Here is a 72,089-nt window from a genome sequence, read left to right as displayed (position 1 = left end):
CTGATTTATCTTCGAACCAGACGCCTCAGAAAAATCAGTCACTAGTTGGTTGATGTCACTTGCCTCCTCCTCCGCTGACAAGACCACCGTAACATCATCTGCATAGGCTACCACCTTTAGAGTACACTCCGGTGACAGCTGCACCCCTTCCAACCTGCTGCTCTCAATCCTCCTCACGAAAGGATCAATTGCAAACACGTATAAAAGAGGGCTCAGGGGGCAACCCTGACGCACACCCGAGCTTACCCCAAATTTGGGCCCTACCCAACCATTCACAAGCGGGAAGCTCTCGGCCTCTTTATAAAGAACCTTTAACCAATTGACCATTTTTGACGGAAAGCCATACCTTTCAAGTAATTTCCAAAGATACTCATGATTGACACGGTCAAAAGCTTTAGATTGATCCAAGGCCAGCAGGAATTTTCCTTCCCCCCCAGCCCTGCACCGCTCCACGGCTTCCCGGACACCAAGGACCGCACTAAAAGTGCTACGCCCCTTCACTGTACAGTGCTGGGAGGGGGAGAGAAGCCTCTCAGAAAACTCCATTATTCTGTTAAAGAAAACTTTTGCCAAAATCTTCCTGTCCGTATTAAGAAGAGCGATGGGGTGCCAATTCTCAATACGGGCTGGGTCTTTTCCTTTGGACAATAAGATTAGAGCCGACCGTCTCATGGAAGGAGGCAGATTTCCTTCCTCCAAACTTGCATTGAACACATCCGTGAGACGGGGAGCTAATACATCAGAGAATTCCTTATAGAACTCCGATGTTAGACCATCCGGTCCAGGTGACTTTTTTGATGTCAAACCATCAATTGCTTCCCTAACTTCCTCTACTCCAATCTTATTGTCCAAACACTCAAGAGAGCCATCTGGCTCCATCAGACCTGGTGTCTCCCTCAGAAAAGTCTCCATCTTCTCTCTGATAGGTGCTTGCTCAGACAAGAGATCAGAATAATAGGCTCTAATGACTTCCAGGATGCCTTCCCTCCTCTCCTGAAGCACACCCCTTCCATCATATAGGCCACTGACTTCTCTTGCCTCGACGGCTTTTCTACAATTCTGGTAGGGATCCGGTGAGTGGTATGTACCATAATCCCTCTCCAGAATCAAAGATGCCAATCGGTTATACTGAAATTCCTTCATCTGAGCCTTCACCTGGGAGATTTCCCCACCATCTCCACCCTCAGAGATCAAGAAATCCAATTTCCTTTTAAGAACATAGTAGGCACTCTTTTTTTTCAATCCTCTGTTTTTAATCAGTCTTTTGAAAAAACCTTGGACCTTCTTTTTCATTTCCTCCCACCACTCTGATTTACTCCATCCTGCCTCCAACAGTGATTCATGATCCTCAAAGAGACCTCTGAGAGACTGCTTCACACTCTCTTCCTTTAGGAGCTCTGAGTTCATCCTCCACAGACCCCTCCCTTTCTGGATGGACTGTGAAGCATTCAATGAAAAACTAAGAAAGCAGTGATCTGAAAATTCTACTGGCTCCACCTTGGAAGGCAGAGTTTTCGAATTTGTTTTGACAAAAAATCTATCTATTCTACTTTTATTCTGACCGCTATAAAAAGTGTACCCAGTGAGGTCCGGAGTATGCCTAATATGGACATCCACCAGACCAGCCTCTCTAACCATTCTAACTAAATAATTTGCATCATAGCCCAAGGTCCTACTGCTTCTGGTACCTCCTCTGTCTTTGGTTCTTACAACAGTGTTATAATCACCACCAAAAACGACCTGTTGGGCTGTGAATAAGAATGGTTTTATCACCTCAAAAAGACATTTCCTATCCCAAGCTTTTTGGGGACCATAGATATTGATCAGCCTTAGGTCATGTCCTCTAAAGGTGACATCCAAAACCATACATCTTCCTACTTCAATTTCTATGATTCTGTGCACGGTTACCATGTCGGAAAAAAGTACCGCCACCCCAGTATACGGCTCGGCCGCAAGAGACCAGAATGAGGGCCCCCTACTCCATTCCCTTTTAGCCTTATGCAAGGCTTCTAGGGTCCTCAGTCTGGTCTCCTGGAGGAAAAAGATGTCTACCTCTGCTGTTCTAAAAAAATCAAAAGCCATGAACCGAGCTCGCTCAGAATGTATAGAAGCCACATTAATTGTGGCACATCTTATGGGGTGAGGATCCATGCAAAAAACCATAGTGTAGGGCAATACCAAATCCTTTACTTATTTACACCAGACCCACCACCATCCTTACATTCACCACCACCCAACACATCCATATCCTCAGCCATACCCTCAGACAAACCATCATTCCTTTTTACAGGATCAGGAGGCCTGTCTGAGACATTTAGCAAGTTGACTCTGTTTCTTTCCGGGTCACCTTGCTCTCCTTCATCCCTTGTCACCACCTCTCTGTGTATTGTTTCATGCTCCCCTTCTCCCTTTTTCTCTTTTGAACTAATTAATTTTACCACTTTCCCTGTCTCCAAGGCTACTTTTTCTATTTTCTCCCCCTTTCCTTCCTCCTTCTTACTTTTCTTCCCTTGCGTTTTCCCTTTCTTATTTGCTTTTTTCTTCTTTCTCTTCCCTACTTCTTTCTCAACTTTCCTAAGAGCTAAAGTCTCCCCTTCCTTATAGACTTCCTCCTCCTCCTCCTCCTCCTCACTATCCTCATCTTCTTCGGAAAAAACTAGAAACCTGTTGGATATGCTCACTATCTCTTCATCCCCTTTCCTTTTTGTGGCACTTTTCCTCTTCCTCACTTCCTGAAACTGTTCCTCCCTTTCTGAATCTTTGTCTCTTTCCCAAACTACCAGAGTCTCCTCTTCTACTGTAGCCTTTTTGAATTTCCCCTTTGTTCCCGCTCCAGGTGTTCTATCCATATGGCGCATAGATTCTGGGCATCTACTGTAGGGATGCCCCTCAAGGCCGCACAAGTTACATTTTACTATGTTACACGACCTCGAGGGGTGACCTGCCTCGTTGCAGAGGTAGCATTTTACGTTTCCACATTCACTGCTCATATGCCCCTCTTCGCCACAACGAAAGCAGGTCCTTGGCTGGCCTGGATAGAACACCTGTATACGGTCTCTCCCGATATAAGCAGCCGAAGGGAGATGTTTTGTCCTTCCTTCAACTTGGTGTAATCTTATCTGCACAGACCATGCACCTCCCCAGACTCCTAAGGTGTGTCCAACCTTAACCATGTCCCCTATCCAGATGCATTGTCTACTCAACCAGTACTTTATGTCGTCAGCTGGGATAGTTTCATCCCTCACCAATATCCTTGCTCTGACATTCTCTGGTTTTGACACTGATACAATTTCATAGCCCTTATAAGCTTCTTCAAATTTTCTTACTTGCCATTGGTCTACAACCTCATTCATTTTCCTCATAAAAACAAAACTGAGATCAAAAATTTGAGACCTTTCTGGATGAATACATGCCGTTAGGTCATGAGCACTGCAATCCAGAGTAAAGATTAAATTAAGAAATTTTTCTTTTGTGGGGACCGGATCTGACTGAACCCACTTAAACTGTATCACATTTCTCCTTCTCTGAATGACACTCTGGCTCATGACCTGACTTTGTCTGTCTTCATTTCTTTTATTTGTTTGTTTTATCATATTGGCATAAGATATAGGTGCTGGCATTTGAATTGGGTCTGGAGTTCCAAGCTCAGAAACTCCAGTACCATCACCGGCTTTTACCTGCACTTTCTTTGTACGGATGTTTTCTGCAATCAACTTGAAAGCAGCCCCAGCTCTTTCAGGTACTAGTACATCCCCATATACAGTTTGCATTATTTGTGCCTCATCAGCCTTTAAATTTGCCTTATTTAAACATTTTTGGCCCTGTGCCAACTTTTCAGCTTCACACAATTTTACATTTCTGGTAGAAACATTATTATTACTCTCAGCCGTTTCTTTAACACCTTTAAAACATTTTTGGGCATTAGCAGTGACATTGCTCGGTCCGGGCATCTGCCCATCATCCTTCATCGCACAATTTGTATCCATTTTTTCACTGTCCATATTTCCCCCTCCCCCAGCTGTCCCTGCAAGGTTGGGAGTACTGTCTGCAATGTAGACAAAACTTTCCCCTTTACCTGCACCCACAGCCGGAGTTAGAGCACTGTCCCGTATCATACAGTTTTTTTCATTGGTTTCAGACTTTGCACCAGAGTCTCCCCGGGACACAACATTTGCAACTTTCATACTTACTGTGTCCCGGGGGACCTGCTTCATCTTTTCAGTGCCTTCCACCTCAGCTGTTAGCTGCACTCTCTTTTCCTCTGAGTTCATTTGCATGGGCTTCTCAATCTGCAGCTGCATCTCCATGCTGCTGGTTTTTTCCATCAGCTGATCTGGACTTGCAGGGAATAGGCCGCCTCCTTTGCAGCTGCTCTCCATTAACTCATCTGCATCAGCTGGAGCAAGGGAATCCTGAAGCTCCTGGCTTGCAATTAACCCTTTCTCCGCCTGAGGTAAATCTTTGCTTTTTCTTTCACCTTTCATTTTTTTTGCAATATGAGTCTTTAATTTTGACAATATTTTTGAATTTGTAACAATCTTATCTCTCCATACATGGCGCTCCCATGAAAGGCAAGAATTTCTCTTTTTCTTTGCTTTATAGACTCTTTGGTAAACTTTTTTCGCCTCTTTATTTAATTCCTCCAGACCCATTTTCTCAAAAGCATTATCTTCTTCTGCACTTAAGTCTTCATCCTCAGACTGCATTTCTTCCTCAGACTCTTCTGACACCATTTCACCAGGTCCCCCCGCAGCGACTGCTATGTCACCACCGGCGTTTGCATCCCCGCCGGGTTCTTCCATCATTTCCCCCCGTGGCTGGCTTGCCACAGGGGTACCTCCGGATTCATCCGGGGGGACATTTTCCATTGTACTCACTGTATCTTTGTCTGAGGCTCCTGCTGCAGGTGTTGCAACAGCAGGGATGTTCTTCCTCTTGGACCGGCTCTCAACTGCACGGCCTCCTCCACGTACCATAGAAAGGTACAGCAGGCCCTTGCCTGCAAGCTTCCCCCACCAGGGTCCCCTGGCTTGGGGATTCCCAGAGGAGGAGCTACTGCAAAAGTCTGAGTCTCTACCTTCTCTGGAGCACCTGCAACACACACCCTCCTTGCAGATCACCTCAGAGCTGTGAGGCAGTAATGCTAACCATTACACCATCCGTACTGCCCCGTATAGATAACACATGGTGGGGATAGAACCCATGACCTCAGTGCTGTGAGGCAGTAATGTAACCATTACACCATCCGTGCTGCCCCGTATATATAACACATGGTGGGAATAGAACCCATGACCTCAGTGCTGTGAGGCAGTAATGCTAACCATTACACCGTTCGTGCTGCCCATATATATATAACACATGGTGGGAATAGAACCCATGACCTCAGCACTGTGAGGCAGTGATGCTAACCATTACACCATCCGTGCTGCCCCGTATATATAACACATGGTGGGAACAGAACCCATGACCTCAGCGCTGTGAGGCAGTAATGCTAACCATTACACCATCCGTACTGCCCCGTATATATAACACATGGTGGGGATAGAACCTATGATCTCAGTGCTGTGAGGCAGTTATGCTAACCATTACACCGTCCGTACTGCCGCGTATATATAACACATGGTGGGGAATAGAACCCATCACCTTAGTGCTGTGAGGCAGTAATGTAACCATTACACCATCCATACTACCCCGTATACATAACACATTGTGGGAATAGAACCCATGACCTCTGTGCTGTGAGGCGGTAATGCTAACCATTACACCATCCGTGCTGCCCCGTATATATAACACATGGTGGGAATAGAACCCATGACCTCAGCGCTGTGAGGCAGTAATACTAACCATTTCACCGTCCGTACTGCCCCTTATATATAACACATGGTGGGGAAAGAACCCATGACCTCAGCGCTGTGAGGCAGTAATGCTAACCATTACACCGTCTGTACTGCCCCGTATATATAACACATGGTGGGGATAGAACCAATGACCTCAGCGCTGTGAGGCAGTAATGCTAACCATTACACCATCCGTACTGCCCCGTATAGATAACACATGGTGGGGATAGAACCCATGTCCTCAGTGCTGTGAGACAGTAATACTAACCATTACACCATCCGTACTGCCCCGTATATATAACACATGGTGGGGATAGAACCCATGACCTCAGTGCTGTGAGGCAGTGATGCTAATCTTTACACCGTCCGTACTGCCCATATATATAACACATGGTGGGAATAGAACCCATTACCTCAGTGCTGTGAGGCAGTGATGCTAACCATTACACCATCCGTACTGCCCCATATATATAACACATGGTGGGGATAGATCCCATGACCTCAGCGCTGTGAGGCAGTAATGTAACCATTACACCATCCGTGCTGCCCCGTATATATAACACATGGTGGGAATATAACCCATGACCTCAGTGCTGTGAGGCAGTAATGCTAACCATTACACCGTTCGTGCTGCCCATATATATAACACATGGTGGGAATAGAACCCATGACCTCAGTGCTGTGAGGCAGTAATGCTAACCATTACACTGTTCGTGCTGCCCATATATATAACACATGGTGGGAATAGAACCCATGACCTCAGCGCTGTGAGGCAGTGATGCTAACCATTACACTATCCGTGCTGCCCCGTATATATAACACATGGTGGGAATAGAACCCATGACCTCAGCGCTGTGAGGCAGTGATGCTAACCATTACACCATCCGTGCTGCCCCGTATATATAACACATGGTGGGAATAGAACCCATGACCTCAGTGCTGTGAGGCAGTGATGCTAACCATTACACCCTCCGTGCTGCCCTATATATAACACATGGTGGGAATAGAACCCATTACCTCAGTGCTGTGAGGCAGTGATGCTAACCATTACACCGTCCGTACTGCCCCGTATATATAACACATGGTGGGAATAGAACCCATGACCTCAGTGCTGTGAGGCAGTAATGCTAACCATTACACCATCCGTACTGCCCCGTATAGATAACACATGGTGGGGATAGAACCCATGACCTCAGTGCTGTGAGGCAGTAATGTAACCATTACACCATCCGTGCTGCCCCGTATATATAACACATGGTGGGAATAGAACCCATGACCTCAGTGCTGTGAGGCAGTAATGCTAACCATTACACCGTTCGTGCTGCCCATATATATAACACATGGTGGGAATAGAACCCATGACCTCAGCACTGTGAGGCAGTGATGCTAACCATTACACCATCCGTGCTGCCCCGTATATATAACACATGGTGGGAACAGAACCCATGACCTCAGCGCTGTGAGGCAGTAATGCTAACCATTACACCATCCGTACTGCCCCGTATATATAACACATGGTGGGGATAGAACCTATGATCTCAGTGCTGTGAGGCAGTTATGCTAACCATTACACCGTCCGTACTGCCGCGTATATATAACACATGGTGGGGAATAGAACCCATCACCTTAGTGCTGTGAGGCAGTAATGTAACCATTACACCATCCATACTACCCCGTATACATAACACATGGTGGGAATAGAACCCATGACCTCTGTGCTGTGAGGCGGTAATGCTAACCATTACACCATCCGTGCTGCCCCGTATATATAACACATGGTGGGAACAGAACCCATGACCTCAGTGCTGTGAGACAGCAATACTAACCATTACACCATCCGTACTGCCCTATATATATAACACATGGTGGGGATAGAACCCATGACCTCAGTGCTGTGAGGCAGTGATGCTAATCATTACACCATCCGTACTGCCCCGTATATATAACACATGGTGGGGATAGAACCCATGACCTCAGCGCTGTGAGGCAGTAATACTAACCATTACACCATCCGTACTGCCCCGTATATATAACACATGGTGGGAATAGAACCCATGTCCTCAGTGCTGTGAGACAGTAATACTAACCATTACACCATCCGTACTGCCCCGTATATATAACACATGGTGGGGATAGAACCCATGACCTCAGTGCTGTGAGGCAGTGATGCTAATCTTTACACCGTCCGTACTGCCCATATATATAACACATGGTGGGAATAGAACCCATTACCTCAGTGCTGTGAGGCAGTGATGCTAACCATTACACCGTCCGTACTGCCCCGTATATATAACACATGGTGGGGATAGAACCCATGACCTCAGTGCTGTGAGGCAGTAATGCTAACCATTACACCATCCGTACTGCCCTGTATATATAACACATGGTGGGAATAGAACCCATGACCTCAGCGCTGTGAGGCAGTAATATAACCATTACACCATCCGTACTGCCCCATATATATAACACATGGTGGGAATAGATCCCATGACCTCAGCGCTGTGAGGCAGTAATGTAACCATTACACCATCCGTGCTGCCCCGTATATATAACACATGGTGGGAATATAACCCATGACCTCAGTGCTGTGAGGCAGTAATGCTAACCATTACACCGTTCGTGCTGCCCATATATATAACACATGGTGGGAATAGAACCCATGACCTCAGTGCTGTGAGGCAGTAATGCTAACCATTACACTGTTCGTGCTGCCCATATATATAACACATGGTGGGAATAGAACCCATGACCTCAGCGCTGTGAGGCAGTGATGCTAACCATTACACTATCCGTGCTGCCCCGTATATATAACACATGGTGGGAATAGAACCCATGACCTCAGCGCTGTGAGGCAGTGATGCTAACCATTACACCATCCGTGCTGCCCCATATATATAACACATGGTGGGAATAGAACCCATGACCTCAGTGCTGTGAGGCAGTGATGCTAACCATTACACCCTCCGTGCTGCCCTATATATAACACATGGTGGGAATAGAACCCATTACCTCAGTGCTGTGAGGCAGTGATGCTAACCATTACACCGTCCGTACTGCCCCGTATATATAACACATGGTGGGAATATAACCCATGACCTCAGTGCTGTGAGGCAGTAATGCTAACCATTACACCGTTCGTGCTGCCCATATATATAACACATGGTGGGAATAGAACCCATGACCTCAGTGCTGTGAGGCAGTAATGCTAACCATTACACTGTTCGTGCTGCCCATATATATAACACATGGTGGGAATAGAACCCATGACCTCAGCGCTGTGAGGCAGTGATGCTAACCATTACACTATCCGTGCTGCCCCGTATATATAACACATGGTGGGAATAGAACCCATGACCTCAGCGCTGTGAGGCAGTGATGCTAACCATTACACCATCCGTGCTGCCCCATATATATAACACATGGTGGGAATAGAACCCATGACCTCAGTGCTGTGAGGCAGTGATGCTAACCATTACACCCTCCGTGCTGCCCTATATATAACACATGGTGGGAATAGAACCCATTACCTCAGTGCTGTGAGGCAGTGATGCTAACCATTACACCGTCCGTACTGCCCCGTATATATAACACATGGTGGGAATAGAACCCATGACCTCAGTGCTGTGAGGCAGTAATGCTAACCATTACACCATCCGTACTGCCCCGTATAGATAACACATGGTGGGGATAGAACCCATGACCTCAGTGCTGTGAGGCAGTAATGTAACCATTACACCATCCGTGCTGCCCCGTATATATAACACATGGTGGGAATAGAACCCATGACCTCAGTGCTGTGAGGCAGTAATGCTAACCATTACACCGTTCGTGCTGCCCATATATATATAACACATGGTGGGAATAGAACCCATGACCTCAGCACTGTGAGGCAGTGATGCTAACCATTACACCATCCGTGCTGCCCCGTATATATAACACATGGTGGGAACAGAACCCATGACCTCAGCGCTGTGAGGCAGTAATGCTAACCATTACACCATCCGTACTGCCCCGTATATATAACACATGGTGGGGATAGAACCTATGATCTCAGTGCTGTGAGGCAGTTATGCTAACCATTACACCGTCCGTACTGCCGCGTATATATAACACATGGTGGGGAATAGAACCCATCACCTTAGTGCTGTGAGGCAGTAATGTAACCATTACACCATCCATACTACCCCGTATACATAACACATGGTGGGAATAGAACCCATGACCTCTGTGCTGTGAGGCGGTAATGCTAACCATTACACCATCCGTGCTGCCCCGTATATATAACACATGGTGGGAACAGAACCCATGACCTCAGCGCTGTGAGGCAGTAATGCTAACCATTACACCATCCGTACTGCCCCGTATATATAACACATGGTGGGGATAGAACCCATGATCTCAGTGCTGTGAGGCAGTTATGCTAACCATTACACCGTCCGTACTGCCCCGTATATATAACACATGGTGGGGAATAGAACCCATCACCTTAGTGCTGTGAGGCAGTAATGTAACCATTACACCATCCGTACTACCCCGTATACATAACACATGGTGGGAATAGAACCCATGACCTCAGCGCTGTGAGGCAGTGATGCTAACCATTACACTGCCATTGTTTATAGTAAACAATTATTGTCTAGTTGTCTTAAGAGCTTCCCTCTGCAATCACCTTATCACATGCCTCAAACATATTTACTTCTCCATGACATGATTCATGGAGAACACAGCACAGGCATGGAAAATGATACAGGTTGAGTATCCCTTATCCAAAATGCTCGGGACCAGGAGAATTTTGGATAACGGATTATTCCGTATTTCAGAATATTTTAATATTTCAATGATGTATCTTGAGGTATCTTACATTTATGTTATACATATACATCAAACACATGAAATAAACACAAATATATTTTATTTGTACAAAAAACAAGGTTTCAAAACATGAAACAAAGTTTGTGTGCAATCTCAGGCACTGAATTTAAATGCCAAGCAATCATTGTCTTGCACATATATAGTGCCAGTTCCATTTCATTCCCTCAGTAGTGCCAGTTACAGATGTCCCCAGTAAGTTTTTAGCAAAAAAAATAAAAAAAATTGTAATTCGGATAATGGATATTTGGATACGGGATACTCAACTTGTATAGGGAATATAAAAATAAAGTCTTATAGAAGACTGGTAACAATGCGAAAAGACGCTCAAATGTATTGAACACGATACTGTTATTTTTCACCAGCACCTGATTCATGGAACTGGCGCCTAGGATACGTTCCTCACACAGTTATAGCAGAGTCCAAGATGAAGGTAATTTAAGTACATACTGTACAGTGTAGGGATAGCCATTAGTGTGGTGGCCATTGATGGTTACTATTGATGGCAATATGGCAAGTGACTATCGATGGTCCCCAACTATGCAATGGTTTTACTGCCTGATTGTCATCCCTGATCTTTAACTGATAGGCCTGGCTCTGGTCAATCAGAACCTGGTGGTGGCACTTCATAGGTCTTAAGGGCAGGGCTCCACTCTGTGTCCTGACACTTGTAAAAAAAAAAAAAAGTTCTGCTCTGTCATTGATGGAGTGAAACCATCTAATTCTCCCCATCGATGGAAAAAAGCAGTTGACTTTGGCCACAAACCATTGATGATTATGAAACACTGATGGTGGATGGCCTTCACCAATACAGTGCAATCTTCTTGTTCCATCAGACTGAGATAATAAATCTGAGATAATAAATTCAGAGGAATAGAACTGCTTGAAAACTGATGCTAGCAGATGTAACAGTTTATCACAGTCCAGTAACTGGAATCAGAGGCCAAGTTTCAGCCAACAGACGTCAACATTGCCCCATAGATCAAAGGGAGATGATGTTTTAAAATATAGGAGAACTCAGTTCGAGACTATTGCACAGTTGCCCTTAGATCCTTAGAAAGGCAGTAAGGCAGTAAGACAATATGCTCAAGGAGTTTTCAGGCAAACATTAGGAGAGAGATGGGTCGGTAGTTGAAGAGGCCATTTTTGATGGATTGGGGAGATGAGTGCACGCTTAAAAGCAGAGTGGACAGTGCCTGAAGAGAGATATGGGAGACTGCATGTAAGGAATATATAAAAATTATGTTGCAAAAATCTTCTTTTGTATCACCTCATAAAAGTAGTGATCAGGGTATTCTTAACAGCATAGTAGGGCCCATCACTGGAAGCCCTCCCATCCAATTTACGGGAATACATTCTGTTTGGTCAAAAATCAGTTAATTCTGATTGGCAGATAGCATCAGCTATCCCCCTATCAGCATTCTGACAGCCATTCACTGTTTAGCTACAGGCTGGGAGCAGATAGAAAATTCTGTCTGGCTGCTCTAATTTGCAATCAGAGTGGCCAGCAGCATTCTCTACATGCCTCCCAGCATGGGGCCCACTCCTACTCAATAGCCCTGGGGTAGCCAACCCTAGTCCTCGAGAGCTACCAACAGTGCATGTTTTGCAGGTCTCCTCACAGAATCACAAGTGAGCTAATTAGCTCCACCCGTGGATCTTTTAAAATGTGTCAGTGATTAATGAGTGCAGCTGTGCAGCAGCTAGGTTGTCTGGAAAATGTGAACTGTTGATAGCTCTCGAGGGCTAGGGTTGGCTACCACTGCAATAGCCTCTAGGATCCTGGGGCCCCGGGCAGCTACCCAGTGGGCCTATACATTAATATGGCCATTGTAGAAATTGCTGCATCAGGAGTACAATGTATGTATACTGTATCTAAGGATAATGCTGGGATGTGACTTGACCATGTAATTATGAGGGCCCCAATATTCCTACATATTATACTGCAATAAAGTATCCTATACTGTACACAAGAAAAAATAGTAAGTATGATTTACTGATGTTAGAATGCAGCAAAACTGCAGTAGCTTAAATGGAAATAATAAACTAGAAATCCAAATAGATGCCTATGAGCAGACACAACTCTACTTAATGCTGCAATTTCAGCCATAGTAGGGAAAGTAATTGTGCAAGCATCCAATGAAGCAAAGCTCTAGGGTGTTAATCATATTATGATCATCATTTTATGTGTCTGGTTATTGGCTGGCAGTTGGCCCTCATCTAGGCCTTGAGCTTAGTGATGGACTGGAAGTTGGCCCTTATCTACACATTGAGCTTGGTGGTATGCTAGTAGTTGGCCATTATATAGGCCTTGAGCTTGTTGAAGGGCTGGCGGTTAGCCCTCATGTAGGCTTTGAGTTTTGATGATGGTCTGGCCATTGGCCCTCATCTTGGCATGGAAGTTGGTGGTGGGCTGGAAGATGGCCCTCATCTAGGCATTGAGCTTGAGGATGCTAGCAGTTGGCCCATATTTTGGCATTTAGGTTGATGATGTGCTGGAAGTTGGCCCTCATTTAGGTGTTGAGCTTGGTGAAAGGCTGGCAGTTGGCCCATCTAGCCTTTGAATTGTGTTATGGGCTTTCAGGTGGACCCCATCTTGGCCTTCATGACATATATATACTGGTTTGGCAGTTGGCCCCCATTAATTCCATTTTACAGATGGAGCCACCCTCAGCATTGCCGAATGCTCGCCAGATCCGCCTAGCTGACAAGCGCTGGCGGAGGGCAGTAATATGCATGCCGGTGGATGGGGACGCACAATGGGCTCACTTGCTCGTGCATCCCCGTCAGCAAGTTGGAAGGGAGCGGGGAGAGGGTGCTTCCCTGCCGATCTCCACTTCAGGGAGAGAGGCAGGGTTTCCGTCTCATGCACGTGCGCCCCACTCTGACAGACTCTAGTGAGAGCGGCTCCATCTTTACTTGAACAGATGGTGGTCTCCATGTAAGGTACTTCTTACTTAGTCACTATACTTTTCACTCTCCTTTTATGAATAAATAAAGCTGACCCATTTTCTTGTCAATATGGCTCTGCGTCTTTATTCTATATATGTTTATATTTTTATCCTGTTATAAATGTAGATTGACATCAGTCAATAGATAGTTAAGTAAGTTATTAATGTGGAAATATGAGGGAAAACCATTTTCAAAATGACTTTATTTATTTCAGGCATTAAGTACCAGGTGGCATCCTAGATCCTGAAGTCCCAATAACGACTGTTCTTATAGCAATTATTTTAAGGAAATGCAGCGCATATCTGACTTTTTGAGTTGAGCGCTTTTATAAAAAATGGAAGTCACTGCACAAATGTAATTATCCAGCTTTTCCTTAATTATTTCAACAAATCAACCAATATCCACCATGGGGTCATAAATTAATTAATAAAAACTCAAATGAATTCATGAAATCAGCTAAATTAACTGAGCTAATTCCTACTATATCTAATAGTTTAATTCTGCAATCAAATAACTAATTAATAGAAAACAATTAATGTCCGCTGGACAGAATGTTTTTGTAGACTGAGGCTGTCTGATTATTACAGCTTATCCTGATGTAACCCTCACTCGGTCTGGTCATTTCCAATGTTTTCTGTCTGGTACAATACAGTGACTTCAATAGAAGCCAGTGAAATTAATACGTATCATTGTAGCAGCAGAATAGTCCGCGATCCACGTTACAGTATGGTGAATGTGCTTGCATTTTTGTTTTCTTTTGAAGGATTTTCTATAGAGAGGTTCAACTAGGATTTTATTGGCCAATCAAACAATTACTAAGCAGAAATGCTGTCACCAGCACAAGTAACAACAGTAGTATAGACAGCAACGCAACAAACGCAGAAATTATATACCTAGATGCTGTATGTTCTCTTCCAATAACTATTCACGATCAGTAATATATGCAAATCCTGCCTTTGTGTTTGTACGTTTATATAGACGCAGTCAGGCGCTCAGATGAACAGTGGTCAGTCTACGAAATCCATCCAAAATGGGGAAGGTAAGATTTTCATTAACGTATGGAAGTTTTAATAAACACGGTGATGAACGGACATTATATTGTCATACAATTTAGGTCACATTTTATTTTCTTTAGCGAAAGGGAATCAGAATGTACAGTATTTTAAGAAGTATGCAGATTTATGTTAATTTCATTCAGCTTTAACCCTTTGAGTGCCAACATCTCTGTGAGAGATGTGCAAAATATCGGCTACAAATGCCAGCGTTGCTCACATTTGTTATATAAATTCAAATAAAAAAAAAATGTGTAAAAAGAAAAAAAGATTATGGGTGAAATGTAATAGGATGAGAGTTTCAGAAAGTGAGAGATTTGTTAAGAAATCTCAGAGATTTCTTACCAAATCTTTCACTTTCTGATTCTCTCTTCCTATTAAATGTCACCATATATTTCCTATATAAGGTAACATTACAGGTCATTATGAAATAAATGTTTGCTCGGCATTTTAACACCTATTTTTACAAATTTACTTGGCATTCAAAGGGTTAAACCATGACGTGGTTCTTGGTGTACATCAAACGTTTATCTCTACAGAACTGTGGGGCAGATTTATTAAGCTTGGAGAAGAGATAAACTGGAGATAAAGCGGAGAAAAGGTAAAAGGAGATAAAGCACCAGCCAATCAACTCCCAACTGTCTTTTTCAAACACAGCTGATTGGCTGGTGCTTTATCTCCTTTTACCTTTTCTCCGCTTTATCTCCAGTTTATCTCTTCTCCAAGCTTAATAAATCTGCCCCTGTGTTTCTAAGCGGTAAATTTACTAAATCTTCTAAACATGAAAAGTGGTGATGTGACCCTCAGCGCCCAATCAAATTTTGTCTAATATTTTGTAGGATGCAATAGGAATCTGAACTCTTTTCATTTTCAGAAACTTTAGTAAATGTACTCCTAAATCAGACAACATAGCTCTCATCTGTAGTTGTAGACCATTAAATCCACAGAACTTCTGACACTGCAACTAAATTATGTTGTTAGGTCAAATTCTACTGTGTATATTCAATAGGTTGGAAGTGTCTATGTCATCTGACAACAGTTTGTCACCATAAGGTTGATGTGCATATGGTTGAAACCATCAAAACATTGACAAGGTCAAATGGTTGACGGGGCTAGGAATGATGCATGAAAAGTTCACCATGAGTTTTTTTTTAAAGTTTTTAAAAGTTTTATCGATTACTTTCACTCCGAATGAGAACAGTAGCGCAATGAGGCACCTTGCCTGCAGCAGGGCGAGCAGGGCGGAGAGGTGCACTTACTTGGGGTCCATGAACTTTCATGTGTCAACTGTTGCAATGCCAACTTTTTGCTTGTATTGATATTTTTTCTATGTTGACCATGTAGGCTCAACGCAGATACTGTCATAGTACTTATGGTCTTTCCAGTATGAGATATGAGTAGGGGGAGGGTGGTTGGGCATCATCTGTTAGTTTTATCTTACAATGTATTTCTGGCTTCTTTTTTTTTTTTACAGAACTATGTGTAGTATTATTATAATTATAATTATTATTATTACTATTAGTAGTAGTAGTAGTAGTAGTAGTAGTAATAATAGATTAATATATCAATGATATATTGGCTTCAGGAAGTTTTTTTCTAAGAATTATTGCAATTCTGAATACTCTCTCTTCATAGATCATCTTTTACGAGGACAAAAATTTCCAGGGCCGCTCCTATGAGTGCAACTGTGACTCTGCCGACCTACACTCCTTCTTCAGCCGCTGCAACTCCATCCGCGTGGAGAATGGAAACTGGATGATCTATGAGCACCCCAACTACAAGGGGCACCAGTACTTCCTGAAGAAAGGGGAGTACCCCGACTTCCAGAAGTGGTTGGGTTTCAATGACTCCATCAGGTCCTGCCGCTTGACCCCACAAGTAGGATCTCTTTCTGCTATATCAACCATAACAAAGCACATGAATGACAATCCTCAGAGTACTGCATTGTTTAATAGTAGACCATAGACTTAACCAGCAGTGATGACTAAGCACATACTGAACTTACTGTATCTAGCGCACAAAAAATAAAAGTAAAAAAACAACAACACACACTGGTTCTGGACATAGATGATCGTGTTGACCTGGGCATAATTATATTAAAGTGTACAGTGTAGTCTATGCAGCCTACAGCAGTAACTGAAGCGGGACGTGGTTACCACCCTGGCAGACGGTATGGCAGCAGCCAGAGTACTGACACTGGCATCCAAACTGGAGGCCACAACACCTGCACCAAAAAACCAACATTGGTGAGGAGGCCAATATCGGAATCACAACTGGTGGCATAATGAATGTAATAATGAGGGGTAGGACATGAAGGATATTGTTTTTTTTTTTTTTTTTTTTGGGGGGGGGGGGGTAGGTTTAGGCACTATCTGTATAATTAGGGTTACACTATAAGTGTGTGTGTGTGTGTGTGTGTGTGTGTGTGTGTGAATGTTAGGGCTAGGCTGAGATAGGGAGGGTTAGAGTTAGGTACTTGGAAGGGTTTGGCTGCGGGGCCAGAGGGTTAGGGCAAGACTGCTTGATAAGAAGGTTATGGTTAGGCATTAATGGGGAGGATTAGGGTTGGGCTATGGGGGGAGTGTTAGAAATGTGGGCAGGGCAACGGTAAGTATAATTACTGGACCCATGTCACAATTACCTCTATTGGGATCCCGGCATCCGTATTCTGCTGGCATCCGTATTGTGATTGCCATCATCCCATACGCCAATCATCTGTGTTTATTCCCCTGAAACGGTATACTTAATGTATAATCATAAATAAATAATGCCCACGTTATTCTGTCTTCTAGCACCGTGGAACCTTCAGAATTAGGGTTTACGAGAAGGAGAATTTTGGAGGCCAAATGATGGAATTTACAGAGGACTGTCCACATGTCTACGAGCAGTTCCGTAACAATGACATTCATTCCTGCAGCATCCCTGAAGGCCAATGGATATTTTATGAAGAGGCCAACTACAGAGGCTGCCAATACTACCTGAAACCTGGCGAGTACAGGAGATATTCTGACTGGGGTGCGAGCAGCCCCCGTGTTGGATCCTTCAGGAGAGTTCTGGATTTCTTTTGAGGCCTTCAACTGAAAGATGAAAAAATGTTACAGCTGCAATGAATAAAATCCTCATCAGTGTCACCGAAATGTTTTGTTTTCTTTTCCTTTACTCCCCAAGCTCCCCAATAACCGGATATAGTTACCGTAAGAACAACAATAGTGCTTAAAGTTTTATAAAACCAAACAATGACATCAATCAATGATTTCTCTTGCCTTCGCTAAGAAAAGTCAGCTTGGACTGATTTTTCTAGCACCCGCAATCTCCAAATTCGGGGCAGGCGCTGACAATTTGTGAGCCTGCCCCAAGCAAACCTTGTTATTCCTCATAATGACCGGTAATGTCACCTTATATAGGAAATATAATCTTTTTTTACAAAACATTTTTTATTTGATTTTATATAACAAATGTGAGTGACGCTGGCATTTATAGGCAATACTTTAAACATCTCTCACAGAGATATTGACACTCGAAGGGTTAAGTAACATATGCTTTAACCCATATTAATAAAGTCCTGAGATGATGGTAATCCCAATAGTAATCTGGATAATTACTTAATTGAACAAATAGAAATGATATTTATAAGAGAGCGCAAATGATCAATAATGCAGTTTAATAATCATGTTTACAATATTAATATACTGATTAATATGTAAATAAGAACTTCCACCAATATGGCAAAAAAAAATATATTATAATATTGATATGAAATCCATCATTCCCATCAGCAAATAATCTATAATTGTCGTAGTATCAAGCGCTTTGCTCCACCTCCTAGTATGAACTGACCAGTGGATTACAAGTAGGCAGTCTCAATTACTGGGGCAGATGTATGAAGCAGTGATGAGGGAGGAGAAGTGGCCCATGGCAACCAATCAGCACTGAAGTAACATCTATAGTTAGCATAATATTAAATTATACAGAGCAGTTGATTGGTTGCCATGGGGCACTTCTTCTATGGCTCACTTCTCTTATCACTGCTTCATACCTCTACCCCACTGCTCCCAAGAACGTGGTTTGATCTGAAGCTTGTAAAGAGAGTGAGTTATCTGGTAGATAACGGCAGGGCCGGCAACAGAAATCTTGGGGCCCCATACACTGTTATCTCTGGGGCACCCCACCCCATTAAACGCTAACAACCCCCTTCCATGCTGGAACATAAACTGGACGTACTACCGCACCCAGCGGCCTGCGCTATATCACACAGACACACTCCCACTCCCTCGCCCTACAGCTTGCGCTCTATAACACCAAAACACTCCCCCACCCCGTGGCCTGAGCTCCCTCACCCCGTCGCCCAGGCTCTATCACACTGAAGCTCTCCCTCACCCCACGCCCTGCGCTCCATCACACTGACACACTCCCTCACCCCATGGCCTGGGCTCTATCATACTGACATACTCCCTCACCCTGCAGCCAAATTTATATCACACTGACGCACTACCTCAACCCACAGCCTGCGCTCTATCACACTGATGCACACCCTTACCCTGAGGCCTGCACTCCCTAACCCTGCAGCCTGCGCTTTATCACACTGACGCACACCCTTACCCTGAGGCCTGCACTCCCTAACCCTGCAGCCTGCGCTCTATCACACTGACGCACACCCTTACCCTGAGGCCTGCACTCCCTAACCCTGCAGCCTGCGCTCTATCACACTGACGCACACCCTTACCCTGAGGCCTGCACTCCCTAACCCTGCAGCCTGCGCTCTATCACACTGACGCACACCCTTACCCTGAGGCCTGCACTCCCTAACCCTGCAGCCTGCGCTCTATCACACTGACGCACACCCTTACCCTGAGGCCTGCACTCCCTAACCCTGCAGCCTGCGCTCTAACGCGGACACGCTTCCTAACCCTCCATCCAGACCCCCGCAGGCTAGTCCTGAATCTCCCTGCTAGTGCTTAACCCTCCTATCCTGCAGCCTAACCCTTACCCCCTAGGCTTACCCTAACCACCCCACATATATATACACACACATACAGCACTCAGTCTTACCTATGTGCAGAGTGCATGGAAGGCTGGCTGGGCGGGCCTGGAATACAACAGCCTCTCGTCTCCCTCATGCTGAGAAAGAAGCAGCATCAGCAACAGCCACCTGCAGCTCTGCCCCCTGGCTGGGTCCCCTCTAGCTCCACCCCTAATGGGTCCTGTGTAACCCCGCCCACCCGCTGAGCGGGGCAGCCGGGCTGTTGGTTAGCCATCTGGAAGGGGAGAGTTGTGGGCTGAGTGGCATGATGACTAAGTGGGTGGGGGGCCTGTTTTGAGGCCTCTAAGTTTGGCGGGGCATAAGTCAGCTGTCTCCTTTGACCCCCCTGTCACCGGGCCTGGATAATGGTAGAGAAGTAGATAATGCCGTTGTGGAGCCGGTGTGTGTAGACTGTCCGACATTCAGTTAGCTCTTTAGGGCAGTGGGGGGTGTCTCAGGCTCCAAAGGTCACGTCTGCCACCCATTGATGCACGATGACAGGAAGCCAGGCGTTTGAGGACGGTAACCAGATGTTTTCTGGGAGAGTCAGGGGAAACGCTGGCATGCCCAGGATATGTCCATGAAACCATACAGAGTCAGCCTGATTCTAGAGCACCAGCTGAGTAGGTTGTGGGTAATGCCCAGTCTGCACACTTCGGCAAAATCATTAGTTGGGGAGAGAGTTGCGAATGGATTTGCAGCTATTCGCCAATCTGCAATGAGGCGGGACTATCTAATCGCAGGGCACTGCAAATTAACACCGATCAGGTCTGAAGAACCCCCTATGTCACCAAGTCAAAAATGTAAACTATATAGTCTGACTGACCATCCTACAATACAGAAGACATTCTAGCAACTGCCACAGAGCTTTCTAGACACTATCATACAATATACTGGATCTAAGTGACTGTGATTCAATACAGAGATCATCTTAGTCACTGATATACAATACAGAGTGCACTATCATGACCACTTAAAATACAGACAGTGTCTAGCCAATATAAAATTTATGGCTAGCAGTACAGTGCAGAGATATTTCTTGGAACCTCCATACAATACAGAGAGCATTTCAGCGACCATCCTACAATACACATAACGCCTTAGTGCCTTCCATAAAATAAAAAATATACGTAAAATCTTTAAAAATAAGAAAGCATTCTATTGGCCACTACGAAACATGTGGATCAGGATGTAATTAGAGATGATTTTGGTCCAATTTTGTGAAAAACTTTAAAGTGACTGCCATACAATACAAAGAGCATCCTGGCAGCTGCCATATATTACTGAAAGTATTGAAGTTAGCAATTATTAATAAAGAGTGAATTTCCACTGGTCAACAGACTATACAGATAGCATATTCCCGACCACCATACATTACAAAGAATACTAGTGACTGCAATTAGAAACAGAGAGCATCTTAGTGACTACCATACAACACAAAGCGCATCCTGCATAATGACACAGACAGTATCTTGGTGATTGCCATACAACACAGAGAGCATCTTAGTAATTTCCATACAAAACAGAGAGCATTTTGGTGATTACCATACAACACAGAGAGCATCTTACTAATTGGCATACAACACAGAGATTATTTTAGTGATTGCCATACAACACAGAGAGCATCTTACTAATTGGCATACAACACAGAGATTATCTTAGTGATTGCCATACAACACAGAGAGCATCTTAGTGAATGCCATTCAACACAGAGAGCATTTTAGTGATTACCATACAACACAGAGATTATCTTAGTGATTGCCATACAACACAGAGAGCATCTTAGTGACTGCAATACAACACAGAGTGCATCTTCGTGATTACCATACAACCCAGAGAGTATCTCAGTGACTACCATACAACAAAGGGAGTAACTTCGTGATTGCCATACGACAACTATAGTATCTTAGTGACTGCCCTACAATACAGAGAGCATATTATGGATTGCCAAACAACACAGAGAGCATCTTAGTGATTGCTGTACAACAGAGAGCATCTTAGTGATTGCCATATGACACAGAGAGCATCTTAGTGATTGCTATACAACACAGAGAGCATCTTAGTGATTGCCATACAACACAGAGAGCATCATAGTGACCACCATACAACACAGAGAACATCATAGTGACTGCCATACAACACAGAGAACATCATAGTGACTGCCATACAACACAGAGAACATCATAGTGACTGCCATACAACACAGAGAGCATCATAGTGACCACCATACAACACAGAGAACATCATAGTGACTGCCATACAACACAGAGAACATCATAGTGACTGCCATACAACACAGAGAGCATCATAGTAACTGCAATACAACACAGAGAGCATCATAGTGACTGCCATGCAACACAGGGAGCATCATAGTGACTGCCATACAACACAGAGAACATCATAGTGACTGCCATACAACAGAGAGCCTCATAGTAACTGTCATACAATAGAAGGAGCATCCTAGTAGATTTGCTTTCCCAAAATGATGCCTGTTCTAATTATTTGAACAACTAAATGATCAACTCCATATTGTACCACCTCATAATTATTCCCCTAATAACATGGCCCCTCTATTTGATTCTACTCCATATTAAGCTGCCAAAGTATTTACAGTAATGTCCCTCTTATTACATCCTAAATATTGTATATCGATTAACACTCTTATTATAGCTGTCCATGGATTTTCCCCATCAAATGCATGCGGTATGTGGTCATTAGATCCACAGTCAAAAGTCAACCACTATTGGTAGACAATCAAAAGGTCGACACGCAAAAAAAGTTTGACGTGATTTCGGTCAACATGATCTAAAGATTGACACACGTAAAAAGGTTGACGTGGAAAAGGTGGACATGGGAAACGTTGGCATGAGTTTTTTTACAACAAAATTATCAGCCCGCCGCCCACCGCCCAGGGACGCTGGGACTGTCCCTGGCTTCAGTCCTTGAAGGGTTAATACGGGGGGGGACACCCTCTTATTGGGGGGTACACACTAGCCCAGGTACCCCATCCAGGGATGACCAGCCAGGGTGTTCATGTGGACCTTGCGTCAAAGTGTCCCAGTGCTGGTTCCATAATACGGGGTACTCCAGTATTTTTATCCCCTATATTTTAGGAACTAGGACCGGTCCAAAAGCCTGGTGCTGATATCCTAAATGCGGGGAACCACATCACTCCCCCCTCCCCTATTTGGGAAACCAGAACCAGCCCAATGAGCCCAAGGCTGGTTATGTGTAGAAGGGAGGACCCCTATGTCATTTTTTCTATTATTTTTTTTTACTTTTGGACAGTGCCATGCACAGATCTCACTGAACTGCGCATGGTTCTGTAAAACTCGCTAACCTGGACCTGGCCTATTTTATTGGCGATTTTTCATAATGTTTAATGTCTGAGTTGAAAAATTGCACACCTTATTACATTCGAGATTTTGATGTTTTCTATGAAAAAAACATCTGGATGTGATTTTGAATGTGCGCGTCTTTCGGTCACGGCAAAATGTGCGATTTTTGTTTTTTGACTAGAAAATCGCACATTTCTAAATATTGCATCCTATTACATTTCACCCCATTTCTGACGAGTGAAACCACAAGGTTATTAGTCTATGGAATATATACAGTGTACATTGTAGACCTGAAAGTGAGGCTACTTCAGTTTGTTATAGACACCTCTCCCATCTACCCTTAGGTGGTTTTAATCAGCACAGGTTCCTGCACCTGCTGATTACATAGTAAAATGGACACCATTTAAGGGTAACACTTGGATAAATTGGTTATAAAGTGTTAGTATTAGGGATTAGGGACCCATCTGATTAAGGTCATCTGGACACGGTGGATGGGCCTACAGATTTGTGTCCAGAAATTCACTGATACTCCATGTTATTTATAATATTATGGTCTATCAGTATTCTTGGTGCTTACAGTGTGTACCTGCATTTTTCTTTTTCCTGTGTGATATTAGATGCCTCAGCATGGTAGCAAGGGTGGATCTCCCGAAGGCAACGCACATACATTGCTGCCAGGCTCCAGCCCTGAAAGGGGCACCTGACTGTTGTGTTGTCCCCCAACTCTCCCCGACACATCCAGTAGCAGCGTGTTTCCCTCCGCGTTGCACCTTGGCTTCCCGGCCTGCTCCTCAGTCAGTCATGCCGAGCCTAGTACACAGAGGGAAAGCACTGTGCTGATTCTGATAGGCACTCCCCTCTGTGTCCTAGACTCAGGGATCTGCTGAGCAGGCTGTGCTGTGATCGGGGAGGAGCAGACAGTTCGGAAGGACAGTACAGCACGGAGGGTGACGTGCTGTCACTGCCTGTGCTGTGGCTGGGAGAGTTGGGAGACAGTGCACATAACGTGCGCTGATACCCCTACTCCCCCTAGTGATCTTTCATACATCTTCCCCAGTGTGAGGTATAAAGCAGGTTGGATACAGTGCGAGGTATAGAGCAGGTTGGATACAGTGCGGAATATACAGTAGGGCCAGATTTAGGGTTCTAGAATAAATAGTAGAAAATGTCTAGGTCGTCAATCACTACATCGACCACTACTGGTCAATAGTTAGTAGGTCTGCACCTCAAAGTGGTTGACTCACTAGGTCAACAGTGACTAAAGGTTGACACAAGCAAAAGATCGATGGTTGACACATGAAAAGGTTGTCCCTAACCGCTGTAGACATTCTGAGGAAGCCTACGTTTAAGGTTATTCACCACTGGAGGGTTAGGCCTCAGGGTGAGGTGCTGGTTAGACTGTAGGGCAGTGATGGCTAACCTTGACACTCCAGCTGTTGTTGAACTACAGATCCCAGCATACTCTGCTGCTACAGTTTTACTATTTGGCCATGCTAAAACTGGTGCAGGGCATGCTGGGATGTATAGTTTAATAACAGCTGGAGTGTCAAGGTTAGCCGTCACTACTGTAGGGGGAGGTAAGGTGTAGGGAGCAACCCCCACCCCCCCACCCCGTCATTTCTGGCACTTCTCTTTTTAACCAACATGTAATGAAGGGGACCCCAGAAACATTAGTCAGCAGTTCTGACAGTATGCTCGCTGCGGGCCCTAATAAATCAGGGGGCCATCCATCCTGCTGGTCTAGACACTCCTGCTCTCTTGATACTGCTGCCAGATCTTTTCCATGAGGCCACCCCCTTTTTTGGGAACATGCTGGGAGTAGAGATGGGCAAAACGGGGCACTGACGAGAGCTGGGATCCAGCAGATCAGCCCGTTAAAAGATCCGGATCTTTTACACGGGGCAACATCTCACTTTCAAAGGAGGGGTAATTTCATAATAACGAAGCATAATTTGTTTCACAATAATTTTTTGCCATTTTTTTTTTACTTTAAAAAAAATAAAAACCAGTGAGCTGAACAAATAAGAACATACATGACTGAGTAAAACACTGATCGATGGCTGGGTGCAGAATCGCCATTGATGGCAACCATCGATGGCGTCTGCAACGATGGCCATCCATAGCAGCAGCAGCCTTGTTATTCTTTCTTTTACTTGCAGTCACAGCACTGTACTCAGTCTCCGGAGCCAGTACATCCCAGCTGCCACAGGTGGCAGTGCTGAGATCAGGAAAATGCATTGTAATGAAAAACGAAACTGAAAGTAAAAGAACGACGGGTCACCTTTTTGGAATCGGCGGCTCCCTCAGTCTCTTATGGGATCCATCCAAAAGACCCGCTTCGTTTGCGAACGACCCATCTCTAGCTGGGAGTGTGCAGCTTACGCCTTGCACTGGGGTCCAGCTGTGAGAGTTTCAAATGTTGGAAGGTCGGCATTCTGACAGTTCAACCCTGCAAATATTCTCATATGGACCTAATGATTGTCAACATGTCAACTGTCGACAAGTACCACCACACCCCTATAATACCCCTTTTACACCATCTTAAATATCCCAAGGTTTTGCATGTGAACGCGCACCGACCTGCGATTTTTGTCAGTGGAAATGGTGACCCGGTAAAAATCCCGGGTCTTGTGGGAACCAAGCAGGGTTTTTAACAGTTTAAACCTGGGTAATGAGCCATGGAAATTACTTTTTTGACCCTGGCAATGGGAGGCTGCCCGGCTATCCGCTGCTGACAGCCCTTCCCGGTGCCTGCCCACCCGTCGCAGACCAGCTCACCTGCCACATACCTACCTGCCCGATGGTGCCTGCCCTTTGTTAACCAGCCTCCCCAGGCCAGTACTTGCCCACCCGTCCATGACCCCCCCTCCCCCTCCTCCCCCCCCCCCCCCCATCGCTAACCTCCTAACTGTCCTTACCCACCCTGCTGCTCTGCTTTCCCGGGATCAACCTGGGAAAAAAGGCAGTCGAATTGTGGACCATGGAGGGGATCCACCAAATTCCTGGGTCAACATCCTGCGTGTGTGACCCAGGGATTTTAGTGAAAAACGATATAATACACAAGTCCTTTTATTACAAATGACATTTGCTTCTAGAGTAGTTCTTTTCTATTTCCCCTTAGATAGGCTGCGCTCACGGCATAGTGTAACCGGTCGTGTGATGTGCGTCCCAGACAAAGCTTCTGTCTCTCATACAGTATTTCCCTATGAATAATCACTAGAAGCACATCAGGGAAAGTGGTGCGTACTGTACATTGTGCACAGGATTTGCTGATAGTTACATGGGCAATAGAAGAAAACATGCTCTGCGCATCAGAAATAAAACAATGGGCATCAAAGAGAACAGAACTAACCATTGTTTTACCTATTGTTAGCAAAGAGAATGTATTACAGAAAATACATTTACATGAGCCAGGACTAGTGTATATATATCTGGCTGCAGAATACACAGACAGAACACAGACTCTACAACTCTGATCTGCCAGCCCTGAGCCAACATGGGAAAGGTAAGGGGGAAGGCTTATATTCTAATACTTGAAGAGGGGGTGGGGGAGATATATCAAGTCTTGGAGGAGAGAGATAACATGGAGAAGCTTCCCCAGACATTCAGAAAGCTTCGAACTATAATCCATCTAGAACAGTGTATGACATTAAGGCGTAAATGTACTAAGTTCTACTGAAGATGGGATGTTGTCCATAGCAACCCTAGAAGGGACTAAATAAATAAATAAATAAATAAGGAGAGTCAGGTTGGTTGCTATGGGCTACATGCCATCTTCAACAGAACTCCCATCTTAGTAAATTTACCCTTAAGAAGCTGATTGATTTCTTTAGGCAACTTCTCCACTTTGAGTTCTTGGAGAGAGATAAAATGGAAAGATATAATATACCAGCCAATCAGCTCCTGTCATTTACTACTTTTCTCCTTCATGGTGTTACGTCTCCTGCTACAGTACCTTTCTCCTTCATGGTGCTATTTCTCCAGCTACGGTACCTTTCTTCTTCATGGTGCTACTTCTCCAGCTACAGTACCTTTCTCCTTCACGGTGCTACTTCTCCAGCTACAGTACCTTTCTCCTTCATGGTGCTATTTCTCCAGCTACGGTACCTTTCTCCTTCACGGTGCTACTTCTCCAGTTACAGTACCTTTCTCCTTCATGGTGTTACGTCTCCAGCTACGGTACCTTTCTCCTTCATGGTGCTATTTCTCCAGCTACGGTACCTTTCTTCTTCACGGTGCTACTTCTCCAGCTACAGTACCTTTCTCCTTCATGGTGCTATTTCTTCAGCTACGGTACCTTTCTTCTTCATGGTGCTATTTCTCCAGCTACAGTACCTTTCTCCTTCACGGTGTTACGTCTCCTGCTACAGTACCTTTCTCCTTCATGGTGCTATTTCTCCAGCTACGGTACCTTTCTTCTTCATGGTGCTACTTCTCCAGCTACAGTACCTTTCTCCTTCACTGTGCTACTTCTCCAGCTACAGTACCTTTCTCCTTCATGGTGCTATTTCTCCAGCTACGGTACCTTTCTCCTTCACGGTGCTACTTCTCCAGTTACAGTACCTTTCTCCTTCATGGTGTTACGGCTCCAGCTACGGTACCTTTCTCCTTCATGGTGCTATTTCTCCAGCTACGGTACCTTTCTTCTTCACGGTGCTACTTCTCCAGCTACAGTACCTTTCTCCTTCATGGTGCTATTTCTTCAGCTACGGTACCTTTCTTCTTCATGGTGCTATTTCTCCAGCTACGGTACCTTTCTTCTTCATGGTGCTACTTCTCCAGCTACGGTACCTTTCTTCTTCATGGTGCTATTTCTCCAGCTACGGTACCTTTCTTCTTCATGGTGCTATTTCTCCAGCTATGGTACCTTTCTTCTTCATGGTGCTACTCCTCCAGCTACGGTACCTTTCTTCTTCATGGTGCTATTTCTCCAGCTACGGTACCTTTCTTCTTCATGGTGCTACTTCTCCAGTTACGGTACCTTTCTCCTTCATGGTGCTAATTCTCCAGCTACAGTACATTTCTCCTTCATGGTGTTACTTCTCCAGTTACAGTACCTTTCTCCTTCATGGTGCTACTTCTCCAGCTACAGTACCTTTCTCCTTCATGGTGCTACTTCTCCAGCTACAGTACCTTTCTCCTTCATGGTGCTACTTCTCCAGCTACAGTACCTTTTTCCTTCATGGTGCTACTTCTCCAGCTACAGTACCTTTCTTCTTCATGGTGCTACTTCTCCAGTTACAGTACCTTTCTCCTTCATGGTGCTAATTCTCCAGCTACAGTACCTTTCTCCTTCATGGTGTTACTTCTCCAGTTACAGTACCTTTCTCCTTCATGGTGCTATTTCTCCTGCTACAGTACCTTTCTCCTTCATGGTGCTACTTCTGAAGCTACAGTACCTTTCTCCTTCATGGTGCTACTTCTCTAGCTACAGTACCTTTCTCCTTCATGGTGCTACTTCTCCTGCTACAGTACCTTTCTCCTTCATGGTGCTACTTCTCCAGCTACAGTACCTTTCTCCTTCATGGTGCTACTTCTCCAGTTACAGTACCTTTCTCCTTCATGGTGCTAATTCTCCAGCTACAGTACCTTTCTCCTTCATGGTGTTACTTCTCCAGTTACAGTACCTTTCTCCTTCATGGTGCTACTTCTCCAGCTACAGTACCTTTCTCCTTCATGGTGCTACTTCTCCAGCTACAGTACCTTTCTCCTTCATGGTGCTACTTCTCCAGCTACAGTACCTTTTTCCTTCATGGTGCTACTTCTCCAGCTACAGTACCTTTCTTCTTCATGGTGCTACTTCTCCAGTTACAGTACCTTTCTCCTTCATGGTGCTAATTCTCCAGCTACAGTACCTTTCTCCTTCATGGTGTTACTTCTCCAGTTACAGTACCTTTCTCCTTCATGGTGCTATTTCTCCTGCTACAGTACCTTTCTCCTTCATGGTGCTACTTCTGAAGCTACAGTACCTTTCTCCTTCATGGTGCTACTTCTCTAGCTACAGTACCTTTCTCCTTCATGGTGCTACTTCTCCTGCTACAGTACCTTTCTCCTTCATGGTGCTACTTCTCCAGCTACAGTACCTTTCTCCTTCATGATGCTACTTCTCCAGCTACAGTACCTTTCTCCTTCAAGGTGCTACTTCTCCAGCTACAGTACCTTTCTCCTTCATGGTGCTATTTCTCCTGCTACAGTACCTTTCTCCTTCATGGTGCTTCTTCTCCAGCTACAGTACCTTTCTCCTTCATGGTGCTACTTCTCCAGCTACAGTACCTTTCTCCTTCATGGTGCTACTTCTCCAGCTACAGTACCTTTCTCCTTCATGGTGCTACTTCTCCAGCTACAGTACCTTTCTCCTTCATGGTGCCATTTATCCTGCTACAGTACCTTTCTCCTGCATGCTGCTACTTTTCCTTTGTGTTGTTGAAATAAAATAGTGATAAATCAGAAGATCAAAATCATGACTTTTCCCTCCATTTTGAACCTTAGCTTGTAGTGTCAATGGTACCAGTGCTTTCTGTAATAGGGTGCGATATTTGCGATCTCTAAAAAAATCTCACATTTCACAAGGTGCAATTTTTAGACAAAGTCAGAATTCGCATGCGATTTAGTGCAATTTTTAAGTAATGAAAATGTGCAAATGTTTAGACAGATCAAAAATTTTTACCACAATTTGCACGTTATTACTGTACATGTGTAATTTTTTGAATGTCTAAAAATCTCACCCTATTACATTTTGCCTATGTTAACTGTATCTTCATTTTATTATGAAATAGCTTTTGATTCAACGTTTTGTATTTTTTTCAGATCATCTTCTACGAGGACAAGAACTTCCAGGGCCGCTCCCACGAGTGCAGCTCCGACTGTTCCGATCTTCACTCCTACTTCAGCCGCTGCAACTCCATCCGGGTGGAGAATGGAAACTGGATGCTTTATGAATTCCCCAATTTTAAGGGGCACCAGTACTTCCTGAGGAAGGGGGAGTACCCCGACTTCCAGCAATGGATGGGCTTTAATGATTCCATCCGATCTTGTCGTTTAACCCCTCAAGTGAGTTATCCTACTTGGACAATATTACTATTATTATTATTGTTATTATTATTATTATTATGTAATGAATAGAAATAAGAGCTGAAGGTATCTATAAAACAAAGATATTTCTTTTTTTATATTGGAGCTTTTCAAATTTCTGTAGATAGTGACAATGACCAGTAAATAGGCCAACAGTGAATAAGTTGACCCCATAAGGTTGTCAATTACTGTAGAAATGGTTGACATGATGACATAATTATAGTCAACACACATACAGTGTGGTCGATATAGATTTATTTCCTATTCATTCCATACTTTACCGTCCCCCTCTACTACCATTGGGAATAGTACCTGGACCGAGCTCAGGGTAAGTAGAGCGGGCCACCTGGCCCATGCCATGACATTTGAAGTGAGCCCAGGAGGATACACATTACCACTAATTTGGCTTTTCCATGGTTCAACATGCAGAACATTGCCCAAAATGTAAAAAAAACTGTGTAGACCATTTTTTGTGTTGACCGATGTTGACACTGTGTATCATTCTTTTGTATTGGGCAAATTTTTAAGGTGTTTACCATTTACATTTGACCTTGTTGTGCTTTTGACCCTCTTACCGTGTGAATATTGACCATATGGGGTCAACCTACAGTATTAACGGTTGACCTATGTTTGGTCATCCTAATGCCCCACATCCATTTCTGACCCAGGATAGATGTGGAGCCCTAGAGCTATTAATAAACTAATCATTGTACCTAAATCAGGGCCGGCTCTGCCATTAGACAGTTGTCTAGGGAGCCCAGAATTTGGGGGGCACCCCTGAGTCTATCGCTAAAATGGACTCTGGGAGAAGCGTCCTGGTAGAACTTAATGCAAATAACAGGTGTTGAACTCCTAAGAAGCCACCTCCACACGTTCCACTGAGGTATTGGAAAGTGGGTACTGGTGTGGGGGTGGTGGTGGGGGCAGTAAGTTGAAGATTTGGCTAGGGTGCCAAAATACCTTACACATATGCTGCGCTAACCACGTAGTAGATTGAGGAGGATAGAAATTCCCAGTTTCATCTTTTTACTCACAGCAGCAAGTTGTCTAAAACCAAAGCCGGCCCTAGCCTAAATGACACCCTAGGCAAGATTTCGGCTGGTGCCCCCCTAGCACCGCCACTAGTTCCGCCTATGACACTGCTCCCCTTTCCCAGCACCATCAACCCTCATCATAGCAGTCATCATTTTGGTGCTCCTACCCGCAATATTTTAAATAGAAACAGTGCACACATTCGGTGCGCAGCCCAAACAGGGGTGTGTTCTTGCTGGCAAGGGGCATGGCCACACAATAGTACCCCCAATTCAAATTATGCCACACATTAGTGCAACTTTATTCACATTATATCATGCAATGGTGTCTCTTATTCACGTTACATCACACAGTAGTACCACTTTACCTTATGTACATTACTCCTCACATTATTCACATTAGACCCTTAGAAAAAAATCCTGAGAAAATATTGTATTGTAAGCACCTCCATGGCCACACTGCAACCCAGCACAAAGCAGTGTGTGCTGGGCAGAGGAGAAGAGCTGCAGCTGCTGCTGTCACTTAAGGGGAGGGGGCCCGGGGATCCCACTGGGCCCTTCCATCAGACTTTGGCCTGGGTAATTTGTACCCCCTTCCCCTTTCTCTTGGCACCCCTGATAATACCACACAGTAATGCCCCTTACACATGACACACATTATTAATGTCCATATAAACATAATGCCCCTTACACATATGCCAATCTTTATTAATGCCCTTATACACATAATGCCCATTACAAATATGTTGCACATTATTAATGCCCTTATACACATAATGCCTGTTACACATATGTCGCACATTATTAATGCATTTATACATGACACACATAATGCCCCTTACACATATGCTGAACACTATTGCACAACCAACCCACCCGCAGACAGCACTCGCACAGCCGCTAACACTGTGACCTCTGCTTGGATACAGATGTTTCCTCATACATCTTGCCTCAATAGGCCATGCAGCTCCTGGCCAGTTCTGATAACGTTGGGTGCCTTTTTTGCAGAAAATCCATCTTATTTGCATTGTTATGACCAGCACACACAAGGAGCTTCTGATGATTAAAATATTATGTGGCATGCCTATATTCTGTGTGCGACTGTGGCTGTTCCTGCATACAGAATGCTATGTTACAGTGATTTCCATGAATACACTATTTCATATGCAGATACAGCCTCACTCACACACAGAATATAGGCATGCTGCATATCATTTTAATCACCAGAAGCTGCTGGTGCCCCTAGGCATTTGCCTAGTTTGCCTATGCCTAGGGCCGGCTCTGTCTAAAACAACATTTAACCTTATTATTACATCTGCAAACCACTTAACATATACTTTCACTTGTTTTTGTCAGATTTTTGGGAAGCATCGGCTTAAGCATGACAGAATGCCATAATTTCCAGTGACTGGATATTCTAACAATTAATATTCTACACCTGAATTCATATAATAAATTGTTATTTATTACATTTACTCAGCGGTGTAGCTAGGTGTCATGGTGCCTGGAGCAAGGGCATATTTCGCGCCCCCCCCCCCTCCCCCGGTAATGAATTAGGGGCGTGGCTAACATGTGTTGGCATGTTACATTTGAAAAGAAAAAACTTAAAAAAACACTGTAACGGAATCTGCTGCGCTATATAAGACACTGTAACGGAATCTGCTGCGCTATATAAGACGCGGTAAAGGAATCTGCTGCACTATATAAGACACTGTAACGGAATCTGCTGCGCTATATAAGACACTGTAATGGAATCTGCTGCACTATATAAGACGCGGTAAAGGAATCTGCTGCACTATATAAGACACTGTAACGGGATCTGCTGCACTATATAAGACGCGGTAAAGGAATCTGCTGCACTATATAAGACACTAACGGAATCTGCTGCGCTATATAAGGTGCTGTAACGGAATCTGCTGCACAATATAACACTCTGTAACGAAATCTGCTGCACTATATAAGACGCTGTAACGGAATCTGCTGCGCTATATAAGACACTGTAACGGAATCTGCTGCGTTATATAAGACACTGTAACGGAATCTGCTGCGCTATATAAGACACTGTCACAGAATCTGCTGCGCTATATAACACTATGTAATGGAATCTGCTGCGCTATATAAGACACTGTAACGGAATCTGCTGCACTATATAAGACACTGTAACGGAATCTGCTGCACTAAATAAGACACTGTAACGGAATCTGCTGCGCTATATAAGGCACTGTAACGGAATCTGCTGCGCTATATAAGACACTGTAATAACGGAATCTGCTGCACTATATAAGACACTGTAACGGAATCTGCTGCACTAAATAAGACACTCTCTCCCGCCCCTCCCCCCCCCCACCCCCCCGCACCCCCCACCCCCTCGAATCCACCAAAAAAAAAAAGCATATTATTAAGCATGTTTATTGTAAGAACTTTTTTAGCTTTAATAGAAACTAAAAACACTCCACCTTCAACAAGGCACGGGCGGCAGCCAGCAAGGCACCTTCTCCTCCTCCAGGCTACAGCCAGCGCTTGGGAAGGCTGATGAGTGAAGCTGCTGTAGCCTGGGAGGGGGTCAGAGACAGGTGACTCTGGCTGCCGCTGGGAGTGACTGGGAGGGGTCTGTGCAGTGTGTCACTCAGTGACAGATAGTGCTGCTAGTAGTGCTACGCTGCCTGCGCTGCCCGGAAGCCGGACCGAGCAGCAGCAGCAGCAATTCTGTGACAGCCGGAGGACATAGCCTAGGGGTACCGCCAGTGTCCGACGTGTCAGCCCGCCGCCCGGCCTCACCGCCCGTGACGCTTGGCGGCAGGGACCGGGCGAGCAGGCAGGGCAGGAGGCAGCAGGCGCCGGGATCATTTGCGGAGGGGGGGCGGGCCGGCGGCGCCAGTCAACCAATCGCCGCGCGGAGGCTCCGCCCTCCTTACGCCTCTGCCGCCAGTGTCCGACGTGTCAGCCCGCCGCCCGGCCTCCCCGCCCTTGACACTTGGCGGCAGGGACCGGGCGAGCAGGCAGGGCAGGAGGCAGCAGGCGCCGGGATCATTTGCGGAGGGGGGGCGGGCCGGCGGCGCCAGTCAACCAATCGCCGCCCGGAGCATGAGCTCCGGTGGCTCCGCCCTCCCTACGCCTCTGCATTTACTGTAATCTCAGCATGTGGTATACACTATACAGAAAAATACAGTATAATACAACACAACTGCATTAACTTAGTTTATCTGTTGCCATATGCACCATTTGTTTGATGATACTTCCCCCCTTTAAAGTTGGACAGCCAACTACTAGTCATCGAAGGAAGCGCACCTCAACCAAGCCATTACACTCAGACTGGTGACCTGCCGTTCTTTTCCTCCACAAAACAGCCAATGATCAATTGCCAAAAACAAAAGGCAGGAGGGTGGGAAGAATGGAAACAGAGAGTGTTTGCTCACGGCGGCAAGTCACATGATGTCCTTGCCTCATCGAAGGCAGACTAAATCACGTGATGTTCCTTCATGCCAGATCCCATCCTATAGGTTTAAATTACCTCATTTCTTATAGCAATAATATGGTTTCTCCTATATGGCAAAAACTCTTACAAGACACATCCTATATTTTGTGTTCAAAAATGTACTTTTGACCCATAACCAATTAAACAGTAAATCAAAATACAGAAAGCCTAACGCCAAAATGAGTATTACTCATCCCAAAAAAGTTGTAGGATATACAGTAGGATATTATCGCTTCCCCCAATATTTCCTTGTAGTAATGTTTTATCGCTATAGTAGAGTAGCTGTCCTTAGCTAGTGGTGCTGAACTGATCTCTTTACCTGTCCCCTGGTCTTTTATGATTAATGATTTGTTTCTGTGTACCTCCCAGCACCGAGGCTCCTTTAAGTTGAGAATCTACGAGAGAGAGGACTTCAGAGGCCAGATGATGGAGTTTACTGAGGATTGCCCACTGGTGCACCAGCAATTCCATTACCATGACATCCACTCCTGCAACGTCCTTGAGGGATACTGGATCTTCTATGAAGAGCCTAACTTCCGGGGACGTCAGTACTACCTGAGGCCCGGAGAGTACCGCAGATACACTGACTGGGGAGCCATGAATAGCCGCGTTGGGTCTTTTAGGAGAGCCACTGATTTATACTGATGATGATCATGCCGCAAAACTTCGCTTCTGTTTATGGAACATCTTCAAATACTTTATTTTTGCCTTACACATTCGCAGATCAAATAAAAAGAAAATAATTACAAAGAATATTTACTCTGCAGCGCTTGACGTTTATTGGGTTAAGATTTAATACAATAGATGTAATGTTTATAAGGGGTTCTACTTTGCAATGAGTTTATATGGGTGACTGGTGACTGGGGAAAAACATACAAATTGATGACGTTGTTTGATGGGCATCTACAGTACATGGATGGATGAAGGTCATGAGTAAGCAACACATTTAAGCCCTGTACACACGCTTCGATTTGCTTTAGATTCAATGTTAGATTCAATTTTCAATTAGATCTGGCATTAGCTCTTCCCATTCGATTTGGCATTAGATCTGTACTTTTGCATTTACATTGTACGCATTCAATTTACTGGATTGAATTAGATATTTCCTTGGCTGCGCAGTAGACCTTTCTGTTGGATTTTGAGAAAACGGGAGTGCAGATCGAATCGAATGCAGATCGAAAGTGTCCCAAAAACCATTCTATGTAGATTAGATTTTGCTTCTATAAGCAAAATCGAATCGAAAATAGCCATAAATCGATGCGTGTGTACACAGCTTTAGAAAGATGCAGCATGTCTATGATGTTTAGAAAATATAGATATGGGGGGGGGGGGGGTTGTGCCCCCTGCCTCCACAAGTGCCTCCCCATGTGCACTTATCATCTCTCCTACCCAGAGCTGGCCCTAGCCAATTTCATGCCCAAGGCAAGATTTTGGCTGGTGCCCGCTAGCACCACCGCTGAAATACACACAAGTAAGGGTATGCAGGACAGAAGGGAGGATGTAGTTAGATGCTGAGGGTGGTAGGGAGGGAGTAGGGAGACGCAGAGTGCTATGGAGGATGTAGTGAGACACAGGGTGGTAGGGAGGGCATAGGGAGATGCAGGGCACTAAGGAGGGTGCAGTGAGATGTAGGGCATAGGGATAAAGAGAGTGACTACAGGGACACAGGGAGAGTGACAGCGGGGAAATGGACAGTGACAACGGTGACATAGGGACAGGGAGAGTAACAACGGGGATAGAGAGAGGGACAGTAGGGAAAGACAGCTACAGTGACAGTGGGGACACAGAGACAGCAAGAGTGATAGTGGGAAACAGGGAGAGTGCCAGTAGGGACAGTGACAGTGGGGACACGGAGAGAGGGAGAATGACAATAAGGACACGGAGACCGGGCGAGGGACAGCGGGAGACCGGACGAGGGACAGTGGGAGACAGAGGAGAAAGTACAGTGTGCTGAAGCACCTTCCACTATATTTTAATTATAGTATGGTAGTTACTTACTGTACGTGGTGTTTCCAGCCAGTGACGCCCAGTGGGGATCCAGAGGCAGCAGGTTGCGGAGCCAGGGCACCCCAGGCGGGTGCCTGACAGCAGCAGGGAGAAGTCCAGAAGCAGCAGGGCGGAGAGCCAGGCACAACCCAGGCGGGTGCCCTGGAGTGGCAGGAAGGCATATTTTAATATACAGCGCAGCCCCACATCTAGTCAAGTCAGCTTACAGCATCCGCTCCTACACTATCACTGGCGGGCACCGGTCGGCCAGTTCAGCTTGGAAGTGTAGGTGGTGCCAGGGGCGGATCCAGGATAAAATGACAGGGGGGGCACAATAATAAAAAAGGGTTTGGGTGGGTGAGGGGCGGTGTTAGTAGTGCCGGTGTACATGCTAAGAGAGCGGCATGAGAGGGTGGGAATGGAATTAAAAATAGGCCCTGGCATTTAAAGTACGCAGGCCCACCATGGCGACAAAAGTGAAGGATGTAGTTGTGCGCGCGCCAAAGGCGCGCTCCAGAAAAGGTTGTGCGGCCACTCAACAGGGGGCGTGTCAACACCATATACAACTTCTACACATTATGCAACAAAATACTAGACCCCATTATACTTGCCCCTTACACATGATGCCAAATGGAATGAGCCAAAATTTACATAATGCCACATGGATTGAGCCAAAATTCAAATAATGCCACATGGATTGTGTCAAAATTCCCATAATGCCACATGGATTGAGCCAAAATTGACATAATAATACACACGGATTGAGCCAAAATTCACATAATGCCAAATGGATTGTGTCAAAATTCACATAATGCCACACGGATTGAGCCAAATGCATAAAATGCCATACGGATTGAGCCAAAATTTACATAATGCTACACGGATTGGGAAAAAATTCGGTACTCTTTACTTAGAAGGGCGCCCATCTCGGCCATCTCGGGCATTGAATGCACTAAAAAATCAGGTGCGATGCGACAGACGAGATGCCCGAGATTTCCCATAGGGAACAATGTTAAATGTCTCAATTGACCCGATTTTCCTGTTCAATGCCTCAATTGACCCAATTTTTCCATAGGAAACAATGTTAAATGGGCCACAGAGGCCAAATAGGCACCCTGAAGTGAATAATGGCCTCTGTGGCCCATTTAACATTGTTTCCTTTGGAAAAATCGGGTCAATTGAGGCATTGAACAGGAAAATTGGGTCAATTGAGACATTTAACATTGCTCCCTATGGGAAATCTCGGGCATCTCGTCGGTTGATCGCACCCGATTTTTTAGTGCATTCAATGCCCGAGATGCCCGAGATTTTTTACTAACGATGCCCACGATCAAAATCGTGGGCGCCCTTCTAAGTAAAGAGTACCAAAAATTCACATAATGCCACACGGATTGAGCCAAAATTCTCATAATGCCACATGGATTGAGCCAAAATTCACATAATGCCACACGGATTGAGACAAAATTCACATAATGCCACATGGATTGAGCCAGAATTCACATAATGCCACACAGATTAAGCCAAAATACACTTCATAAACAGGGACATTGTCCACCAAAGGCGCGCATTAAACATTTACACCATAATGTCCATTACACGTTAAGTTACACGTCATTATGTCCATTATGTGTTATGCCAAACACCATAATGCCTATTAAAAATTATGCTACATAAGTGCTGCTTCTCTACATGCTCATTGCCAAGGGTTCCATGCTCATTGCCAGAGGTTCCATGCTCGTTGCCATGTGGGATTACATGCTCATTGCCAAGGGGGAATACATGCTCGTGGTAAATGGGGGACAGCCGCCGCCAGGCAGAAGTGATAGCCACTGACAGTGGCAGAGCCTGGCTGTATTCAGAGCACTGCAGGTCCCGGCAATTTGAAATAATACCCCTTTCAAACCAGAAAATGCATTCCCAGGTTGGCCCCTTTTACACCAGCCTAGTCCCTGAATTTTCTGGTGTGAGGGGGAGAGAAAACCACCCCTCCCCCCTTTAACCAGTTATCTCATTTAACCGGCTATATCTTCGGAACCAACTGACCCATTTTCATGAGACAAGTATTATATTGAAGAACTTTTGAGTGGGCTTTGAATGAGTTTGGTCCAGTGAAACTGAAACGTTTGGTTCCAGAGTAATCTGCCCTCAAAATCATGAATAGCCATGAAATTACATTTCAAAAATAAAAAAATCGGTTTACACGCAATATCTCTGGAAACGATTGACCGATTTGGACCAGCCTGGTATCATATTGAAGGTTCAGCGATTTGGAATTGAATGATATCAACCACAAGCTTCTGTGATGCCAGGGCGGGAACTGGCAGCCGTCGGAACCGGGTGGGGTCGGAATTGACGGGTCCCATATTATCCTATGGGGAAAAAACGTTAGAGGTTTGCCAGGCGATATCGCCGGTTCCCGGGGGGCTAGAGACACTGGGCTGGGCTCATTGGAAAGCCCTGGTCCTCAGCTACAAAATAAATGACAGGGGGGCACATGCCCAGGTGCCCCCCCCCCCTTAATCCGCCACTGGGTGGTGCTGCGGCACTACTGCTGGCAGGCGCCGGGTGGCCAGTTCAGCGCAGAAGTGGAAGATGTGCTGAAAAACTGATGCCCCACTGATCACCAATGTTAAAGGAGGCTGTCGCCCCTAGGCATAGGCCATTGCTCTAGGCAATTGCCTAGTCTGCCTATGCCTATGCCTCTGCTCCTTCCCATAAGCTTGTGAGCAGGGCCCTCCTACCTTTTGACTGTCTGTAAATACCCTGTTTGTTGTATCACTGTCTCCTTTTGTAAAGCGCAACGAAATATGCTGCGCTATATAAGAAACTGTTAATAAATAAATATGTCCCCTGCATCCCTCACCAAGAGTGCCTCCTCCACATGAGTGCACTGCCCCCTGCCTCCTCATTTATCCACTTACAGTACAGTATGTACCCCACCTAGTCTGCCTCTGTCTCCCCATGAGTCCATTTTTCACCTACCTCCTGATGTTCAACGGTCATCTTCTCTCCCCATGCATCTGCTCCCCCTCCCCTTGATTAACTCCAGTGGTGTGCGGTGGGGTGAGGCAGGTTAGGCAGGTGAGGCACAGCCTTTCCTGTCATACTAACGCATACGCCGGAGTTTTGAGTTTATACAGTATGTCAAAAATACAAAGAATCTATTTAAAAAAAAAATCTTATTTTTATTATTCTAATAATTTTTATAGTCAGAACTCTGGAGTGAAAAGTCTACGGCAGGTGAGGCAGTGCCTCACCTGGCTATCTTTTCTGCACATCTCTTATTAAAACTCAGCAAATCTCCAGCAGTATATACTGCTGCACATGTGTATAATGCCGGCATGTACACCTCATCTATTTATCTCACCACACGTCCCTGATTAACTCTGACCCTCCTCCCCATTAGTGCTTCTGTCTCCTACCTCCCGATGTGCACCTACAATATCATCTCCCCTTCTCATATGTGCCTTTTGTCCTCATCCCCATGAATGTAGCTGACACTGCCTCTCCAACTATGCCTATGATCTGCCCTCACAATTTGTGCCTCTGACCTATTTCAAGCATGCCTCTGACCATCCTCTGTCCTCTTCCTCCCCATGTGTTCCTCACCCCTTCTCCATATGCTCCTCTGACCACCCCTTCTCCATATGCTCCTCTCACCACCCCTTCTCCATATGCTCCTCTGACCACCCCTTCTCCATATGCTCTTCTGACCACCCCTTCTCCATATGCTCCTCTGACCACCCCTTCTCCATATGCTCTTCTGACCACCCCTTCTCCATATGCTCTTCTGACCACCCCTTCTCCATATGCTCCTTTGACCACCCCTTCTTCAAATGCTACCTTGACCTCCGTTTTCGCATGTGTTCCTTTCAGCCCCATTCCCTATCTGTAACTCATCTCCGACCACCATCCCCACTGATGATGATCAAAGGTGCATGTGTATACATGGTGCGTCTGTTCTGACACCAAGTTGTGTGCAAACTAGCTGACCATTTTTGGCTGAAGAACTGACGTGGTGCCCTCAATTACAGATATGCGAGGAGCCTTGTTTTGGATCTAATTTCATTATTGAGTTTTGGTTTTGCATAACCAGCCTCAAGTATTTCAATTCAGAATTCATATCCAATGAATTCAATATCCAAATCTTGGGTTCTGGATTCCTTGTAAATGGTTAAAAACAGCTAAAATCATGCACTTTTCTTATATATAAAACTAAATAATAGCCTATGAAATCAGAACATAAGATATAGCTTATTTTTGTATAGGTTAGGAAACCTACGCGTTTCACGTTTTGCCCATTAGATTTCATCATACACATTATAAAGATATTCCAGCCTTGTCTGAAAGTACAATATTGTAGACAAATGGTTTATTTCCTCAAAATGTATTTAATGATACACATTTCACATAAAATATACCACTATATTACTGTATATGGCCTGATATTAATCGGATGAGTTCCCTTAGGACTGTGTCCCTTCCAATATTAATGAGCAGATGTATTGTTACCAGATCATGGTGGCAGTTCGCTGGGAGATTGATCTTTAGGTTCTTAGGGTGATATGCCACCACCCCAAGCGTCATTCTGCACTCACATCTCCAAGGCCTTGTAGGTGTAGGTGACAATGCTTTTGTTGAGCTATGTTTTTGCATTGCGATACAGTGGTGAAGAGGACATTTTGCCCGTGCCATGTTCCTGGCCATGCACCACAATTCCCACAATGCAACATATCTTAAATCATGCACAATGGTTTAATGTATAAGAATTATAGATGTTTGCTGACCACAATGTTTTAGTTGTGTTCTAATTCGTTTTCAGGTTTAAATTTTTTTCAAAAACTCCCTCACTTTTTAATTTTGGATTCTAAAAAATTATAAAACCAGCTAAAATCACATAAGGTGGGTGTTTGATTTTTGTTCCTATGGTATTAATCTCAATATTATTCATTTCCAGTAAATCTTCCAACCTCACAGGTGTTTTCACCAATATTGGCCAAAGGCTGCAGCAAGCTGGTTGGATACTAAGACAGAGCTGACAGAGCAGCGGCACAAACACACGGCAGTTTATAGCACATCTATAACACACTTTTTGACAAGTGACAACTTCACAATGCTACCCGTACCGCACTTAATTATCATTAATGCGGTGGTTCGACCATAAACACTAGGGTGGTTTCCATCTTCCCATCCCCTTATTTTGTTCCTTTCCATGTAAAAGTAATTCACACAAAGTTTGAAATAAATCGGAAAATATTTAGATGTCGCTCAACGCTGTAAAAGTTTTATATACAAATCCTACATATTACAATACACAATACACATTATACGCAACAAGATTTTTACGATTTTACAGTTTACGAATTCCTTTCAGTAATGTAGCTTTCTTCACCTTAGGAAAGTTATTTCTATGTCGCTTTACAACTTGGAGAAGAAATTGTTTCTGCCCCTCCTGGTTGGTGAGGGTACCATTGAATGATTGCCTTCGACGGACGTAGACGCAACTGATCGGTCTGCCTCTTTTCTCTTCCGGGATTCACTGTTCAGTTGCCTCTCTAAACGCCTTTCTTCCAGATTAGCAAACTTGGTGACCACTGGGCCCAAACAACCTTGCCTCCCTTTCTCTCTCTGAGCCAACAGAAACTCTCTGTCCTCTGCTATTGTGATAAGCTTTAAAGCGTCGGCATGAGCGACATCAAATAAGTCATCAAATATTTCTACAATACCATTCTCTTAGTTTGTTGGGTTTCTGTTCTCCTTGAGGAATATTTTTTGAGGGTTTGCCAGGTAGCATATAAACTTTTAATTTTGTCTGTGACATGACACTCCTTCCTTGTGGGAATCCTCGTCTTTTCCCAAAAAGGAAGAACCTCCCTTGACGTTTGCGTTACACTGGACTATAATGTCTGCTTTTCGTTGAAATGAAAAGGAAGGAAACGACACAAAACCACAAAACTTGCTTGTTCGAAGGCAGTTTACTTCCTGTTATAGCTTCCAAAGTCTCTCCTACTAACCAAATACCATGTGATTTCTTTCTTTTTTCCTTGCTAGTACGTGAACTTGGCATTTTATGATATTAAAGCAACTGCTTTTTTGTTGCCTACTATCACGGACCCACTGGTCGCCTGCTCCGATACGTCAATCTGAGCAGCCCCGGCCGTGACTGGGGTTCACTTTGGACACTCGGGTCCTTTCTTTGAGGTACACTGCCACCAGCCAAAACCTGATTTTAGCGCTGGAAACTGCGCAAGGGGCGGCTTGGCTTGCACCTTACCACACAATACAGTATAAAAATGGTAACGTTGTAGCATTCTCTTCTGAGGCTTATAAGTCCTAAGAACTCAGAATCAGAAACTGGAAATATGTATTATATATTCCTAGAAATACTACAGAGCTTTAAGTGATAAAAATGGTTACAAGATAGTACAATGATTTTAAAAGCACACACAAGATAAATGCAATTCAGAAATAAAATAAAAGGGAAAAAATTACAGAACTGTATCTTACATCCAAGAACTCATTCTGTAGTGGGGGGGGGGGGGAGTTACACCTGAATCAAACGGGACCCTTCCAGCTGGTTTGCTGATCCCCCAAGAAATAACAGTGACCTATTTGCCAAACGGAACAGTTATACTTGCAGACTCCCTCATCCCTCCCATCCTTGGGATTTGACCCTTTCCATGCTGACTAGGGAATGTAGCGATTTTCTACAATGCATGAAGAATTCCTCTGCTGTTTTCAAAGGGATTGATAACTGGCAGGCTTCACTGATAAGAGGTCTAAACTGGACAGGGGAGACAAGTTCTGTCCTCTCTTCTGGGCCATGGTTTATGAGGGGTCTCAGATCTTTATCTGGCATCCTACCTTCAAAGGATTTCAACATACTGTATGGTCAATCTGAGGGAATACAGACCTCAAGCTCCCAGGGTTACATACAGTTTACCCACATAATAAAAGACATGTCCTGATTCCAAACATAATAATCACAGGAGACATAACTTTACAACAATATCAGACATACATTGATCTCACATAACAATAATAACGGGAGGCATACTTTAATTTGATCGATCACCTGATCTGATCGTTACACCTGCTAAAACAGACTGACTGATTTATTTTTAAACTTCAGCTTAAACACAAGACACAAGACAGACATCATTATTCATTGCATCATCATTGATCACGATTGCACAACACGTGTACTCGTGTACTTGTGTAGTCCCTTGCGGTAATAAATATGAGTATGGTACGTACTCCATTGCCTAGTATTATAATAGAAAATGATGCCTGGAAATTATAGGATGGAATTCGTTAATATGGGTAAGGGACTAATGCCACCTTCACGAATATTTAATATTTTAAGAAATTTTAAGTTGTTTGAGCGACCCCTAAATATAACTATATTTAACCCCTTCCTGACAGAGCCAGTTTTTGCGTTCCTGACAGAGCCCTTTTTTTCAAATCTGACATGTCTCACTTAAGTGGGTATAACTTTTTTTTGCTTTTACTTATCCCAGTGATTTTGAGATTGTTTTCTCGTGACACATTGTACTTCAAATTAGTGGTAAATTTGGGTCGATACAGTCTGTGTTTTTTTGTGAAAAATACCAAAATATCGTGAAAAAATGGAAAATTTAGCGATTTGCAAAATGTTAAATTTTCTGCTTGTGAGACAAATAATCTTACCACTCAAAATAGTGAATAACTAACATAGGCCATATGTCTACTTTATGTTGACATCATTATTTCAACTTCCTTTTAATTTTTTGGGACACTAGGAGGCTTACAATATGAATAGCAAATTCTCAAATTTTCAAGAAAATTTCAAACACTGATTTTTTTAGGGACCAGTTCAGTTCTGATGTGACTTTGAGGGACTTGTATGTGAGACACCCCCATAAATGATGCCATTTCAAAAACTGCACCCCTCACAGTATTCAAAACAGCATTTTGGAAGTTTGTTAACCCTTTAGGTGTTTCACAGGAATTAAAACAAAGTGCAGGTGAAATTTCAAAATTTCTTTTTTTTTGCAGATTTGCAATTTTAATACATTTTTATAAGGAACACAGTACATTTTACTAGAGAAATGTGACTAAAAATTGATTCCCCCAATTCCTTTGTTTTCATAAATATCCTATATGTGGCCCTAGTGTGCACGGTGACCAAACCACAGGCTTCATAATAGAAGGAGCACCTACTTGATTTTGGAGCCTCCTTTTTATGAGATTATTTTTTAGGCACCATGTAGGTTTCAAGGCACCATAAGATGCTAAAAGTTAGGAACCCCCCCACAAGTGACCCCATTTTGCAAACTACACCCCTCAGGGAATTCATCTAGGGGTATAGTGTACATTTCAAACCCCCAGGGGTTTCACCAATTGTGGTACAACTGGGCAGTGAAAATGAAAAATTATTTTTTTTTACACAAAAATGCAGTTCTGGCTCCAAATTTGTCATTTTCAGAAGGTATGAAGGAGACAAAGCACCCCAAAATCTGTGCCCCAATTTCTCCCGAGTACGGCAATGCCTCACATGTGACCAAAAAATACCAGTTGGGTGCATGGCAGGACTCAGAAGGGAAGGAGTGATTTTTGGATTTTGCAGCTCAGATTCTGGTGGAATTTTGGTGGGTGCTATGTCGCATTAGCAAGACCCCCCAAGCACCAATACAGTGGAACCCCCCCACAAGTCACCCCATTTTGAAAACTACACCCCTCAGGGAATTCATCTAGGGGTATAGTGTACATTTCAAACCCCCAGGGGTTTCACCAATTTTGATACAAGTGGGCAGTGAAAATGAAAAATTACATTTTTTTACACAAAAATGCAGTTCTGGCTCAAAATTTTTCATTTTCAGAAGGTATGAAGGAGAAAAAGCACCCCAAAATCTGTGCCCCAATTTCTCCCGAGTACGGCAATGCCTCACATGTGACCAAAAAATACCAGTTGGGTGCATGGCAGGACTCAGAACGGAAGGAGTGATTTTTGGATTTTGCGGCTCAGATTCTGGTGGAATTTTGGTGGGTGCTATGTCGCATTAGCAAGACCCCCCAAGCACCAATACAGTGGAACCCCCCCACAAGTCACCCCATTTTGAAAACTACACCCCTCAGGGAATTCATCTAGGGGTATAGTGTACATTTCAAACCCCCAGGGGTTTCACCAATTTTGATACAAGTGGGCAGTGAACATGAAAAATTACATTTTTTACACAAAAATGCAGTTCTGGCTCAAAATTTTTCATTTTCAGAAGGTATGAAGGAGAAAAAGCACCCCAAAATCTGTGCCCCAATTTCTCCCGAGTACGGCAATGCCTCACATGTGACCAAAAAATACCAGTTGGGTGCATGGCAGGACTCAAAAGGGAAGGAGTGATTTTTGGATTTTGCAGCTCAGATTCTGGTGGAATTTTGGTGGGTGCTATGTCGCATTAGCAAGACCCCCCAAGCACCAATACAGTGGAACCCCCCCACAAGTCACCCCATTTTGAAAACTACACCCCTCAGGGAATTCATCTAGGGGTATAGTGTACATTTCAAACCCCCAGGGGTTTCACCAATTTTGATACAAGTGGGCAGTGAAAATGAAAAATTACATTTTTTTACACAAAAATGCAGTTCTGGCTCAAAATTTTTCATTTTCAGAAGGTATGAAGGAGAAAAAGCACCCCAAAATATGTGCCCCAATTTCTCCCGAGTACGGCAATGCCTCACATGTGACCAAAAAATACCAGTTGGGTGCATGGCAGGACTCAGAACGGAAGGAGTGATTTTTGGATTTTGCGGCTCAGATTCTGGTGGAATTTTGGTGGGTGCTATGTCGCATTAGCAAGACCCCCCAAGCACCAATACAGTGGAACCCCCCCACAAGTCACCCCATTTTGAAAACTACACCCCTCAGGGAATTCATCTAGGGGTATAGTGTACATTTCAAACCCCCAGGGGTTTCACCAATTTTGATACAAGTGGGCAGTGAACATGAAAAATTACATTTTTTTACACAAAAATGCAGTTCTGGCTCAAAATTTTTCATTTTCAGAAGGTATGAAGGAGAAAAAGCACCCCAAAATATGTGCCCCAATTTCTCCCGAGTACGGCAATGCCTCACATGTGACCAAAAAATACCAGTTGGGTGCATGGCAGGACTCAAAAGGGAAGGAGTGATTTTTGGATTTTGCAGCTCAGATTCTGGTGGAATTTTGGTGGGTGCTATGTCGCATTAGCAAGACCCCCCAAGCACCAATACAGTGGAACCCCCCCACAAGTGACCCCATTTTGCAAACTACACCCCTCAGGGAATTCATCTAGGGGTATAGTGTACATTTCAAACCCCCAGGGGTTTCACCAATTTTGATACAAGTGGGCAGTGAAAATGAAAAATTACATTTTTTTACACAAAAATGCAGTTCTGGCTCAAAATTTTTCATTTTCAGAAGGTATGAAGGAGAAAAAGCACCCCAAAATCTGTGCCCCAATTTCTCCCGAGTACGGCAATGCCTCACATGTGACCAAAAAATACCAGTTGGGTGCATGGCAGGACTCAGAAGGGAAGGAGTGATTTTTGGATTTTGCAGCACATATTCTGGTGGAATGAATGGTGGGTGCTATGCAGGGCCGCCGAGAGGCAGGGGGGGCGGGTACATTTTACCTGGGCCCGGGCCTGTCAGGGGGGCCCGGGCCAGGGGATAGTCACACTTACAATTTTTTTTAATGGCAGCGTTGTAGCAGCAGCGTGGGCGGGAGAAGGGTTGGTGGCTGCTGGACGGTGAGAGCGGATCAGCAGCGGCAGCCTGTGTCACTCACTTTCACTCACTGTGTGTGGAGTGTGCTGCAGTCTGCAGACAGTGACAGAGGCCCCATCCACTGCTGCGGAGCGTCTGCAGAGAAACTCTGTGTGTCTGCAGACTGCAGCTGCTTTTACAACACTTGATGTGAGAGCGAGGGGAAGGTCAAAGGTCAGGTGCACGAAGCGCGGCATGTGTGACAGGGAGGCTGGAGCCGGAGGAGATCCTGAATCTACTGTCTGACTGGAGTCCTGCCCTGTAAGTGCAATTCTTTTCTGCCCTGCCTGTCAATACTAAATTGTTCTCCATATATATGTATATATGTGCCTTCATCATTGGATCATCAATATATAGATATATATCTATAGATATATATATATATATATATATATATATATATAGATATACAGTATATCTATATATATATCAATATATCTCAAATTATATATATCTATAGATATATATCTATAGATATAGATATATATCTATATATTGATAATTCAATGAAGAAAGCACACTAGCAATTATGAAGAAATGACTGTATTAGCACCTAGCACTTGCAGGGTCTCCCCCGTCCTCAGGGCGATACAGCATAAATACTGTATACACTAAAAAAGACATTACATTTCCCATATAAATACCCGCACTGTAGTCTCCGCTGGGCACCTGGGTCCATCATACTAAAAGTGCTTGGCACCATACTTCCCGTATCGCGCACAGTAGGAAGTCAGGGCACACTCGCATTCATTCCACTGCTCCCCCTCCGCGTTCCACTGGCTGGCAGTACCCAGCTCATGACAGGCGGATCCACGGCACCCAGCTGTAACAGAAGAGGCGATTTTAAACCCCAGTGAATGAGTGCCGTGGATCCACTTTTATGATGTAGCTTGGTACTGCCGGTCTGTGGAACGCGGAGGGTGATCAGTGGAACTCGGGTGAGTGTGTCCTTACTTCCTATTGGAAGTACGGTGCAAAGCACTTCCGGTAGGTCGGACCCGGGAGCCTGGCGGGGATGGAGAGATGGGACTACAGTGGGGGTATTTATAGGGGTAAGTGAATATCTTTTTGTGTGTATATTTATTCTGTATCGCCCTGAGGACAAGAGAGACCCTGAAAGGCGCTGGCTAGGCGCTAATACAGTAATTTCTGCATAATTCCTTGTGTGCCAGTGCCTCCTTCATTGGATTACCTGTAAAGACTTCTGTAGTACACCTGTTCCACTACCTTGGAAAGGTGGAGTGCCGACATAATAGTGGACTCACTCAGGACAAAATATGCGCTGACACTTTTAGACTACGAGAATACGTCTCCAAGTGTCAGCGCATATTTTGTCCTGAGTGCAAACAGCGTCCTACAGCGTATGCAAATTGTTTTAGTGAGGGCACCGGAATCGCTGTTAATTTTGTTGGGAGTGCCGGGCCACCCACACACTATATATATATATATATATATATATATATATATATATATATATATATATATATATATATATATATATATATATATATATCTATCTATCTATCTATCTATCTATCTATCCAGTATATGATATAAAGCAAAGGCAAAGGCATTTTGTATAGTTTTGTAGGCTGCACAAAAATCTACAGTAAAAAGGATCTGTATGTATATATGCTGTAGAAGTCTGACCAAGTGCTGCCATCTTTGGAGGATTTTATATATATATATATATATATATATATATATATATATGTGTGTGTGTGTGTGTTCTCTAAAGCACCTTGATAAAGGAGCCTTGTGGCTTTGAAACTGTTGGTGGCCTGCTGTGTCTTCATTCTGAGTGCCGCCGCATCCCCTTAAGCCAGTGGTAGCCAACCACGGTCCTCGAGAGCTACCAACAGTGCCCATTTTCCAGACAACCTAGCTGCTGCAAAGGTGCACTCATTACTAGCTGAAACATTTTAAAAGATCCACAGGTGGAGGTAAGTAAGTACTTCACTTGTGATTCTGTGAGGAGAGCTGGAAAACATTAACTGTTGGTAGCTCTCGAGGACTGGAGTTGGCTACCCCAGCCTTAAGATAGATAGATAGATATATATATATATATATATATATATATATATATAATACTTATGACCCAGCTGCTGGGAGGCATGCATGCCACACTTCTGTGAGTGGGTTCTTCTCATGTGCTAAACACGCCCTTAACATGCCGTGGTCACAACCCCCCCCCCCCCCATGGGGGCCCCTGGAAGTTGATGTACCGGGGCCCAGGATTTCTCTTGGCAGCCCTGGTGCTATGTTGCACCAATACAGTGGAACCCCCCCACAAGTCACCCCATTTTGCAAACTACACCCCTCAGGGAATTCATCTAGGGGTATAGTGTACATTTAAAACCCCCAGGGGTTTCACCAATTTTGATACAAGTGGGCAGTGAAAATGAAAAATTACATTTTTTTACACAAAAATGCAGTTCTGGCTCAAAATTTTTCATTTTCAGAAGGAATGAAGGAGACAAAGCACCCCAAAATCTGTGCCCCAATTTCTCCCGAGTACGGCAATGCCTCATGTGTGACCAAAAAGTGGCAGGACTCAGAAGGGAAGGAGTGATATTTGGATTTTGCAGCACAAATTCTGGTGGAATGATGGTGGGTGCTATGTCGCATTAGCAAGACCCCCAAAGCACCAATACAGTGGAACCCCCCCACAAGTGACCCCATTTTGCAAACTACACCCCTCAGGGAATTCATCTAGGGGTATAGTGTACATTTCAAACCCCCAGGGGTTTCACCAATTTTGATACAAGTGGGCAGTGAACATGAAAAATTACATTTTTTTACACAAAAATGCAGTTCTGGCTCAAAATTTTTCATTTTCACAAGGAATGAAGGAGACAAAGCACCCCAAAATATGTGCCCCAATTTCTCCCGAGTACGGCAATGCCTCACATGTGACCAAAAAATACCAGTTGGGTGCATGGCAGGACTCAGAAGGGAAGGAGTGATTTTTGGATTTTGCGGCTCAGATTCTGGTGGAATGAATGGTGGGTGCTATGTGGCATTAGCATGACCCCCGAAGCACGGTGAAATTATGAACCTAATATTCCATAGATGTGTGGTATATTTTAAAACACTCCTTTATACATAGGCCGGGTTTGTCGGGGCAAGTGTCACACTGGAAAATAGTTTGCTTTCTTATTCCCTTTTTATAGCAAACTTTGCACCTTTTTTGTGTCCTGCCCTTTTTTCCAGTGGAGGGGATTTCATCAGGAAAATGCTGCCCTGGTACAATACGGGGGCCAGTACTAGAAGTACTGGGGCCCTCTGCCTGCTGGTTCCCAAATATTAGGCCCTTTATGACTTCCTCTTGAAAGTGCATAAATGTCCCCCTCTGGCCGGTAGAACGGAATAGCACGTAAGCGTTATACAGTGCCATCTGGATGATATACACGGCCACCTTCTTGTACCAGATTTTTGTTTTCCGCAGGGCACTGTACGGCTTCTGTACCTGATCTGAAAGATCCACTCCGCCCATGTACCTATTGTAATCCAGGATACAATTAGGTTTGGAGGTGTGGGTACTGGTACCTCGTACAGGGACGGAGGTGGTACTGTCTCCGTGAATTGTTGTCAGTATAAGGACATCCCTCTTGTCCTTATATTTGACCAACAACATATTTTCGGTGCATATTCCCCTGCTTTCACCCCTTCTCATTACTTGGGCAATGTGCGTTTTTGGGAGGCCTCTTTGGTTCTTGCGCACAGTACCGCAAGCTGCTGTACCTCTTGAACCAAGGGCCTTAAACAGGGGGATGCTGGTGTAAAAGTTATCCACATAGAGGTGATAACCTTTATCCAGGAAGGGGTGCACTAAATCCCAGACAATTTTCCCACTAACACCTATGAGGGAGGGGGGGCATTCTGGCGGTTCAATTCTTGAATCCTTCCCTTCATAAACCCTAAACCTGTGGGTGTACCCTGAGGTGCTTTCACACAGTTTGTACATTTTTATGCCATACCTTGCCCTCTTACTGGGAAGGTACTGGCGGAATTTAACCCTTCCTTTAAAATGTATAAGGGACTCGTCGATACAAATAAATTTTTCAGGGATGTACACCTCTTCAAATTTGGCACTGAAATGATCAATGACCGGCCTGACTTTGAATAGCCGGTCAAAGGTGGGATCATCTCTGGGTGGGCACTGTGCATTATCGGTGTAATGTATAAATTTAAGAATTGTCTCAAATCGAGTCCGGGGCATGGCCATACGGTAAAATGGAGTACTGTACAGAACATCTGTACTCCAATATTGCCTAATTTCTGGCTTTTTTACTATGCCCATATGAAACACCAGACCCCAAAACGTCATCATCTCTACTGCATCTACAGGGGTCCACCTAGCAAATGATGACGTGGGGTTTTGAGCAATAAACTGCTGGGCATATAAATTAGTTTGGTCCACCATTAAATTTATAAAATCATCAGAGAAAAATAATTTGAAAAAGTCAATTTCTCTGAGACCTGTGGAATCAAATTGGATTCCTGGCATGGCCAAAAACTCAGGAACCTGGGGCTCAAAATTGTCTGGTGGTGGGGTCCATACGAGATCAATTATTGGGGGGGGGGGTCTCAGCTGCTCTACGGGGGCGTCTTTGAGGGGGTCCCTCATCACCAGAGGAGGAAGAGGAGCTTAAGGCGAATCCTTCAAATTCCCCGCTTGCATCACTGGCTGTGTCAGAGTCAGAAGCAAGCAGGGCATATGCCTCCTCCGCTGAATACATTCTCCTGGATGACTGGGAGGACATTTGGGAGGACATTTGGGAGGACATTTGGGATGCCATTTTTATTTTTGTGTTACTGGTAGTGAAATGTTTCAACACGTGTATAGTGTAGGGGGGGGTACAAACTTTATTTCAATCCGGGGGGTATGTAGTGTGTAGTGTGTATGTGGTGCAGAAAAAAAAAAAATACTTTATACCAATAAAAAAAAAAAAAATGAAGGGGTTAAAAATAAAAAATTTAAGGGGTTAAAAAAAAAAAAAGGTCCTGCGCCAAAAATTGAGCACAGATGTTGGTCAGTAACGTCTGTCACTGAACAGCGCTCAAAGGCAACAGGAATTTGATCAAAAAAAAAAAAATATAGATCAACCCTGTACCGAAAAAGATGATCAGTGATGTACGTCACTGATCAGCGCACAGCGGCCACAGGACACCCACAAAATCACAGTGTGTGTAAAAAAAAAATTAAAAAAAGACCCCACAGCACACACACAAAAAAAAAAAAGGTGATCAGTGATGCGACACTGATTACCAGTGAGGTGCAGCAGGTGCACAACCTTTGGTGCAACTGACAGGTATATATATAAAAAAAAAAAAACCTCTGTACCCCCAAAAAAGTTGCTGATCACCTCAGATATAGTGATCAGCACAAAAGGCGGGGGCAGCAGACACAAAATTTAGCACTCTCTATCACTCTCTGTCACTATCTCTCTCTATCTCTCTATCTCTCACTATCTATCACTCTATGACACTGCAGCAGCAGCACTGACAGGTATATCTATATATAAAAAAAAACCTGCGCCCCCAAAAAGTTGCTGATCAGTTAATTTATACTGATCAGCACAAAAGGAGGGGGCAGCAGTCAGTTATATCAAAAATATATAGCACAATCTGTCACTATCTCTCTCTATCTCTCTCTCTCTATCTCTCTATAACTATCACACTGCAGCAGCACAAAATATAGCACTCTGTCACTAGGCCTCTCTATCTATCTCTCTCTCTCTATCTCTCTCTATCTATAACTATATCACACTGCAGCAGCACAAAATATAGCACTCTCTGACACTATCTCTCTCTATCTCTCTCTATCTCTCTATAACTATCACACTGCAGCAGCACAAAATATAGCACTCTGTCACTAGGCCTCTCTATCTATCTCTCTCTCTCTATCTCTCTCTATCTCTCTATCTATCTCTCTATCTAGCTAGTACACTGCAGCAGCACAATTTCACAGGAAGGCACAAGTAGCAACAGGATCCAGGAAGCAGTGATGAAGCAGCGATCAGCACTCTCTGACACTATCTCTCTCTCTATCTCTCTCTATCTCTCTCTATCTCTCTCTATCTCTCTCTATCTCTCTATCTCTCTATCTCTCTATCTATCTCTCTATCTCTCTATCTATCTAGCTAGTACACTGCAGCAGCACAATTTCACAGGAAGGCACAAGTAGTAACAGGATCCAGGAAGCAGTGATGAAGCAGCGATCAGGTAAGTATGGAGCAAGCTATGGAGCAAGGTTCTGGTCAGTATGGCGGCAGGGAGGTACGGTGACCGCACTGCACGCTATTCCAGACCGGAATGGCGTCTGCAGTGCAGTCACCGTTAGTTTAAATCCCCCTCCTTGGCTGTGATTGGTCCGTCGGTCCGACGAACCAATCACGGCCTTTGGGGGCGGGCGGGGTGCGGTGGGGTGACACCAGTGTCACCCTCACACCCCGCGGTGATTGGTGCTGTACTTTACAGCACCAATCACCTCTGATCCCGTGTCACCGGCGAACGTTATTCGCCGGTGACGCAGGAAAACGCTGTAATTGGCTGTTCACACTGAACAGCCAATCACAGCGATCGCCGACGGGGGGGCGGCATCGCAGCCCCCCCTGGGCATGCACGGACATGTCTGCTGTCAGGGACAGCAGACATGTTGAAACTGTCACCGCGTCTATAGACGCGGTGACAGTTAAATGCCATGACGTACATTTACGCCATGTGTCGGGAAGTACTTCCCGACCATGACGTAAATGTACGTCAAATGTCGGGAAGGGGTTAAATAAAATTTACAGAATATTACTATATCGTAATATGGAACAAAATTAGGGGGTGGTACCAAGGAAATTATAAACTTTATTTTTTTGTGTTCCCTTGAGTGGCACCCTACTAAACACACACTATGGGGGGAATTTAATAGGATGAGCAATTCAGAAAGTGAGAGATTTGATAAGAAATCTCCAGTTTTTTTTAAAGCGGCAATCATTTACACTACAATGCCAGTTTTATTTTGAAGTGTACTGTAAATGATTGCCGCTTTAAAAAAAACTGGAGGTTTCTTACCAAATCTCTCACTTTCTGAATCTCTCATCCTATTACATTTCACCCAATGTTTTTATTATTATTATTTTTTTACAATTTATTTGTATGTAGTTTTTTTATATTTATTTTTTTATCAACAAACTGTAACAGAATATGAACCGTTTTTCAACAGACTCACAAATACAGTACTGTCTGTAAATACCTCATCGAATTACAAGTATGGAACTATATTTATAGTATACATTATCAGCCTAACTAGAAATCTTCCTATACAATTATTTAAAGATTGAATAACCCCCCATTTAGATTAGAAATACTGATGAATGTATATAATATGTCACGTATCCGCCTATTTACGCTTTCTATATTATAAATAAATCTTTGTAATAAGAATTGAGTACTATCTGCATTGTAATACACCTGTATCCATCATATTTTATATTTAAAATATATAAATTCCATAAAGTTTTTTTAAAGGGTGAAACGCGTTGGTCTATTGGTTCAGAACCCACACAAGTATTTATGTTGAAAACCCATCTATACCACATTAAGGGATCAAATTAACAAACTGTGATTGTGTTCTGTAGGCAAAATACCCCAGAATGCCTGAGCACACAGTATGGGAACCACTGTTAATGCAGTGGAAATGAGTTATACGGTCATTCAGTCGACACTCTTAAGGAGGACATACATTGAGGTGACCACTGAAGGTCGACAGGTCTTAGTTCGGCACATCAAAAAGGTTGACACAAGCGATCTGTCAGGCAGCCTAATTACTTTGAAATCAGTTCCTGGGACCGGAGGGCATGCACTTAGACTGGAGGAGATAAGGTACAACACGTAGGAGGAAGGACGTTTTTACAGTCCGGTCAGTAAAATGACGGAACTCTCCTCCATGGGAGGTGGTGTCGGCAGATACAATACCGTCATTTAAATCAAGGCTAGACCATCATGTAATAGATAAACACATTAAGGGATAGAACCGGTAACCGAAGGTTGAACTTGATGAACATACAGTAAGTCTTTTTTCAACCTAAACTACTATGTAACTTCTGTATGTAAAAAATTAGGTCGACAATGGAAAGGTCGACACTCACAAGTTTGGGTGGGCCCACTTATCTCTACTCCGCATTGTTCAAGATACAGTATGTATATAATATCATTTTTTTACATGTCAATCTTCAAGCGGGATACGGTCACTAGGTCTCCAGTAACTAGGTCGACAAGCATAAAGGTTGACATGACTGAATGTTGATGTGCATTAAGGTCGACATGACTGGAGGTTGACATGGGTTAGGTTGACAGGTCATTAGGTCGGCATGGGGAAGTTTAACAGTCAAAAGGTTCACAGTCAAAAGGTTGACATGGGGTTTTTCACTTTTTTTGAGCCGACATGTGCCGACAGGCGGTATTTCATGCCCTATCATCCACTAGGGCGTGGTGGGAGAATATAATAGTGTGCCGAGTGTAGCGAGGCACCATGCCCGAAGCATGGCAAGTGCAGCGAGCCATGTGAGGGGACGTGGTGCTACGTTTCAGTGTCTATGTCCGACTGTGTCAAAATTCGGGACAAAAAAGTGTGAAAAACCCCATGTCGACCTTTTGACTGTCGATCATCCCTATGTCAACCTAATACTTGTGTTGACCAAATGACCTGTCAACCTAACCCATGTCGACCTTCAGTCATGCCGACCTTCCTACACGTTAACCTTCAGTCATGTTAACCTTCATTCATGTGGACCTAGAGGTGTCTACGTAATGCTTGTCGACCTAGATTGTATATCCAGTGAACCCATTCCCCTATAGCTTACTGTATAATCCTGGTACATGCAGCTTGCACATTGGTCCACAGTTAGCAGTTATTACGATCACCTGGACTACTGTAATGACTGTTAGATATGAGCTGATATAATACTGGACTCTAGCGCTTTGCCAGAGTCCAGCGCAAAACACAGTGAAATAGTGACTGCGCCATCTCCCGGTGATCTTACGGCACTGCCGCTGCTGGCGCGTTCTCCAGAAGGGGACAGTATAGTACAAATGGGTGTTGTGTGGGCCCTCCTACACCCCAGGGGCCGGTGCACACTGCACCCATTACAGATACGCCATTGTGTCATTGGCTGCTCTGCTCCCGTCAGATCGGCTCTTTCACTTCCGATACAGACGCATGATGGACAGTTTTATGGTCCCAGTTCATAGATCTACAGTGAATAGGTCTACCCCAAAAGTTCTAAATGAAAAAGGACAACATGCAATAGGTCGACATGAGAACGGTAGACACATGTTGACATTCTTGTTCTTACATCACCATCCCCGTTGGCATAGAGGGAGACGTGTTACACTAATTGGGGGTCAATGTCACTTGCCATCAGAGGGTAAGCGTTACACTAATTGGAGGTCAATGTCGACAGTTGTTGACATTGACACCCAAAAAAGTGAAAAACTCATGTTAACTTTTTCACGTGTCTACCTTTCTCATGCTGACCTTTTGACCATGTCAACCTTTTGACCTCTTTGAACATTTCCACATAAACCATTTGACCCTGTTGACCTATTGCATGTATTGGGGTAGACTTGCAGACTGTCTATGTAGACATTGGGGGGCCCTTTACCGCCGCACATCGCCGGTTACCGCTAACATAATTATCGCATATGCTCTAAAATATGCGATAATTATGGCAAAAGACAGCTCTTGCGTTAAGAGCTGTCTTTTGCGGTGAGCCGGCGATGCGCGGCGAGTTCCGATGGCTCCCCCTCCCTCCCTTACCAGGCTAATTTTGCTGCTGCTGCTGCAGGGGGGGGGGGGGGGGCTCTCCTCCTCCCTGCACCTGACAGAATTTTTTCAGTGCAGGGAGGAGGTCACAGGTGAGGAAGGAGGGGGGGTGGTGGTCGGCGCGAGTCGGCGGTGGCCGGTGCGGGGTGGCGTGGGTCGTGTTAAGAAGTCCATAGGCTTCTATGGGGTATCGCCAGCTTTTGCTGGTGATATCCACCCCGCAGCGAAAAACCGCTGTGCTCGCATCAGGCCCTTTCTCTCACAGAGTGCAACTAAGCTGATCATCCACTCACTGGTCATCTGACCGCTTGACTACTATAATGCTCTCCTCACCGGCCTCGCTCGGTTCCAACTCTTCCTCTCCAATCTGTCCTCAATGCTGCAGCCAGGCTTATCTTCCTCTCCCGCCGCTCTAATTCTGCCACTCCCCTTCAACAAAATCTGCACTGGCTCCCATTCCCCTACAGAATCCTCTTCAAACACCTCACACTCACATACAGGGCCATCTCTAATTCCATTGCTCCTTATATCTCTAACCTCATCTCCATTCATACACCCTCCAGCCCTCTACGGTCAGCCGACGACTGTCGTCTCTCCTCCACCCTGATCACTGCTTCCTATGCTAGAGTACAGGACTTTGCCCGTGCTGCACCCCTTCAGTGGAACGCACTCCCTCACTCCATTAGTCTCTCCCCGACCCTGCAAAGCTTCAAACGGGCACTGAAAACTCACCTATTAATCAAAGCGTACCCTTCCACTGCATAAACTAGCCGGTTCTCCGACCCCTTGCCTGTTTACATCCTGCTATCTAACCACCACCCACTTGCTTGCACCTCTTGTAATCTGTCAGTCTCCCCTTCCTACTAGATTGTAAGCTCCTCTGAGTAGGGCCCTCTTCCCTCCTGTTGTCAAAGCCCACTTCTCTTCACATGTTACTCACAGATCTCCTATACTCCAACACTCAGTGACCATCTTTGTCCGCATACTCATCTCCATCATTGGCTTCTAGCCTCTAGTTGTATGTTGATTGAGTCCTCACTGCTTATATCCAAGCTGTAATGTGTATTGAACTGTGGTGCTCTTTATTTATACTCGATTTTTGTTATTTATTCAATGTAATACTGTTTTGTCTCCCTGTATTGTTCCTTTGTACGGCGCTGCGAAACACTTGCGGCGCCTTATAAATAAAATTATAATAATATTAATAATATCAAAATGCAGTAAAAACCCCTATAACATTTTTTTTTACCGCATTTCTGTTTTAGAGAGTCTCCCCCATTGTCACACCCCAGTATTCTGGGGCACAAATTCTGCCATGATGCCAGCGATCCCAGGCCATCATTCAGCATGAGTTGCAATCTGCACATGTGCACGCGCTCCAGCACACGCAAGCTACTGACTGAGCATTGTGTGGGCGTGGTCCAGACAGCGAAGTTTGGGGGAGGTGGCCAAATCAGCTGTGCGCAGGCCCCCCAACAAAATGGTGGTCCTGCGCCTGACTTGGCAGGTAGGCTGGCCACCCAGGGGGGTTACTCTTGTAATGCAAACGCTTCGCTATGTAGCAAAGGAGCACTCACATAATAGCAATACATAGACAAAAATGTACAAATGCATTGTGGGAAGGGACTCAGCAGAAAAGTACCCAGCATGTGGGGTGGCAGTGCCCTGCACTGGGTGCCCCCAGGGAATCCTCAAGCTGAAATCCTCATATTAAAATGAAAGTGCTATTGTGGGAATGTGTTTTTTCTTTTGCATACTATTAATGTGGAACCCACCAGAGAGCAGACAGGTGTACGCAGCAGCAATGCCTTCGGTGCACCAGCTCCTGTACAATAGTGAACTATACAGTGTGTCCCAGTAAGCACGCACAGACAATAGACGCATACAGTACAAACAAGAGTTTACAGAACAGTAACAAATGACAGAGCTATACGTTTTACTTACTGGACAGAAATGAATGAGGCTCAGTGTCAGCAGCACAGGGGGGACAGCACTGATCGGTGTCAGCAGACGTCAGCGTCAGGGGGGACAGCCCTGCTCAGTGTCAGCAGGCGTCAGCATCATGGGGGGTATATAAGGGCATTTTCTGTGCATATCAGAATCTTTCAGCTCTGTGCACAAACTCAGCAAACAGCCAACATGGGGAAGGTAACTGCAGCACAAATACATTATTATATATCACAGTCAGTACATGACTGGTTATCTAGTGCTGTGCATACTGTAGGAATATAATATATAGAATTATCTTTTTACTATTTTAAATTGTTTCAGTTACTACAGTACTTACAGTGCCGAATCCAGGGGGGAGAATGACGACTTTTGGGCTCTTTTATGTTCGCCAGATTCATTTTGCCTATTTTGTTCCTGTAGCCTAATGCTAACGTTGTCATTATCTCCACCCAGATCATCTTCTACGAGGACAGGAACTTCCAGGGCCGCTCCTATGAATGCAGCGGGGACTGCGTCGATATGTCCTCCTATTTCAACCGCTGCAACTCCATCCGGGTGGAAAATGGGAACTGGATCCTCTACGAGCACCCCAACTTCAGAGGACACCAGTACTATCTTAGGAGAGGAGAATATCCAGATTTCCAACAATGGCTGGGATTCAATGACATCGTCAGATCTTGTCGTCTGACCCCACAGGTATGTATTTTATACAAATAATTAAATTTTTCTCCAATTAAAATCCTATTATAAGGGGCTTCCTGTCATGTTAAATCTCATTCATAAAATCACCTATCTTGCACTGTTCTACCAGAAATGAAATAATTATAATCCGAGTACTGCGATCTGTAGATGAAGGACTTTTAACAGTATCTAGAATCTCCTGTAATTCATCTGGGGTTGAGCTTTTAGCCATGGCGGCTCCGACTCTATAGAACTCACTTCCCCGCACAGTGTGAGAGGCCACCACTCTAGAATCCTTCAAAAACTGACTCAAGACTTTCCGGTTTACGCAAGCATTTTTGTAATTCCCTTAAGTATCGTTTATGAAAAGCTTTTCTGTACTTCATTGTTCCTCTAATTTATCACATTTATTCTATCTGTTAAGCGCCTTGAGTCCTATAGCAGAGAGAGCGCTATCAACACAATTATTATTATCATTATTATTACTATTATACTGGCCAACACTGCAGCACTTATGTGTCCTGATGCACTGCGGCTCCAGTCACACCAAACAGCCCCTCTCCGCACACCAGGTCCTAGGTAACTCTGCTACAGCGAATGGAAGAGGTCTAGCTTAGGCGTACCTTATTTGTGAATTACACCGGTTCTGTATTCCCCCTGGGTTTAACCAGCTAGAGAACCTAAAGGGATAGTAGTATGGCGAACAGGGCCAGTGCAATTATAGGGAAAACTTCAGCTTTCTGCTCTCACCACCCACACACCAACCCCGACTTTCCAGGACCTCAGGTGAACGTGTGGAGGTGGCACCTTACAAGTTCACCTGATGTCTGCATTAAGTTCCACAGAGTTTTTTTTTTTTTTGTGATAGGCTCAGGGGCACCACCCAAATTCTGGAGCCCCCAGGCAGCTGCCTAATGGTAGAGGTTATTTTTAGGTTTATGTGATCTGTGCGAAAAGGCTCAAACAGACCTGATGGGTGTGCTACAAATTTTTTGAACCCACCGATCAGGTAGCCGCTTTACCACCCAAGTGAAATCCCACCCCTGTGCGCTGCTGCGAATGTAAACACAGTCATGTGAAGAGGGGGGAAATTTGCCATCCCACCCCCATGTGCAGCACCGTGTAAGCTTAGACTTACTCTGCGCTCCGAAGGCTGCGGGGAGATCGGGACCACTGATGACATCAGCGTCCCCCTATCCCAACGGCACCAAAAAACGCCGGTGTGCCACCCACAAATAGCACACTATTAAAATCTAACTCTATGCCCACGTGGATGGTAAAGTATGAACAAGTCGGTATTATACGAAAAAAGTTCATGGAAAACTTTTGATCTTTTGACCTTCTTGTTTTGTATTTTGAAGCATCTCGGGCCATTCAGACTGAAGATCTACGAGAAAGAAGACTTCAAAGGTCAGATGATGGAGTTCACTGAGGATTGTCCTCATGTCCAAGAGCAGTTCCGCTACCAAGACATCCACTCCTGCAATGTCCTGGATGGACACTGGATGTTCTATGAGGAGCCCAGCTACCGAGGACGTCAGTACTATCTGAGACCCGGGGAGTACCGGAGATACACCGACTGGGGAGCACTGAACTCTAGAATTGGCTCTTTTAAATGTGTCCAGTACCTACATTAATTTCCAATAATTGTTATTACTTCTTGAACTTGAATTAAACAATTCAAATGTATTTTATTCTTTTTTTGTTTATTCACGTGTTCAATACAATGGTTATTAATTGATCTTTACATACGAAGAATCTAAACGCTGTGACAAAGTATGAAATAATCTTTACAGTACGGTGCAGCTCACATTATTCAGGCTTCCATCACTTTGCAATGTCTGTATAAGTTACTGAGAGGAGTTGGGTGGAGATAGGGATGGTTCCTCTCTCCACCCAACTAGTTAGCACTGAGAAGAGTTTGTCATTTGTAGGCACAGATTCCCAAATGATTACACAAAGAGTGGGATATGGCCATTAGGTCTACCCCAACTAGGTCCACAAGCACTGGGTTGACACCAATAGGCAAGGGCACCACATGGGCAAGGTCAACAGTCCAAAGGTCGACATGCGTTTTTTCACTGTTTTTTGAGCCGACATGTGCCAACAGGTGGAATTTCATGCCCTACCATCCACTAGGGAGTGGTGGGAGAATAAAATAGTGTGCCGAGTGTACCGTGCCCAAAGGGGATGCTGTGCACTTCAAACTGACGACCTTTTGACTGTCAATCTTGCCCATGTTGGGCTAATGCGTGTGTCGACCTAATGTCCTGTCGACCTAGACCCATGTCGACCTAGACGCATGTCGACCTTGACCCATGTCAACCTAGACCCATGTTGACCTTGCTGCCTGTCGACCTAGTGGTGTCGAACCAATGCTTGTCGACCTAGTTGGTGTAGACCTAACAACCCACACCCCAAATAGTGCCACATACAATTAACGCTGCTACCTGATGATTAATATAGGCCATAAATGAGTCTATGGGTTTTAAAACCCTATGATACAAAGCTGAGGTGACACATGTAAAGGCCAAAAAGTTTTGACAACCTCTGATGGCACAATTTTCTCTACTTGTTGGGTTTATCCTCATTGTATCCATGCCTTGGTGACATCAATGATCCAGCTCACATTAGGGCAGATAGTGGAGAATTTGTCCAAACCAACCAATCAGCTTCTGTCATTACATAAACTGTGCTACATAAATGACAAGCACTGATTGGTTGCTTTATGCAACTTCTCATTTTATCTACAAGACCTTCATACATCTCCCCATATAAGGACAAAACAAATGACTCTATGGCCTATTTATTTATTTATCTATTTTCAGTTTCTTATATAGCGCATCAGATTCCGTTACAGTGTCATATATAGCGCAGCAGATTCCGTTACAGTGTCTTATATAGCGCAGCAGATTCCGTTACAGTGTCTTATATAGCGCAGCAGATTCCGTTACAGTGTCTTATATAGCGCAGCAGATTCCGTTACAGTGTCTTATATAGCGCAGCAGATTCCGTTACAGTTTCTTATATAGCGCAGCAGATTCTGTTACAGCGTCTTATATAGCGCAGCAGATTCCGTTACAGTGTCTTATATAGCGCGGCAGATTCCGTTACAGCGTCTTATATAGCACAGCAGATTCCGTTACAGTGTCTTATATAGCGCAGCAGATTCTGTTACAGCGTCTTATATAGCGCAGCAGATTCCGTTACAGTGTCTTATATAGCGCAGCAGATTCCGTTACAGTGTCTTATATAGCTCAGCAGATTCCGTTACAGTTTCTTATATAGCGCAGCAGATTCTGTTACAGCGTCTTATATAGCGCAGCAGATTCCGTTACAGTGTCTTATATAGCGCAGCAGATTCCGTTACAGTGTCTTATATAGCTCAGCAGATTCCGTTACAGCGTCTTATATAGCGCAGCAGATTCCGTTACAGTGTCTTATATAGCGCAGCAGATTCCGTTACAGTGTCTTATATAGCGCAGCAGATTCCGTTACAGTGTCTTATATAGCGCAGCAGATTCTGTTACAGCGTCTTATATAGCGCAGCAGATTCCGTTACAGCGTTTTATATAGTGCAGCAGATTCCGTTACAGTGTCTTATATAGCACAGCAGATTCCGTTACAGTGTCTTATATAGCGCAGCAGATTCCGTTAAAGTGTCTTATATAGCGCAGCAGATTCCGTTACAGTGTCTTATATAGCGCAGCATATTCCGTTACAGTGTCTTATATAGCGCAGCAGATTCCGTTACAGTGTCTTATAAAGCGCAGCAGATTCCGTTAAAGTGTCTTATATAGTGCAGCAGATTCCGTTACAGTGTCTTATATAGCGCAGCAGATTCCGTTACAGCGTCTTATATAGCGCAGCAGATTCCGTTACAGTGTCTTATATAGCGCAGCAGATTCCGTTACAGTGTCTTATATAGCGCAGCAGATTCTGTTACAGCGTCTTATATAGCGCAGCAGATTCCGTTACAGCGTTTTATATAGTGCAGCAGATTCCTTTACAGTGTCTTATATAGCGCAGCAGATTCCGTTACAGTGTCTTATATAGCGCAGCAGATTCCGTTAAAGTGTCTTATATAGCGCAGCAGATTCCGTTACAGTGTCTTATATAGCGCAGCAGATTCCGTTACAGTGTCTTATATAGCGCAGCAGATTCCGTTACAGCGTCTTATATAGCGCAGCAGATTCCGTTACAGTGTCTTATATAGCGCAGCAGATTCCGTTACAGTGTCTTATATAGCGCAGCAGATTCCGTTACAGTGTCTTATATAGCGCAGCAGATTTCGTTACAGCGTCTTATATAGCGCAGCAGATTCCGTTACAGCGTCTTATATAGCGCAGCAGATTCTGTTACAGCGTCTTATATAGCGCAGCAGATTCCGTTACAGCGTCTTATATAGCGCAGCAGATTCCGTTACAGCGTCTTATATAGCGCAGCAGATTCCGTTACAGCGTCTTATATAGCGCAGCAGATTCCGTTACAGTGTCTTATATAGCGCAGCAGGTTCCGTTACAGTGTCTTATATAGCGCAGCAGATTCCGTTACAGTGTCTTATATAGCGCAGCAGATTCCGTTGCGCTTTACAATAGTGCAGGGCGGCGAGGGATCGTTGCAGGGCGGCGTTGGGATGCGGTAGAAGCCCATTGGCTTCTATGGGGCATCGCCAGATTTTTATGGCGATGCCCCTCGCCGCGTTAACCCGGCGGGGGATGCTTACAGCATCCCAAAATGCGGTAAAAACCCCGATAACGGGGTTTTTACCGCATTTCATGCTTAGAGAATCTCCCCCTCCGAGGGTTATGCGTGTAGAACTTAAATATGATGTCAATGTATGTCCAAAATGGGCCTCCAATGCTGACTAAAGTTGGGTACACACCTGTTCGATCCCCGGGTGATCGGGTTAACTCCTCCCGATCAGCCATGTGGGGTGTATGAAGCACAGACCTCGTGTGACTCTTGTCAGGAAGTGGATCTGGAGGTTGGCTGTGCAGCACACGCAATGCTTCCTCCCAGTCCCCACATTTGCAGGAGCTTTATAAGCTGTTTATCATGTAGCTTTAGTAAATTACTGTCCTTGCAAATAAACTTTTTAGTGGCACCCTTGACAGAATCTGGGAGATCTGAAATACAATGCTGGGCAGCAGGAGATTCCTAACGGATATTGGAGCCCTGTGGGAGGGTAAACAACTGATTAGCCTTGAAAAGTGATAAAATGTTGAGTGATCCAACCAATCAGCTCCTACCTGTAATTTTTCAAACACAGGGTGAAATTTAATAGGATGAACGGGCGCCGGGTAAATCTGGCGCCGCTGACAGGCAAATCCACTCAGGGAGATAGTGGGACAAGTGATTCAGACTGACCCTGACAGGCAGAGAGGACAACGGGGTCCAGGGCATGGTAGGGTTCACCGTCCGGGGGCATTTAATGAATATATTATGATTAGCCAAGCGGCAGCCATTAACTCCGACACTGGGCTGCACAAATGCACGCGGCCACAATTCAGCACAGACACCTGGTTGTGTGGCCAATCATACCACTGTGCTGCCAATGACCACCCAGTCACATTGCCCCATCATTGCTGGCCGAGGAAGCAGCAGCGTAAACTGTGAGACGACAAGTGGTAGTAGGGCAGGAAATGGACTGAGGGACTGTCCGAATGCAGTCAGTGTCAGGAAAAAAAAATAAAGAATCGCCATCGGATGCCGATGAAACTACACAACCCTTGACTATCGATGCCCAAAACATCAAGCACTAGGTCCCGGCCATCAATGTTTTGGGAATATTGATAGCCGATGGCCATCCCAAGCACAAGCATTTTCTCCACAGGAAAACAAACACATATATTGCACCCCACAAAAATCCCATAATTGACAAAACATTGACTCCCACTGGAAAATAATACACACACTGGAAGAAAAAAAAAACAAAGACATTGGGCCCCACATATAAAATCAAATACAGTGACCCCCGCATCAAATACAGCAGAAATAAACCCTCACATAAAAACAAAGAAACAAACGCATTAATTATTGCCCCACACTCCCACAAAAGACTCATCTGAATTAAGAAGAGAGAGGCACACCCTGTCTATCACTGACACGGAGATAGGGGGTCAGGGACTTTTAGAGATTGGCGGAGGGACAGCAGACAGGGAGTAGGTATGTTGGAACTAGCTGGGGAAGTGACAGCTGACTGAAAAATGGTGTGATGGGACTGGGAAGGGACGGGACATCACACTGGACGTATGTGTGCTGGGACTAGGAGAATGTGTGCTGGGACTAGGAGGGTGGCGTGCTGGGACTGGGAAGGGAAGAGACATCACACTGGATGTGTGTGTGCTGAGACTAGGAGAATGTATGCTGGGACTAGGAGGGGGGTGCTGGGACTAGGAGGGGGGGGGTGCTGGGACTGGGAAGGGAAGAGATGACTCACTGGGAGAATATGTGCTGGGACTAGGAGAATGTGTGCTGGGACTAGGAGGGGGGGCGGTGCTGGGACTGGGAAGGGAAGAGACATTACACTGGATGTATTTGTGCTGGGACTAGGAGAATGTGTGCTGGGACTAGGAGAATGTAAACTGGGAACAGGAGGGGGGCGTGCTGGGACTGGGAAGAGACATCACACTGGGAGAATGTGTGCTGGGATTAGGAGGGGCAGGTACTGGGACTGGGAAGGGAAAAGAGCACACTGGGAGAATATGTGCTGGGACTAGGAGGGGCAGGTGCTGGGACTGGGAAGGGAAGAGACATCACACTTGACATACAGTATGTGTGCTAGGACTAGGGGAATGTGTGCTAAGACTAGAGGAATGTGTGCTGGGACTAGGAGGAGAGGTGCTGGGACTAGGAGGGGGGACTGGGAAAGGAAGAGACAACTCACTGGGAGAATGTGTGCTGGGACTAGGAGGAGGGATGCTGGGACTAGGAGGGGGGACTGTGACTGGTAGGGGAAGAGATGACACACTGGGAGAATGTGTGCTGGGACTAGGAGGAGGGGTTCTGGGACTGGTAGGGGAAGAAATGACACACTGGGAGAATGTGTGCTGGGACTAGGAGGAGGGGTTCTGGGACTGGTAGGGGAAGAAATGACACACTGGGAGAATGTGTGCTGGGACTAGGAGAATGTGTTCTGGGACTAGGAGGAAGGGTTCTGGGACTGGTAGGGGAAGAAATGACACACTGGGAGAATGTGTGCTGGGACTAGGAGGAGGGGTACTGGGAATGGGAAGAGACTGCACACTGGGAGAATGTGTGCTGGGATTAGGAGGAGGGATGCTGGGACTAGGACTGGGAACAGACCATGACCATCTTAACGGTATTGTGGGCCCTAGGCAAAGCAATGCACTGGGGACCCTACGTAAGTAATTAATTACCCTATTCTGGTCCGTTCACAGCTGACGTTCATTCGCATGAGGACCAATGTTTGGAGTATGTGCACGCACAGCCGCATTTCTGAGCATGTGCATATGCCAGGTGCGTGCGGCCATGGCGAACAGATTGTTTGCTGGGTGGCGCACCCAAGGCTGCGGCCAGGGGGGTCGTGTTGCAGTGGTGGAGAGTCACGCCCATGAGAATGACCAGCGTTTCATGGGTGTTCCCATGTAAACGCTGGGCGCTCCCATGGTAATCAGGCCGTGAAGTAGGTGCCGGGGCCAGGAAAGCTGATGTCAGCTGCCCGCCCACTTCCTCCTAAGGGTGCACGCAAATCTAAGTGACCTGAGAGTCACTTACATATGTGTGCACAGTCCACATCATTCGATGGTCACCAACGACTGCACCTCAGAGGCCCAATCAGTAAAGATAATCAAATTTGCCTTATCAAGGACGGGGACGAATTGGCCTACAGACAAGAAGTGGACTGATTGGCCCGGTGGTGCAGCAGCAACCATCTAGAGCTCAACCCAATCAAAACCATTGAGATGGTAGTGGACTTTAGGAAGAAGGCTTTTGGTGTTCCTCCACTAACAATTGCTGACAGTGTGGTGTCGCTAGTGGACTCCTTCAATTTCCTGGGAACCACAATCTCCCTGGACCTTAAATGGGGGCCCAACACTGATAATATTGCTAAAGGTACTGTAGTCAGAACTGTGGAAAAGATAATCGGGAAGGACCTTCCCTCTGTCCAGGACCTGTACCTGTCCAGAGCAAAACAGCGGGCAACGAAGATAGTCAAGGACCAACTACATCCTGGCCATGGCTTGTTTAACCTGCTGCCATCAGGCAGATGCTACAGGGCCATTCCCAGCAGGTCCACCAGAAGCCTAAAAAGTTTCTTCCCTCATGGGGTTCACCTGTTGACACGTGAACTCATGAACTCCGCTCTGTCTAGTTGCGCCATAACCCTTTGCACACAATCTAACACGGTGTCCCCTCGGAATAACTTTCTGCATGACTGTACATGTTCCCCCACCTGTTTATATTGTTTATTGTTTATACTGTATGCTGTTTACTTGTTACCCACCTGGCCGCTGCAGAGCAAACCGAAAACAAATTCCTAGTATATGCAAGTATACCTGGCCAATAAAGCTGGTTCTGATTCTGGTCGGTGACCATCGAAAGATGTGGGAGGTTCCCCCTGGCATGAAAATGGATGTTTGCGTAAAACATCCATTTGTAGCCCATGTGAACTTATGCAGACTGTGAGGGAGGGGTGGGTGTACCACCATTTGGAGGGCGGGTTCTGGTTGACTCGCATGCATCCGAGAGAATCAACCAGAATAATTCCCTAAGTACAACAAGGTTGTCTTTCTCATAGGTATCCTAAATTGTGTGACAGGCTAACTCTGTGGGGCCCCACAGATTCTGGTGCCATAGCCAGCTGCCTAATGCTTCCCAAAGGTAAAGCTGGCCCCGCCTACTCACTGGCAAAACACAGAAAGTTAGTCACTCCCCCTTGATGACTAATGGAGGTGTGGCTAAAGGCATACATTTGCATAATTTAGCGGACCCACAGATTGCTGTATTTTGGAGGCATGGCTTAGCTGCTCCACAATCTGGACCCAGATTGGGCCCCATCCCCAGGTTATAGTATCTCATTATACAGTATGTGCACATATTACAAAACACGGAAAACTCTGATATCCAAAATACTTCTGGTCCCCAGCATTTTGGGTATATGGGAGAAACAACCTGTGTGTGGTCGCGGGAACCATTTTTTATACCCCTTTCACACTGCACTTTTAAAATGGTATATTGCCTTTTTTTTCCCATTTTAAAACGTTTAAGGCTGCAATGTGAAAGTGCCAGAGTTGATTTACCGGTTAAAGTTAACCGGTATTTCAACACGTTTTAAAAGCAGAGTCCTACACATTTCAAAGACGTTTTTTAGGCAGTGTGAATGGCTCTATTTCTATGGCTTGAAACGTGTCCCTTGGGGGTTAAACGGGTTGAATGTGTGAATGGTATTACATGCTTTTTAAAACGGTTTTCACCTGCAATGTGAAAGGTCTTAAGGTTCAGACCTGTTTTAAAGTCCCATTTAAGAATACAGGGTCAATACCCGTTTCTGCAATGTGAAAGCAGTATTAGAGTTTACTTTATGTATGTATTTGTTTCTGCTACATTTATTATTGTACTCCTAATAATAATAATAATAGTTATTATTATTATTATTATTATTAATAACAGTTTCTTATATAGCGCATACATATACCGCAGCACTATTACAGAGAATATTTGAACATTCACATCAGTCCCTGCCCCAGTGGAGCTTACAATCTATATTCCCTACCACATGTACACGCACACACAGACATTCTAGGGTTAATTTTTGTTGGAAGCCAATGAACCTATCTGTATATTTTTGGATTGTGGGAGGAAACCGGAGTACCCGGAGTAAACCCACGCAAGCACGGGGAGAATATACAAACTCCGCACAGTTTAATAATAATACTCCATGGCCTATGCTCTGCCTGTACAGTGACACATCAGTCTGCAGTCACAGGACACTATGCCTGCTGTGTATTATATGACAGGCTGCCCTGTCCCAATACTGTAAGGTAACAATTCACTGTAGCTTCTAGTATAACTATACAATGGGATATTCAGGGACACATAAAACAAACCACAGCTATACATTTTCCTCCGCAGACAATGGGGCCATTATCTCTGTAAATGTACACTATGCAGGCGTCAGCATTATTGCCCTATATAAGGCCTGTTGTCATGTACCCCAGCATCACTGAGCTCCTTGCAGTTAGTACTAGGCCAACATGGGAAAGGTGAGTGGAACCATCACTAATTGGTTACATTTTCAGGCTGGGAAATCACTGTCATTGTAAAGGAAATACCATTCGTACAGCAGGTGCAGTGCACTGGGGCCCCCAAGGACCAAGGGGCTCACTGCTGCCCCTGTCGCGCTCTACCTGTCACCCACTGTTTTTCCCTGTCACACTCTGCCTCCTCCTGCCTCTTGCTTTCATCCTCTGCCTCCCCTTCCTCTTCCTGCCTCCATATGCTTCTCCTTGACACACTCTGGTTCCCCTGGCTCTCCCTGTCACCCTCAAGCTCCCCCTGCATCTCCCTGCATCTTCCTGACTCCCCATGCCTTTCCCTGCAACACTCTGACTCTTGTTGCCTCTTCCTGTCACCCTCTGCAACTCCTGACTCCCCAGGCCTCTCCATGCACCCTGCCTCCCATGTCTCTCCCTACCACAATCTGACTCCCCTGCCTCTCCCTTTCACCTTCTGCCTCCCCATGCCTCCCCATGCCTTTCCCTGTCACACTATGACTCCCTCTGCCTCTCCCTACCTCCCCATGCCTCTCCCTTTCACCTTCTGCCTCTCCCTACCTCTCCCTGCCTCCCATTCCTCTCCCTGCCTCACTCTGACTCTCCCTGCCTCTTCCTGCCTCCCCATGCTTTTCCCTGCCACACTCTGACTCCTCCTGCCTCTCCCTTTCACCTTCTGCCACTCCCTATCTCTCCTTGCCTCCCCAGGCCTCGCCATGCACCCTGCCTCCCCCTGCCTCCCATGCTTCTCCCTACCACAATCTGACTCCCCTGCCTCTCCCTTTCACCTTCTGCCTCCCCATGCCTTTCCCTGCCACACTATGACTCCCTCTGCCTCTCCCTACCTCCCCATGCCTCTCCCTTTCACCTTCTGCCTCCGCTACCTCTCCCTGCCTCCCCATTCCCCTCCCTGCCTCACTCTGACTCTCCCTGCCTCTTCCTGCCTCCCCATGCTTTTCCCTGCCACACTCTGACTCTTCCTGCCTCTCCCTTTCACCTTATGCCTCTCCCTACATCTCCCTGCCTCCCCATGCCTTCCCCTGTCACACTCTGACTCCCCCTGCCTCACTCTGCCTCCTCATGCCTCTTTCATCTCCATGCCTCTCCCTGCCTCCCCATGCCTCTCCCTACCAGACACTGACTCCCCCTTCCTCTACCTTTCACCTTCTGCCTCCCCCTGCCTCTTCCTGCCTCCCTCTGCCTCCCCTAGTACAGCTAGTACAACCCACCAGGAAGTTCCTCCCTGTGCACCTGCATCACCTGCAAACCCCTCCTTATGGCATTGATATGAGCACTCCAGCACTGACAGTATTTTTGATGTTAACTTGACTTGACTTGAAAATCCTGATTTTAGATGGAATTTATGGGGGTTATTCAGACCTGATCACTGTTGTGCAAATTCACAATCCGATCGATTATCAAATAACATGCGTCTGGATCACAGCGTGCATGCCCCATGGCACAAAGCATCAACAATTGGTGACTTTTTTATTTGCAACCCGGTCGCAGTTTGATTGACAAGTTGCCATTTGTGGGTGGTAACCTGATGTCAGTAAAAACTCATGTGTGCCCAGGTGTATTCAGGGAGGGTCTGTGATGTCAGCTCCGGCCCCGATCAGCCTGTTTCTGTCATTTCTGCCTCATTTTAGATCCATAATCTTCAAAGATTTACTTTAACTTATAGGAATACGGATTTAGTCTCCCTAGCAGGAAAGTCTCAGACACTCTTCCGCCAGTTCTTCCTCAGCGTCGTTACTTACACTATAAATCACATCCATGCTAGTGACAATAATGTTTCTAACTTGACTTTTTGGCAGATTTTTTTCTACGAGGACCGGAACTTCCAGGGCCGCTGCTATGAGTGCAGCTCCGACTGCACCGACATGTCCTCATACTTCAACCGCTGCAACTCCATCAGAGTAGAGAGCGGCAACTGGATCCTGTATGAGCACCCCAACTACAAGGGACACCAGTACTATCTATGG

At 45.0% G+C, this 72,089-nt stretch overlaps 4 protein-coding genes across 8 annotated transcripts in view; all 4 read left to right on the top strand.

The window, feature by feature from the left end:
• Nucleotides 1-14,483: 14,483 nt before the first annotated feature.
• On the top strand, nt 14,484-17,797 carry LOC146019605 (gamma-crystallin-3-like). Of its 2 annotated transcripts, none has more exons than XM_083152114.1 (3): nt 14,484-14,697; nt 16,346-16,588; nt 17,503-17,797. In XM_083152114.1, exons 1-3 carry the CDS (start codon nt 14,689-14,691, stop codon nt 17,776-17,778), a joined length of 528 nt encoding a protein of 175 aa, XP_083008240.1. In that variant the 5' UTR covers nt 14,484-14,688; the 3' UTR covers nt 17,779-17,797. The 2 variants fall into 2 exon arrangements, with proteins under 2 accessions (XP_083008240.1, XP_083008241.1); XM_083152115.1 differs by lacking the exon at nt 14,484-14,697 and adding an exon at nt 16,104-16,118.
• An 8,767-nt stretch (nt 17,798-26,564) lies between these two features.
• Nucleotides 26,565-35,290, top strand: LOC146019604 (gamma-crystallin-3-like). Of its 4 annotated transcripts, none has more exons than XM_083152111.1 (3): nt 26,565-26,573; nt 29,876-30,118; nt 35,015-35,290. In XM_083152111.1, the coding sequence occupies exons 1-3, from the start codon at nt 26,565-26,567 to the stop codon at nt 35,288-35,290; spliced, it is 528 nt and encodes a 175-aa protein (XP_083008237.1). The 4 variants fall into 4 exon arrangements, with proteins under 4 accessions (XP_083008237.1, XP_083008238.1, XP_083008236.1 ...); XM_083152112.1 differs by having other exon boundaries at nt 29,876-30,122; nt 35,022-35,290; XM_083152110.1 differs by having other exon boundaries at nt 26,565-26,585; nt 29,876-30,122; nt 35,022-35,290.
• Nucleotides 35,291-47,253: 11,963 nt separating this feature from the next.
• Nucleotides 47,254-61,555, top strand: LOC146020769 (gamma-crystallin 1-like). Its single transcript, XM_083154227.1, has 3 exons — nt 47,254-47,676; nt 59,639-59,881; nt 61,228-61,555. Exons 2-3 carry the CDS (start codon nt 59,705-59,707, stop codon nt 61,501-61,503), a joined length of 453 nt encoding a protein of 150 aa, XP_083010353.1. The 5' UTR covers nt 47,254-47,676; nt 59,639-59,704; the 3' UTR covers nt 61,504-61,555.
• An 8,484-nt stretch (nt 61,556-70,039) lies between these two features.
• Nucleotides 70,040-72,089, top strand: part of LOC146021260 (gamma-crystallin-4-like) — a 3,757-nt gene continuing 1,707 nt past the window's right edge. The window contains exons 1-2 of the mRNA XM_083155053.1: nt 70,040-70,095; nt 71,789-72,089. The exon at nt 71,789-72,089 is cut by the window's right edge and continues 75 nt beyond it. Of these exons, the coding sequence (XP_083011179.1) occupies nt 70,040-70,095; nt 71,789-72,089 (357 nt within the window). The remainder of the gene's footprint in view (nt 70,096-71,788) is intronic.

Source organism: Crinia signifera, chromosome 7, assembly GCF_055691185.1.
Source record: "Crinia signifera chromosome 7, ASM5569118v1, whole genome shotgun sequence".
Lineage (NCBI taxonomy): Eukaryota > Metazoa > Chordata > Amphibia > Anura > Myobatrachidae > Crinia > Crinia signifera.
Note: the sequence above shows the minus strand (reverse complement) of the source record. Positions and strands in the feature narration are given on the sequence as shown.

Excerpts from the sequence above, each read along its gene's own strand:
- LOC146020769 (XM_083154227.1), top strand. The coding sequence starts at position 59,705 with ATGTCCTCCTATTTCAACCGCTGCAACTCCATCCGGGTGGAAAATGGG. Across the intron at positions 59,882-61,227 it reads CTTGTCGTCTGACCCCACAG|CATCTCGGGCCATTCAGACT; the intron begins GTATGTATTTTA and ends TGTATTTTGAAG.
- LOC146019605 (XM_083152115.1), top strand. Across the intron at positions 16,589-17,502 it reads CCTGCCGCTTGACCCCACAA|CACCGTGGAACCTTCAGAAT; the intron begins GTAGGATCTCTT and ends TCTGTCTTCTAG.
- LOC146019604 (XM_083152109.1), top strand. The coding sequence starts at position 29,695 with ATGAAAATGTGCAAATGTTTAGACAGATCAAAAA. Across the intron at positions 29,729-29,873 it reads ATGTTTAGACAGATCAAAAA|AGATCATCTTCTACGAGGAC; the intron begins TTTTTACCACAA and ends TGTATTTTTTTC. Across the intron at positions 30,119-35,014 it reads CTTGTCGTTTAACCCCTCAA|CACCGAGGCTCCTTTAAGTT; the intron begins GTGAGTTATCCT and ends TGTACCTCCCAG.